General features: G+C 40.6%; 1 protein-coding gene across 1 annotated transcript; it reads left to right on the top strand.

The window, feature by feature from the left end:
- The first annotated feature begins 710 nt into the window (after positions 1–710).
- LOC103477833 (forkhead box protein O6-like) lies at positions 711–39,440 on the top strand. The gene is made up of 2 exons (XM_008431136.3): positions 711–2,551; positions 34,172–39,440. Exons 1-2 carry the CDS (start codon positions 2,063–2,065, stop codon positions 35,846–35,848), a joined length of 2,166 nt encoding a protein of 721 aa, XP_008429358.1. The 5' UTR covers positions 711–2,062; the 3' UTR covers positions 35,849–39,440.
- The last annotated feature ends 21,508 nt before the right edge of the window (positions 39,441–60,948 follow it).

Genomic DNA, 60,948 nt, shown 5'->3' with positions numbered 1-60,948 from the left:
GTCTTCCGATTTTAATTTATTCCCTGTGAGATTTGCCAAAGAAGCTTCTTTTTGTACTATTTTTTATATACCTGTATACAAGATGTAGGTGTCCACACCTGCATATCTGCTCGGTTATGTATTTAAGTTTAAAGGCAACATTCTACACCTAGGAACCGTCACCTAGGAAATCTGAAAGTGCATTATTATTTATTTCAGTGACTGAAATAAAGAGCGAGGTTGTTGGAGTTGTATCCACCCAGATTTCTCTTAAGCGCAATAATGAAATTAGCAGCCAATCCGATAAGAGCACCTGTGCCTGAGCGCCCACCCAGTAGGGTAGTGAGAAGAGCGTGGTGATGGTGAACACCGACCCTCCCTTCCCCCCTCCCCAACACACACACACACACACACTTCCCCCTCCCCTGCCCATCCCCACACACATCTTCTCCTTCGTGTCTCGGTCAGGACAGCCACAGAATTGCGCACGTAAGTCCGACCTATTGACTCTGGCACATGGTCTTTGAAACCTACGTGATAGTCTGTACAATTTTTTGTCTCACTTGGTGTGATTATGGAGCTGAATATTTTTTCCCCCCTCTCCCCTTTTCATGATGACCTCTGAAAAGCCCCACTTCAGTCCACTCCTCCCGGGATTAAGAATCTAGGGTTACCTAATCTCCGTTAATCTGAACTAAATCTGTCTAATCGGCAGAGAAAATTACACTCACTGAGGTATTGCTCGCGAATAATCAGCGGAGGTGAAACCGCCAAGTTCTCCCTGGAGGGCATTTGGACGCAGCGCGCGGCGCGCACTGGACAATTCGTCACGCGCACGGGTCGTGCTTTTATTATTTCACATAACAAACAAACATAAAAGAAAAAGCATGAAGATTTGTGGAGGGATCTCTGATTCTGGCACATTCCTTTTGCTTTTCCTTTCTTTGGATCACGCGTTGAAGATAGATTGACGCACTAAGAAATATGTTGAGTTGTTCTTAAGGATTTCGCAATAGACATGGTGGATATGAGACAGACACAGAAAAAAGAGCGTTAGAGAGAGAGAGAGAGAGAGGGGGGGAGAGAGAGAGAGAGAGAGAGTCGGGGATTTCGCTGTAATCATGTTCGAAGAGTATTGATTCCGTGAGCGCACTCCAATTGGCAGCATCTCTACTATATAGTACAGCGCCGGCGCGTCATCCTCGGCTCACATCGACGGGAGCGAGTTGTAAGCAAATGAGAACATGTGTGGCATCTGAGAGAGAGAGAGAGAGAGAGTGAGAGAGGAAGGAGCAAAAAGGAGGTGTGAGAAAAGCCAATTTTCTCGTCCCTGACAACTGGATGCGAGATTTGATTGCCGGGCTATTTTTTTCTCTTCTTTTTATATATCTATATTATTCTTTTTCTTCTCCCATCCAAGGAAATGATCGATTCGTCACATGCGCACGCCTCTTCATTATAATTGCAGACAGTTGGGGTGCTGTTCAGGCTGAATGGACTTGAATATGTCGCTGCCAGCGTAATCCGTGCAGACTGGAAGATTTAATAATTCACGGTAATCACGCATTATCGCCTCAGTGGATGCTCTCTGCACAGCCCTGGTGATTTTTTTTTTTAAAACCCCCTCCTCATCTTCTTCTTTCCTGATTCTTCACGTTGTCTTCTGGAGGATTTATCGACGGCTGCTTTTGCTTCCTTATCTGAAATATCATCTGTTGCTGCAACTGGAATGAAAAGCCCCCGTGACTGGCTGAGGAACGCTGAAGACTTAGTGTAATAGGATGAAACGGATTGAATAAGACATATTTTTTTTCCAATAATATAACACTCTAGTTAAAATGGACAAGAAATTGCTATTATTTTTATTACTACTCTTATCTCTACACACAAGGTTGTGATTTTCTTTTCTTTTTTTTTATTCACGATGATTGTCCTACTCCAGTGAATTGGCTCTGATTGATTCTGACTGAGCTTAATAGGCATATTACAAAGCAGATTCCAACGTGAAGTGCTGCTAAGGACAGTTTCGTCCCTTCATTTTGTTTTTTTTTTATTTTAATCTATTTCCCTCTAAAGGGGATAAATGTTGATGATGGAGGACGACGAACTGGACGCTCATCAGGTTGATCCGGACTTCGAGCCGCAGAGCCGGCCTCGCTCGTGCACCTGGCCACTGCCATGCCCGGAGGACTTCCCCGGCGGACAAGAGGTGAGCGGGGGTCTCCCGCTGGCCAGCATCAAGGTGGAGCCGGAAGACGTGCCGGCGTGCAGAGCCGGGCTCGCGGGCGGCAATCCGGCAGAGCTGAAGCACCCGACCGGCGCCCCGGCACCCACGGTCGCGACGCACCCGTGCTTGGCCGGCGCGGCGCTCGACGTGACCGGGTCCTTGCGCAAAGCCAAGTCCTCTCGTCGGAACGCGTGGGGGAACCAGTCCTACGCGGATCTCATTACCCGCGCCATTGAGAGCACCCCGGAGAAGAGGCTCACGCTGTCACAGATCTACGACTGGATGGTCCGTTATGTGCCCTATTTCAAGGATAAGGGCGACAGCAACAGTTCGGCTGGCTGGAAGGTAAGCGATGAGAGCTCGCGAACCAACGTGGCGGGCTTTGACGTGTTAATCAGTGATAGTAGTTTATTGATCATTATTCCCTGATTCATTAAGGTCCCCCCCCTTTGTACACATGTTAGTGTGGGATTCTGTGTCAGTTACGCATGAATGGCGCCATGCCTTATCTTGTCTTAGTTCATTACTACCGTCTGTCATTCTAATATATCACCAATTCTGGATGCAACAGACTGACGCGTTCCTCCAGCGAACAGAAAGTCAAAGAGTCCTCAGTGTTTGTACTTGTGGACGACATCAGTTCAGGAACACGAGGTGATTTATATAGAGCAGCAAAAAAAAAAAAAAAAGTATTTACCCCTTCTAGGTTTTGCCATAATATCAAATAAACATTTCAAGTTATAAAAAAAAGGTTATATCCATAATAATGTGAATAAATACAAAAGGTAGTTCTGAAATTATTATTTTAATCAGCAAGAGTTATAAGATACGCTCAATGTGTATGAATGTGTGGAAAACAGATCTTCAGACTCACCAAATAGCTTCAAGAGAACCTGTCTCACAACATGAAGTAGGCTACAGGGTTTCTTAATGCAACACTGAAATCCATGAACAGATGGGAAGCAAAACCATTAACGTCTATCAGTCCACACATGGTCACAATGCAATTTCTAAGGCATTGGCACTCCGGCAAACCGCAGTGAGCGCAATTACCCACAAATGGAGAAAACATGGACTAGTGGCACACCTTCTCAGGAGTGGCAGGAGTGCATCAGCCACTCCATACATGAGTTGAACCCAGAACAATATGTGAGGCACAACGCCTGCTAACGTTGATGTTTATGATTCACATAAGAAAGAGACAGGGCAAAATAGTGATTTGTGTGAGATCCTCAAGGCATAAAGCAGTGCTGAACAACAAGAGCACAAGTGTTTCAGAAAAGCATTTTGATAATACCCATAGCTCAGGGTAAAATAGTTCATGGACTGATGAGACAAAAGAGGAACTTATGGAAGTTATGAGTTCTGTTTCGTCTGGCGTAAAACTAACAAACCATGTCGGTAAAAGAACATATGGATAGTCGAACTGTAGTGTGACGGTCTGAGCTGGTTTGCTGCTTCAGGACCAGAAGAACTTATTATAACTGATGGAACCATGAGTCGTGCTCTCTTGCTCTAACTGCATTTCTGTGACATGACCTTAAACAGGCCAAACCATGTGACTGAAGAGAAGAGAGGAACAAAACTTTACAGTGATGTGACAGACCGATTGCAAATCATCAGCAAAGCTAGATAGAAGCTGTTGCCATCAAAGGTGATACAACCAGTTATTAGGTTTAGGGGTCAAATACTTTTTAACATAGGGCTAGTTTAATTGTAACCCTTCACAAATAAAATCATAAAGTTCAAACTACGTTTTGTGTTTTCTAGGGGTATTTTTTAACATTTGTTAAAATTTATATTTGATGATATGAAATACTTAAGTGTGACAAAAAAAGAGAAAAAAATATGTAATATTGGACAAATATGTTTTCACATCAATTGCAGTTGTCAGAAAGAAGCCTGTTTCCATGAGAATTGTCAGCTTGCATTCTTTTTCATGCAGCCGTTTGAAAAGGATCAGTAAATCAACAGAGTGACCCTTGTGGGAGACCACAGGTCAACTGTCCACAATGTAAATATTCACAACTGACCGCAGCTTACCATCACTGCTGACTGGCTGGCCGGCTGGCGGGGAGCCTAACCTCCTGGACATCTGCCCATGTTATCTGCCTCTCCAACCAGTCTCATCTTGTTTCTATTCATTATGGCTTTCTGAGGACAGCCAGAGGAGGGCAGTGAGGGCAGTGAGAGCAGCAGAGCAGCGGTTGATGTCCTGATGGTGGAACTTTGAACAGAGCTTTTAGAAGAGATGCTTAAAAAGTGCTTCAAAAAAAATCACCTTAATATGGTGAAAGTGATACCGGACCAGAGTCCAGGAAACTGGACTCAAATCAAAGCGGCTACAGATAACTGCATTGCAGTTAAAACTAAATGACATTTTAGTCATAAGGCTTAGACTGAAACTGAATTAAAATGTGATATCAAAATTAACTCTACATTTCTGGTCAGAGGAACCATCTGACAGGAGCAAGGCATTGGGAAAATTAACAAATTGGTGTTAAACTGCTGTGAGTATGCTTTTTTTTTCTCCACAGCTTTACTTTTTTATCAGACGCTTACCAACTGAAAAAGCTTTACAAGCGTCTTTCTTTCTTACTGTTTCACTCAGGACAATCATTAGTGGCACACCACCTCCCGCTTTGCAAAGAATGCTTGGGATTCAGTATTTTGTTAGGTATCATAATCTAAATGGCTGTAATTCATACTTTACAGGGCAATAAGATATTCATCCTGTTGAGTGAAATTTCACTGCAGCAGGTGCCCAAATCTCACACACTGATGGTGCCCATGTGTGGATTTATCACAGCTGATGTTGTCACTGCAACAGTCATTCCACCATTGCATTCATATCTCAGATTGTGCAGTTCAAAATTAAAGGCTAAAAAATATTCTTTGCATTAACTTTTTTGACAATTTTGAATGAGTAGTTCTTTGAAGGCTGTTGATGTCCAGTTTAGTCTTTACCCCCTCAGGACTAGCTGTCAACTTCGACCTCGATGTCCACCTAACACAGAGGCCGACATTTTTCTGAATGAACATTCAGGAGAGTTATAAGAGTTTAACAGAAACTCACTACTACCATTCTGAACTACCCCTGTAAACCAAGCCTTCCCGATTTTGGCCATCTTGACTGGTGAGGTGTGTCACCAGGTAAGCTTTGTTTCATTTGATCTGCATCAGCTGCCTTCAACCACAGGGCCTCTGCCCCCCCCAGCACCCAATTCCCCGCCTGCTATTTATGAAACTGCAAATTAGGGGGATTGGACAGTGGCAGTCTGAGGTTGTTGGCTATTTCAGTCCACAGGCGAGACATTGACTATACCAGGTAATGACAGGGATTAGGAAAGTCATTTAAAGCAGGCATTGGTAATGTCAGTAACAGGCCTGACCTGGTTTTGGTCAGAGGCAGAGTGGTAGTGTAAACATACACTATGAAGTCACATGTGGGAACCTTGGACCAAAGAACGTATTAATAGTGTTGTTTTTTTTTTCTGATGCGTCAACTTGTTGGTGCATTTTTGGGCTCTTTTTTGATTGGCTTTAATTTATTAATTAGTTTTAACTTTGCAGAACTTTTAGTGTAAAATAAACCCTCTAGCATAAAGTTATGCAAATATCCAGGACTGTAGTGTTATATCATGAGAATTCCTGTCGCCTTTGCCGGAGCTTTTGCAAAATAAAGGATGCTGTAACCTACATATTATTTTTGTGGTCATAGTAAGCAATTATATTTGACAGCAATGTTTGCAATTTGGTGAGCACCGCTTCTGTCATCCATTATATTTTAATCTTAGCATGATTGTGTTGGAGGAAATACGTTTGATGTGAAACTTCCTTTTTTTCCGTTATGGCACAAAAAAGGAGGAGGGTGTTGTTGGTTGCTGCTGATGAAATAAAATGAAATTAGGAGCCACAGCTTTGTAGCTTGACTTTGAGTTTTAGGGGTGGGGGGCTGAGTTGAGGGCGATGGATTAAAGGCAAAGGCAAAATTTAAGGCAGTTCCAGTAACGCCTAAATTAGAACCAAGTGCAGAGGTTCTAGAAAAATCTTGAAAAGCTGTTTGTGCCTCTGCCACTCTTGTTGGACAAGACCCAATCCTGGCTTGTTAATGGGTGCTGGTAAGGCTGCTCACCTAGGCAATACAGTTAAGCTCCTATAAATACCTAATGCCTTCTGATTTCTAGGAAGACTGCTGTCCTGAGGTCACAGCATTTTAATCAGCTCTTTACTGGAGGGAGAATACCTAGAACTCTGTTGTTGTTTACCTGTTACACTTTCCAGAAGGATTATTGTGGTTTTCTTGTTGGTACCTAAACTGGCACAATGTAGCCACCACCCTGTAATTGATCTAAACCAGACTAAGAAATCTGCTGGATATTAAAAGTAAATCAGGAAAGGTCCCTGAATCACCTCCATGTCAGAGCTGAACTATTTTGGTTTCCATCCGCCCCTATGAGACATTAAGGACAAATCTTTGGTGCATGTATGCTGGGAGACACATGCCAGTTGCAACAAAGCATCAGGGCTTGGTAGTGTGTGTCTTTGTGGGGGCTACTGCAGGGGGAGGGGCTGTCTACAACTATAGGCGTCTGTGTTTTAACCCAGTGATCGGTCTGACAGCATGTCACTGCAGAGAATGGTATATGTAGTCTCCCTCTTGACTTCATAATGCCTCTAATGATGGAGTAGCACTTGGTGTTGGGATTGCCCCGTAGGCGTCTGGAAGTTCATTAACTTCGAGGGGGTTAGATGATGCCATTGTTATGCTATGGGCTTTCTTTATTGTATATGCCAGTATAAGTGGCTCTAGGCTACAAAAGTCCATAATTCATTAATGCTTTTTGTGTATTAAGTATAAAGAGGTGTTTGATAATCACTTCTTAGGATATCAAGAATATTATACATATTTATGTGCAGATTATGCCTACATCTTAATACTTTACATTCACATTTTTTCTTCTGCTTTATTGCAGCGGCAGAGCTTGTTCAGGCGCTTGCGCTGGTCAGATCCCAGCGGATTGTGCAGCAGGTCATTGAGAGTGCCAGGCAGTCACTCAGATGCTTTTATCCAAGGCGACTAGACTGTTATTTATAAAGCAACGTTAGCTTGAGGTTGGTGTAGGGCCAGCAGGGCAAAGGGTCAATGGGGCTTCCTTTATTGACAAAAATCAGTCAGAGCAAAATAAAAACAATAAATACAAGCATCAAGATTGTGAGAGGAAACTGGGCCCTGGATGCATATATGGGGAAATCTCAATAAATTGCTGTAGCTTAGAAAAGTTAATTCAATTTTGTAATTCAGCTCAGAAAGTGAAACTCATATGAATAAATTACACACAGAGTGGTATATTTTGAGTATTTATTTCTGTTAATTTTGATGATTATTGCTTACATCTGTTAAAAGAATTCATCATGTACTTTTACAAAAAATACAGCTTTACATAAGACCCCAAAAAACGTTCAAAAACAGAAATGTTATGTTATGGCCTTCATTATCATGGGGAATACTGCTAACATGACATCTTCCAAATGGAGGGTGAGGTAAAAAAAGATAACTGGTAATGAAGCTGGCTCTTCAGTGCTGCATCTAAGCATATTAATGGAAATCTGAATGCATGGAAAATGTGTAGGTTGTATGAATAACTGTGGCAACTTTACAGATGACTTCAGGCAACTTGGATTCTGTATCTCTCCACCCTCCTTTGACTTTGGAACTTTAATTTCTAAATGAAATGATGAATATAATCTTATCTGTAAAGAAGACTTTGGATCATATAGTGACAATCCAGTCCACTTTCTCCTTAGCCCAAGTAAAAAGCTCCTATCTTTGGTTTAAAAGTCACTTAGCACAAGCAATGGTTGTAGCCTATGTGTGCATCGGCCAAAGCCCAAGTCTTATGAATCTCCACTGAACTCTTTTTTATGCTTCATAATCTACCTAAAGCTGTGGTTATTGCTTTTTCTTGCATTCCATTTTCTACCACACATTTTCCTTCCACTTAAGTTTCCCTTTATGCTTGGAGTGAACTTGAAATGACCTGTTGAGCCTTATTCTCCTTATAGAGGGTGTCAATAACTATCTACTGGACAACTGTCAAGTAATAAATCTTCCTCATAATGATTGTGTATATAATAATATAGCCATGGCATAACATTTCTTTATTTAAAATATAGTCATATGTAATAATCATCATTTCTGAGAAATTATATTGTGTATTTTATTAGATTTGAAAAATAATCCTTAAAATGAGCTTTGTATAAATATATTTTTCTGTCTGTATATAATTTTGTATGAGTTTCAATTTTGAGTTTAAATGATCACAGTGATTAACATTTTATAATCTTTATTTACAAAAAGAGAGGAAAAACCAGAACGTATTTATTAATCCGATTGATTCAAATATACAAAGACAATCTCTTAATTCTGTCACTAAGGAGTGGCTCAAGAAGGTTCAGTCAATAGAGAAATAAAAAAAAAAGATAATAAAAAAAAACATAACTGAGTAGACTTGAAGCTTTCAGTGTATGGCTGCATGTTTGATTTGTTGTATTTCTATGTCCTGATATATGCTTGCTCACTTGATGATGGTGGAGAAGGCTGGGGGGGGGGGAGCAGAAGCCTTCAGTTGACTCACAGTTTATCCTCCGTGTTGGCTCAGAGGAACTAACTTATTTGGGAATGTGACTGAAGCATGCACATGCTCACACTCACTCAAAATGAGAGCATATCATGCATACTGGACGGATTTATGGTGCAGGATTATGAGCACCTTACATCTCCCCCGGGCTCTTCTACCTGAGCCAGTTTGGGTTCGAGCAGTACATTTCGTTTGAATCAAGTATCTGATGCCAAGAAGCCCATTTTCACCCCCCCACCCCTTTCCTACAGCAGCCTTCAGGCAGCCGTGACAGTTTATTTCTCACTGAAATGATTAATGTACATGCAAATTACCAAGGCATGGGCATGCATTCAAATATGGGAGACAGCAATCAGGAGAGAGTAATATGAAAAACAATATTCCTTTGCCTTTGATATTATTTTGCCGCCTCTTATCACAATATCTACCAGACACCCTTTTTATCTCCCCGTTTATCTTCTTGTGTTCTTCTTATGCACTGACTTTCTATCCATTAGACATTCTATACATTCTTTCTGTCTCAGTGGTTTTAGGTATAAGGGCCAATTGAGGTGAAGAGAGGGAGCTGCAGCGTCAAGGTTTTGAGCTTTAGCCACGATCCAGACTTGCCTCAAGCAGTGTTCTTCTTCTTCTTATTTGAGGGAAATCTCATATCTGGCATTACCACAGAGATAGAAGGATAACAACGCTGAATTTTGTCCAGATCAGATAGCAAGTGGCTTTTTTGAGGAGGAGATTGTCATTCCCATTTGGACATATTTGGGTTAATTTGTGTCTCATGCTTGTCTGAACTTAACTTCAGCTGCTCAAGCAGTTTTTTGCAACCCATCTCTCTTTTAGTTTCAGATCCAAATAATTTGCGATATCTTCATGGAGATGCTTTGCGATTTTTGAAGTGAGGCTATTTTAAAAGGTTGAGGTCACTCAAAAGCAAATCTTAAATCTATTCTAATTAGAAGGTCAAAGCCACTGATAAAACTACCCACTGCTGAAGTCCAGTAATCTGTCTCAGTGCACTTGAACTTGGCACATCCAATGTAGTTTAAGGTGCTGATTATGTAACACTCATGATGTGAAGTGTTATTTTTTTATCAGCTGGTATTATCTTACAAGACGTAGGTACCGCTCTCAGTTTTTTATTTTATTTAAATTCAGATTAGTTGAAGCTGAGGGTTACCAGAGGGGTCAGACCCTAAGTGGAGTTTTAATGTATTAAAACAACTCCAGTCACAAAAAACACCAAATATTTGTGCTAATGCTATTTTATGAACTTGTTTAACATTATAATGTTTACATGTTTTCATTTACACAGAAGCCAATGATTTTTTTTAGACAGGAAATGGATGCATTTGTTTTACACAGGAAGTGGAGTAGGTGCTCCACTTCATGCCTTAATATCGGGTGATAATCATCAGCTATGCTCAAATATCCACCCGATACAAATGTCTTGATGATTTTTCTTTTTCTTTTTTTTTTTAGAATCTTGTTTGCATGACTTCTTTGACGTTTTTGAGACTATAGTTGTTTTCGCAGGGTAGAAGCCTGCTGCCAGACTAGCCGTTAGCTTCAGCCCTCCATGGCCAACTGATCTGGATTTGTACTAAATTAAGACATCAACAGTATTTTATTATCTACTTTTAACAGAACCGCTCTTCAAAAGTCCTCAGCAATGCCTTTAATTGTGGTTTTTGCTTTCCTTAGCACACTTAAACTTATGCCTATGCTATTCTGTTCCCATTGCACCATTTAGTGGGTTGATTTCCAGTATTCTCTCTGGCTCAGACACACATATTTGTAGAAAACACACAACTGTATTACTACCTCAAACCACCCATGGAGGAACACTCTGTTCTTCAGCGGAAGAATCCTTTTTTTTTTGGATACAAATGGGCTGACTATCTGTTAGTGGAACCAACTTTCAGCTGTGTTTCTTCGCAATCGTATTTGTTTATATGTTTTGCAACCTGTCCGACTTTTTGACAATTGCCACATTGAGAGGGTGTGGTTGGGTTCATTAAGCTCTTGTGGGTTTTGGACAAAGCCATTCTTAGCTACGGGGACAGAATACAGTGTTCATTTCTTTCTGAGGCCATGTTTGGTTTGATACCATGGAGATTTAATTGGCCAAGAGAAGCCTTATGAGTTACCCCACTGAAGTGATCTCTTTTTATTTCCATGGAACCAACCTGGAAGGAAACACAGAAAAGATACAAGTTGTTGACTAGCACCTGAAATACCCACATTTTATAGATGAGGAACAAAAACTTTCATTTGCTTCTTCTTGGTTACCTGTCAGTGAAACTATGGTAACACCATCATCTCTCTTCCTTCTAGATACTCCACACAAAATCTACTTGCTTTTTAGGGGTTAGTGGCTGGTTAGAGATCAGTGGTGGATCACAAGAACAAGATGAGAAAATATGTCTAAAAATCAAAATGGCTTATACATATTTGTTTTTTTTTTTAATAGGTTTCACAAATCCATACTGTTTTGTAATCAGTGTAAAGCTGTTCAGCCGGTCTGTACCAGTAAAAGCATCCCCCATGATGCCATACAAGCTAAACAAATTAGAATCAAAGGTCAAATTAAGAATGCTATGTGGGATATTTGTGTATCTCACGTCGAATTGTGTTGTTCTAAAACAGTTGTCTGATTTAAGAGAAATATTTGTGGTGCAATTGTCAGAAACGGTTCAGATTTCCACCTGTGAGTTGACTGCTTTGGCCTTCTTTTGTGGTTGAAGTTTTGGACGCTGTCTGTAGAGGCACGCTTGTTGCTTATCTGTGTCAGTGTGCACGTTGCGTGATTGCAGATGTGAGTGCCTCCCTCTCTCCTCTCTCTTTTATGAGTGCGTCTGCGTGTGCATGTGGGTGTGTTGTGGTGGAAGCGGTGGAGGTGGTGGTGTGGGGGGCTGATGGGCTCAGTGGGAGCCTGGGTCCTGGGGGAACAGCTCTCGTTAATAATTCAGACGAGGCTCATTATCAAGGCAGCGCAGATTTCTCCCTGATTCCACCTTAATTGCAGGCAGGCTGCTCCACTCAGGCAGGCGGTAGTCACGCTGGGTTGACTCTCTCTTGTCTTTTTTTTTTTTCCCCTCCACCACTACAGGGCCCCGCTCTGCTCTGCCCCGTCTTCGGGACTCACCTCTGTCACAGCGAGACAGCCTCTGGCTAGTCTGCTTCATGTTAACGTGTGCCTTAATCGCGTATCGTACAGCAAATGTGCTATTTTTACTTGTAATTAAAGATATGCTTCATACATCTCCGATTAAATGCAGACTTTGTGCATTGCCATGAAATGTTTTAGCATCTTGGTCAGCAAAGAGTCGGCCTGTATGATGGTTTATAAAGCCCATTATTAAATTAATGGTGAATCCAAACAAATAATCTAAAATGTTGTCATTCATAATAGGGGTGGGCTTTTATTGTGGTGTTTACCATTTATTGTGAAAGGTTTTTGAGCATAAGAATTTTGATCTATCATTGTCATGATAAATTTCACTTTATCATGACTGACAGTATAATCTGAAATGTTATTTTTGCTATTGTCTCCAATGTTTGCGGAGCAACAATTAATATCAGCAAATTCAAAAATATTATTAAATGTCGTTACTGTGTGGAACTTAGTGACAAAACTTAAACTTTTTTTAAGTAAGTCGCATCCCGAAGAAGCCTCATGTGAATTAGAATATTTTTCAGGAACAATATTTGTGTGTTTGGTGCTACAAATGCTGTGCAATACAGTCAGTGCCGTTCAGTTACCTAAAAAGTAAGTAACACATTTATTTATTGCTGTCACAATTGTACCATAAAATACCGCAATAAAATCCGTAAAGTCCATATCACCCACCGCTAATTCTTGATAAAAACAATCCAAACATTTCAGTAAAAAGAAGATAATTATTTCCCGGTCTTTTGCATATTGTTTGTGTTTAATTCTTTACCGCCTTGCATCTTGTTACAGATTCATCTAAAAAATGGGCCATAATACCTTATGAAGCACAGAAAATTCCTAATAGGTTTTTCTTTCATTATAAGCTTTGTGAAATATTATAATGGTGGGTTTATCCTTGAAATCGCCCATGGCATATTATCATACTGATGACATTGTAGAACGTGATTGATATCACACTACAATAATACCCTTCTTCATGCCCATCTATAAGCTTATGTAATGCATCTTGTCTTCATACTGTAATTTACACTGACTGATGGCTTTCCATTCAGTCCATTTAGTGAAGCCCTGCAGAGAGATCAGCATAATGGGCCTGATCTTGTCATACATGTATATGAATATTTCAAATCATGCCATTGTAACTAGATGGGGGGAGCTTTAGATAAACAACACAGATGCTTCTTCCTCTTTGGCCGCGCTTGAAGATGAAGTGCGCTCCAAGCTGTATTTTCTCTCCCTGCCTCAAAACTGCCTTTCCACAAATCACGGTGCCCATATTTCCTAATTCAATTTTTCTCCCTGTCTGATACCTCTTCCTGTATGCAAGCGATTGATGGCTTTGCGCTCGTGCGTGCGTGTTTACGGGCGTGCACGTTGCCACGTCTGTCCCTGAGAAAGAGATGATGTACGCCGACGTAAACGACGTATTTCACAACACTCCATCTCCAGACCCTTCCTGGCAGTGGTGTGCCGGGTCGCTTGCTTCTCTGAGCCTGTCCATCAAGCATCCCTCCCCACCCTCCTGTCACGGGCCAAAGAATTGTGGGAGGAGAAAGTGGAGCGTGTAAGGGGCCGCCGATCAGTTTACCTGAGCTTGGCGGTCCGGGCGAGTGATGGAGGGAGCCGCGGCATAAAGGGAAATATAGTTAATGCTGACTGATTGGAGCAGGTGGATGGAGGAAAAAAAAAGAGGGAGCGTATTAGAAAGGAGAGGTAGTGAGAGTTATGCTCAGGAAATATGCTTGTTATGCTAATGGTGGCTATACTGCAGCCGAACCACGTGTTCAGGGCTGATGGATGGAGCTGCAGAGGTCACATCAGGTAGCAGAGGGTTGAGGACCCTGCTGAGCTGTAATGTCAGCTCATTTCTGCTGAAAGACCAAAAGCCATAGGAAGAAATCACTTCATATTTTAAAAGCTTGCACTGTAACAGTGTTCCCACCCCACAGACTGTGAAAATATTTTGTCAAATTCTAATTACAAACTGTTTAATGTAATAGACTAACAGAATCTAGTTCAAACATAGAGTGCCTTCCATATTTTTTTGTAAAATTTGTTTATATTTGTCAAGCAACTCATGCATGAGCAAATTTGCTTGGGAGAGTCGTCACGTGGGTGAGGAGGTTACTGGATTTGTGTGAGGTTAGGGGGTGACTGTAAGAACAGCTGGGATAAAAGGGCTGAAGGTAGGGGGCCCCTGGGTTACAGATACATTCGGTCATGCATGGGGGTGAAATTCTTTACGGTTCAGATTAGTATGTCAGTTGCATAAATCTGGGTCAGGACACTGGCTCCTGTGTTTAGTATGCTGACCGTGTGAGGTCTGGACTCCAAGTCTACTCATAGCCCTGAATGAACTCAGCTCTGTCTCCAGACTGTCTCCTTTACCTTTCCGTCTTTCTCGTGGACTCATTTTTCAGCTTCTTTTTTCATCTGAGGTTCTTTCCACTCTTTCTCCTCAGTTTTCTCTCTGAGCCAAGAGCATTCTTCCAACCCCTCTTCTGTCTCTGTGCCTTTTTTCTCCCCGTACTCTAGGCTCTTTCTTTCTCTTGACTACACTTCTCTTTTTTACTGTCAGTCACTCACAGCTTTCCCTTCTTCCCTCTCTTGTTCTATTTCACACACACAGTCCTCCCCACAAAGTAGCCTTTTTATCACTCATTTCCCTCTTCCCTCGCTTATTTCTCCTGCTCCTTTCATGTGCTTTTTGAAATTCCCTTTTCATCTTTAGCAGTTTTCCTCTCTTGCCTGTTCTCTTGCTCACACACACACGCACAGCGACACACACACACAGGCTCATTCAGTCATTCTTTTATTATCCCAAAACTAAAGTGATAAATGGCTCTCTTTCTTCTCCCTAAATGTCACTCGGGGAATTGTCTCTGCTCACTGATTGACTGGAGTAGAGGGTTGGCCACACATGCACATGTGCCAGTCATGTGAACATACAAAGTTGGGGTAAAATGGAAGAGGAAAGCAAGACAGAGAGTCTTATTGGAAATATTGACTAAAGTTCATTTGGATTTCTGGAAGTTTCAGTAAGTTAAATTTAAAACACATAAGGCCACTTATGAATGAATGTAAATTTACTGTTAGAAAATGCTAAATAACCTTTCTCATACCTACTAGTGTTTTTTTTTTATCTTAATTTGTAAAACATACAATAAGGTCGTTTCAATCACAACTGAAAATTGCACACACACACACACACACACACACACACACACACACGCACGCACGCACGCGCGCGCGCGCACGCACGCACACACGCACACACACACACACACGCACACGCGCACACGCGCACACACACACACACACACACACACACACACACACACACACACGCATACCCCCGCACACACACACACATGCACACACACACACACAAAACTGTTTTAGTTGAAATAAAAAGATTAATAAACTTAAGGCTTAAATTAATATGATTTGGACCTAGTATTAAAAATCTGTATAGGCTTTTTCAGAACATCACATCTGCTTTCTGACCCTCCATTTCAGAGATAAGTCTCTTGTAAAAAAAAAAAAAAAAAAAAAAAGAAATACCAGAAAATAAATATTTTGGCAGATAAGGGACTATTGACCTTCTTCATTCTCCTTGATCTAAGCCTTTGACACCAAATCCCACAACATCCTGCTGAGCAGCTTTATAGAATCACCAACACATCTCTTAACTTTTTAATGTTTTCATCTCTGGTTGCACCTCATACAGCTGAAATTTTTCAAACCCAGGTCACACACTCTTGTTACTTCTGGTGTTCTCCAAGGTTCTGTCCTGGGACCTCTTCTATGACTTCCCTTTAAGATTTTTTTTCTGCCATGAATGATAAATGGACTGAACTTATATAGTTTATATAAGTCCCTTACCTCCCTCTATAATTGTTTACATTAATAATTGTTCCCAAACAATTTTCCCAAATTGAACAGTCCTATAACAGACATTTTCAATAAAACCTGAATTTATTGTTATTATTTTATTACAGACACTCTGAGGGAACCTGCATTCACAAAATACTCATACCCTTTATGTGACGTCACAGTTTATTGTTTGAGATTCTGTGCAATTAAAGAAAAAGACATCTAAAGAGACAGTATGGCAAAATGTGTGTGATAGTAAGGGTTAATAATGCTCAGTCATTTTCCTAATGTCTCACTCACCGTGCCTCGGGTGCTGGAGACTGAAAAAGGTCAACACGACTGGTGGTTGCACGTCGCCTTCCCTTATTTCATTCTCTTCACTGCTCAACGGGAACAGAGAAGAAAAAGAGAACCCAGAGCTGAACCAGCAAGGATGCTGCTCTGTGTCATCTTTACTTTCCAAACCAGGATAAAGAGATTTAACAGGGAGACGGTCGGGAGACAGACAGACGAGACTAGGGCATGGAATGAAGAAGGGATGAAAAATTAAATTGATGGAGACACGGATGGGGACAGAAGTGGGGAAAATGGAGAAACAGAATAGTAGAGAGTAGATTATAGGGCTTCTATGCAGGACTGGAAGTTAGACTTGGCTGCACTTCAGCTACACTCTGCACACTTCAGCTCAAGTGTGGCTCCATTAGTGCAGTCCCACTGCACTGAGAATGCCATGCACTCTAAGATGTAACACACACATATACACGCATACATACACAGACAGAGTAAATGTTACATCCACTGTTCTTGCATGTGCATGCAAAGCCCCACAGACGTAGTGTACAGGTGATTTACAGAGGCAGTGCTCTCAGATGCACATTTGCCCAAAAAGCTACACTGACCCCGTGCTGCTCTCCGTTTCCCTTTTCTCTTCTGTCCCATGCCTGCATACATACATACACACACATTTGCAATCTCTTCACTATCCACCAGATTGCTTCCCGTCAAAATAAATAATTAAATGTCTGCAATAACAGCTTCTGAAAAAAAGATCCCTCAATTAGTGCAAAATGGGTAAATGGCGTGGGGTAAGGGTGGTGGGAGGGAGGGTTGCACGCACACACACACACGCACAAGCACGCACACGCACGCACGCACACACACGCACACACACCCACACGCACCCCCCCCACACACACACATATGAGCTGTTACATAAGGCAAATCATGACCCATGACATTTTTTGCACAGTTGTGCAATGGTAATTTGCCCCCTTCCCTTCCAATCAGCTTAGAGAAGTCTTTTCTCAAATCCTTACAAGCGATCATACAAGAGATCGACGGGGTTGAGATCTGAATGAGTGGCAACGAGGTGCCAAAAGGGCAGCTGAGGGGAAGCTGCTGAGGTTAGACTAGGCTGCTTGTGTGTGTGTGTGTGTTGTGCATGTGTGAGTGTGTTGTGCGTGTTTACAACTTTACAATAAATATCCTAAACCCTCTTGCGGTCATAAGAGATGGAGTTATTTAGACCTCATGAGTTTTTTACTCTGTATGCAGTCCATCGGGGTCGCGCTGACCTGGTGTGCGCATTTACAAGATTTTTTGTGTGTGTGGTTTTGGAAATTGACGGTCTTGACGGTACAATCGGCCCGCTACCCCGCTGTCCGATCGTAACATTTACCACGCTCCTCCTGTACATCGTTCAAAGAGTGTGGGAGGGTCAAAGAACCCATGTTTTTAGCCACGAAAAAATATTTTTTCCTGGCTTTTCTTGAGAAAGGTTTGACTTAATGAGTTGTTATCAACTGGAAAATGTTAAACACTACAATACGGTTCCCATTTGGATCGTTAGATCCAGGTGGAGACCTTTCAGTTCAGGTTCTGCTGGAGTAATTGTCCTTTGAAGGTTCACTTTTCTTCCATTTTGTAATAATAGCTCTCACCGTGGTTGAGTTGAGTCCTAAAGCCTTAGAAATGGCTTTAAAATGGGGCCGTTTGTTCAAATTACTCTTATCTGATATTATAATTTGTTCAGTTCACAAAAAGAACAAATATTTTACGGGGGAAATGTTTTTACAGGAGTGAAAGAATAGAAGTCAGTCTAGTGTCACTCTGACCTATGGAATATGCTACATATGTCTAAATAAGGCTATAGTGACGTTTTCATGCCCTCTGTTTCACTGAGTCAGTCTAGTGCATTCACTCTCAGCCTGATTTCATATCTGACTCAGAGCATCCAAAATCTCTGCGTTTTAGCTGAGCTGGCATCTGTCCAGGTTACTTTGCACAACCTCATGATATTGCTGTCCTGCTGTCATCAGCTGGGTTGTAGCGCTTAACTGCACCCACAGCTGGTGCCAACACCAAGCCCACTAATGTTTCACTGGGACAAGTGTATTACAGAATCGGCCCTAATCTGTGTGTGATAAATGCTGTGACGGTAATGCAAACAGATGGATCCCTGAGCGTGGAAACTTTTTGAGCTAAGCGGAACCAGGATGGGCAAATTTACACTTGTGCTAACAGAGCTAGCCTTCTAGAGACGGCTATGTTTATTTAATTTGTCTCACATGTTGATTGTAGTATTGGGTTTGCTGCACAGGCAGCGAAGGTCTATGAATCTACAGGTGATACACCAGCACAAACTAACTCATAATTGTTAAGTATTAGAAAAAGGGTACGCTGATACCCCTAAGTAAAAATCCAGTGCAGCCAGGCGTCTTCATAAGTTATACTCATTTGCATAAGTTGATATCAACAGAAATACGGCTGATTCTGGGCCACTGGATAGTACTGAAGCGTTTCACTGCCAGAACCTGCAAATAAATTCAGGAGCAGCATCTTGTTATCACAATAATGTCTCTCGTGATAACTGGATATAAAACTCATTAAAACTAGAACACTGTATCGTTTAAATGAGGTATAAAAGTCGTTATGATGCAATTTATATCTCATTAAAATCAAAATATCTTCTTATTTAAATCAGGAAGGTCGTAACAGCAAAACAGCAACACTTCCTGGGATGTTTAAGTATCATCTAGAACACAAGTGTCAAACTCAAGGCCCTCGGGCCAAATGCAGCCCACCATAGCAATTAAGGCGGCCCAATGGAGGCTATGGCCACCTAAACTGAACTTTAAGATAACATTTGTCCGGTTATTTATTTATTTATTTATCAGTCAGTCAGTCAGTCAACTCAATTTTCATTTGCACAGGACCAAATTACAATAATGTGAAAACATTGTAAAAATGTTTACATTTTAAGAAGTTCTAATGGAATGTGGATAATATTTTATATTTAGTAATATATAAAATATTTTAACAGTTTGCTAATGGGCAGTTCTATTAATACATTCAACCACAACTGACCCTTGTAGTGACATTTATGATGTCGATGCTGCCTGAAATGAAAATATACCCTGATCTAGAAGACACAGGATGCGAAGGAGTCAGAGAAAACCTCTTTAAACCCTTATAAAAGTTGTAATCTGCCTGTTTATATTTCTTTCTCATGTGAAAGTTTTTCATTTTTAACCAATTTTGAGTTTTGCTATAATGAGAATCTTTCATTATAACAATCTCATCACATTATAACGAGATCAAAACTTTATGTAACGTGAACGTTTCTCGTAATAACGAGATACTGCTCCTGAATGCACACTGGTCACAAGATATTTTACTTGTTAAAACATTCCAAAGCATGTGCTTTGCAAGGCATCATCCAACTGTGACCTTATAATGACGCACACTGGCACAAACTGCGACACAAATCACATTCAATGCACCTGTTTATACCTATGGATTCATTGGATGAAGAACTGCGAAACACTGCAAGATGAAAGACAAAAAGAGAAAGAAGCTTATTCCTCAAATGTGTAGATCAGTTGTTTCACCTTGCTGCAGTCAAGAGCAGGTCAAGTAGCAATGATACTCCAGTGCAAAGAGACAATCAGCTGTATGAAGCAAAGTGAGCGAAGATAAAAGCAGGGGGCTGGGATAAAGTGATGGTTAATAAGAAAGAATGCAAGGTGGATCAATGTGGAGCAGGGACAAATAAAACCTGTGACATGTGGAGCTTAAAGAGCATGACTTGGTACTGGGAGGGACAGAACGGGTTCAGAAGAGATGAAGGGGGGGGCAGGTTCAGAAGGGTGAAGGCGCACAGAGTGACAAAACGGGAGACGATGACAGAGGGCACCATGGCGGACCCTCTGAGGTGGGGTGATTGCGTGACTGAGAGCGAAGTGCACTGCCGTGTGTGTAATACTCTCAAGACGGATATTAAGACGTGCTGCCCGACTCACCCAGTCGCTGCCCCTCTCTCCCTTTTTTCCTCCCCTTGCTCTGCTCCGTTCTGCTCCCTCCGTCTCCACTAATGATCCTCGCGTACTGCCACACTGCAGGGCTGAGTGATGCCCACTGACAGCCGCACTCAGGCGGAAACACTCCAGCCCCCCTTCCAGGAGTGCCAGGACACACAGACACACACACACACACAAAGGAACATATAGAGGTGTAGCAGCACCTCACATATGTGTCTTAGTCCATGCAATGCTGCTGACAGATGTGTATTTACATTTATGGCATCCTGACAGTTTGTGCACAAAAACCAAACCCCCCAGTGGTGCTCACAGCCATGCATTTATTGTAAATATGCCTCTATCTAGCGTCATCTGTCTTCAGGTGTTGGTGATAGATAGCTGGGGGCCATCAAAGTAATCATTGGGTACAGCCTGCTGGTTAATGATGCTACCAGCAACTCCTTTTGCCCTGTGAGTCTGATGGGGAATATGTTTTTAAAAGGGGAAATTGTGAAAATGTTCGGTCAACAACGATGCACAAACGATAACAGCGTTAAAATTGCCCAACAAAGATGCAAAATTGTCTGCTTTGAAAACAAAGCATCTTTGTTTCTGTGCACCATGCGTGAAGAACTCTATTTTAAAGTAGATATGCGTTAATCAAAGTTTTGTGGCTGGTTTCCAACGTGAGCTGTTTCAAATTTCTCTTGAAGAAGTATTCAAAGCATTTTTTTTGTTGGATGTCCTGGCCGCGCAAATGACACAAATTTTCTGTAATTGCAGTGAAAATGTGGTGATTTTTGTGAAAATCTTATGCTATTCCACGCCTTCATCCAAGGTTATGTGACTGAGCTAAACATATGCTTGAATCCTGATTTAAATGCTTGATTGACCTCGGGGATTGAATTCTACTTTGTGTCCTCTTCATTATTATTTTCTCATTTCAACCGCTCCAAAGTCTCTTATCTGTAAAGTGATGAACTGCATTTTCAAAGCCTGACATCCCAAATGTCTGCAGCAAGCTTTTCGTTTTTATTTTTTTTGATATATTTCTTTCCTAACATCTGTTGCTGTGCTCAGTCTACGGTCTTGCAATCAAAACAATTGTCTTTGATGCTGCTAGTTTTAAAGTGTGTGTCAATAACTGATCTATGTGAGATAACGTTGTAAGAAGGATTTTCATGCCTCAGATATGAATTTCTTCGCCAGCTCTCACTTTCTTCTGGATCAATATTAGAAATAAAGAAGAAAATAACTATTCTCCATTATAATGTGATGCTGAAGACATGTCATGATACTGGCTTCGTATGTTACAACCCCAGCTTTGTACTCACTGAATGAGCAAAACTTGTCTGAGATTATGTTGTAAGATCAATTTATACATTAATTTATTACATTTTTGTCATTTTATTCTCATTTATGACATTCAGTAAATTAGAATGTCATAAAGGAAATATTTACTTTGAAGTGTTTATATTTGCAGTATTTCATGATTAAGGGCTACAGCTAATAAAAACCAAAAAATTGAATTACTAAAACATACTGTACATCTACGTATAGCTCTTTTTGTATAATTACTGGATGATTGTGGTGCGTGATGGAGCGAACATGGCCCTGCTCAGACATTACAGAAGCCCAGGCTCCCTCTGTATGGGCCTCCAACCTTTTTAGGTTATTGGCCCTCGCTGTCCCCATCAAAACACAGGCTGATATGTTTGGCTAAGCAAACAGAGATACAATGATCATTAAGCCAAATGATGGTGCTTTTGACATTGTTGACAGGTGTTAAGTACTGCTGTTAAAGGACATTGGCTTTACGTACAGGTTGTGTGCTAAATGGGAATGAAAGGAAATGTGCTTCATGCATCCTTATACCTCACTTTTTCTTTCCCTCATCTTTCCATCAGTATGCTCAGACGCAGCATTACATGATCAGTCAGCAATTACCCTCCTTGTGGAAGTTATCAGTGACTATCTTCTGGATAATGTTTAAGTCTAGATAAAGACGGTGAGCGAAGAGAGCGGGCTCCCTTGGTTTTGGACTAGATGTAGAGAGGAGTTGTGATGCTCACAGTTTTGAGCGCGATCATGAGGATTCTCTAAAACATGCAGCCGTTTACCCAGCAGAGGAAATGGTACTGATAACTTGAGAAAACCTCAACCTTGCTTTTCCATAACACCTTTTCCTTCCACTCAACTTTATATTTCTAAACTTGACCTTTTTATGCTTACTCTTTTTGTGGAGCGTGTCAGTACTGTTGTCAGTTCAGTAATATTCTTTAAAAAAAAAAAAAGATCTTGTCTAATTCTGTATTTGCCTAAGAAACTGAATTTTGCTTGCATAAAATCACTCTGTATATAATGTATCAATAACTTTTTGAATTTCATTTACTGAAATAAACAGACTTTGATGATATTCCTGATTTTTAGAACACACCTGTACTTGTCTGTATAAGGGCCTTTGCATCTCCCATCTGAATCCAAGCTGATGCTTGGACCCAGACTAACACAGAAACGTCTGGAATTGGGTCACAGCATCCCATGCCTCTAATTAGATGCAGTGAGAGGATCTATGCTGATGCATGGCTGTATGTCTGCATATGCGTCCACACGCCAGGCACTTTTAATCCGTCGCTAGCCTTTATGGTAATGAAGAGTCATGGGAAGACATGTTAACCTGCATTTCTGTTTTTTTTTTTGTTGTTGTTCAGAAAGAGGCCTTTCTGGCATCGCTGCTTGAAATGTGATGAAGTAATGACAATAGAAACGATGCTTATAAATTATCAGCAGGGTGAGGGAAAGGTCAGGTTCAGCTATCAATGTTGCATGTGAAACATTAACATTCAATGTGGAACAATCTCCAATGGAGAGGACCCTTTGGCCTCCAGTACATGCTCTGCTTTGCAAGATTATTTCAATCCATTTGTGAGATGTAACTCCAATTTCCCTGCAGAAGTGAATGGTGCTTGAGATGAAACAACTCTTTACCTTCCTCTTGTAAGTTTAGTCTTTCCTCTTCCTGCGGTGTATCTACATAGGGGGTGAGGAAAAACATACCTGCTCCTGCAGATTTAATGGCTCTTTGTTTTTCGTTTTTTTTTTATTTGTAATTTCACGTGTTTCTTTGCACGCCTCAACATGTCTAATAAACTGGGATGTTTGTTAAAAATGAACGGAAATCTTTGAAGTTTTATCCCTAGAAAAGAATTTTACATCAGCTCTGCGGGGTGTATGTGCAGAAGGAATCAAGGGTAAATGATCAGCATACACTTGAAGGAGGGTGGATGGGAGGATCGCATAAAATTGTGTGTGTGCGTGTGCAGGCATGCAAGAGTGTGTGTAGAAAAGGAAGCAAAAGGGAGAAAGAGTAGCGCAGGGCTAGCCTTAATTAAGTTTTCAGGAACCTCTTAAAAGGTCATGGCATGCCTGTGCAGCCCTTCACCACCTCCACCGGCAGGCCCCGCCGAAATTTCACTTTCTCCACTTCCCTGCTTTTCTCGTCTCCCTCCCTCAACACCCCGTTGCGATCTATCCAGTCATCAGCCCCCCATCTGTGCACATTAGCCATTCATGAACACACTCATTAGGGTGGGAGTTTGAAGCGATTGTGTTCTCTAGTCTGCGGCTGGAGCGTGGCGATTAATATTTCAGCGTCTCCTGCCGAGGAGCTGAGAGCAAGTTTGGCCCTCTTAGGCTGGAATGGGAGAGGCCCCCCCACTCCCTCCTCCCACACACAGAGGCCTACCAAACTGCAGCCCCCATCCCTTATTCTGTCTTTCTCAGACAGCTTCACAACTTACAGTACGTTGCCCCTCTGTATCCTTTATTACACACACACGCACACTCATGGTTTGAATACACGTTTCGCTCACACACACACACACAAATGACCCTAACTCAAACTGACTTAATTGGGCTCTTTTTGTTTCAGGAAACGGAGACAATGGGAGGAGGGGTAGTGAATTCTGTCTCTTCTTGCCCCCCTCCCTGCCCCCATCTTTCTCATTCCTCTGAGTCGGAGAGGAATGTCCTCTTTCAACCATTCTTGATTTTGTTTCCTCATGAGCTCTCACTCAGTCTGCCCAAGCTTTGGTCAAGGAGGTGGGAGCGGGCGAGGGGGTGTCAGGGCTGTAATGGGAGGTGGGTTGGTGGCATTCTTCAGCATTCACGCGCAAGCTGAGTTAATTCAGACTGAATCAATACCCTCTCTCGTCCGTACAGTACTCTCCCACTTAAAATATGAGAATTTGAGGCAGCCGGGGGCATTGCAGGTTATCAGACTGTCGATATTCGAAGCACAGCTTGTGCATACAGAAGTCATTTTGACGCTGCCTGAGAGCGCTCTCGTTCTCTTTGAATTCACAGACATCTTGTTTCTCTAGACTCTGTCCAACAATTAAGTTGGAATGATTTGGAGGCATACATTTTTTTCCCCCACTATTTGGGTTCAACTTTGAGTACCAACTGTTGATATTTTGCAATAAAAGAAGAATGAATGCTTTCACATTTTTCAAGTTTTTTCTCAACTCTTTCATACCATGCATTTGTGTGAACCACTTTATCTTTTCTCTGTAAGGCACAAAAGCATTCAATTGGCTCCCATCATGTTGGAAAAGTGACACATATTTATACAAACACCATTGACAATCCTAGGAACTTAACCTGAAAGACACCACACTCCTCTTGATTATTCTTATTTTTCTTTTACAATACATTAGTCAGGTGCAGCATCATCATTTGTCTTAAAGATTTAGCTTTGTTGATGTGACTAATCTACAGTATTCAATAAACTCATGTTTTGATACTATAGACAGTAAAGGCTAACATTAGAATGTTTCCTCTATATTTTAATATGACTTGTTGATTTCAAATGTGTGATTTCAGCTAAATCCTGACAAATAATGATTCAATTCTTAGATTTATCATTTTATTTTGAACGTCAGAAATGTCTTAACTGGTCTTTCAGCTGCATTTTGTTCTCTGTCATGCTGGGGAATAACTGAGCACAGAGTGCAGAGTAGAACCTGTAAATGGTGAATAAAATTTTTTTTGATGAAAAACTAGATTTGTCAACCAACAAAATAATGTGCATGGTCTATTATACAGAATTGGAACCAATGTACAGAAAAAAATGGAATATGGGGTTAGAAATGACACCATGCAAAACTAGATGCCACGGAATCTAATACCGTTTTCGGGACATTGCCAGAGCTGTTTGTTTGACTCAGGTGTGTTGGAATGGGAAAACGTCGTCATGCAAGAGGGGATTTCAAAATGTTTTTGAAACACTGCTGGCTTGTGAAATATTAATGTTCCCACAGTTTGTCTGAGTGCAAAAATCTTTTCCGTCGTTGTAGAGGATAGTGCTTGTCACTGAAGGTTCATGCTGCTTCAGAGGGAACACATTTACACAGATAATTGTCCTAATATCGCTTTTAGCTAACAAAGCCTCAGAAATTTAGATCCCTACAACTCCCTCCAAGCAGGCTCCCTTGTTCAAGATCCTTCCTTTGTCATTCACCCACCTCTACCCTCTCAACCTCTCCCATGTGCAGATAAACTAAGCTTTTCATTCTAAACATGCCGCCCCTTTTTCATTCTTCTCCTCTATATAGGTGTATGAATAGGTGGGGGTCCATGGTCTATGCGTGGGTAAGTGGAAGTCTGCGAGCTGAAGTGCAGCATGTGAGTAGGCATTCATGGGGCGCATTGGTGGGTGCAGTGCACATTGATGGCTAATGAAGTTCCCCTGCACCTCATAGCCCCATTAAACTGCTGCCCCCTACCTCTACCCACTTCACCCCCCACCTCTTGCCTTTTTTTTCTCCCTAAGGGAGAGAGTTGGCAGGGAGAGAGCTGGCTGCTATAGCAACAACAAGGAATCCTCCCTCTCCCACAGGTCTCCTTAGCAACTGGTAGCTTGGCATTGCAGTAATGAGCGTGCCCAGTGTGCCAGGCTTTGTGTCATGTTTTCCTCTATGTGTCAGAAAGATGGGATAAATTTCTGCACAGGTGTGTAAGTGTGCCTGAGCATGATTATGTGGCTGCTGGGTACAGCTTTTTATGAGAGTTAAAATGTGTTATGACAAAGCTGGACATGATTTTTGCCCTCGAAATTGCCAATCTGATTTGACTGAAAAATGAACAAACCTAGCCGCTGACTTTTCTCGACAGACTATTTGTCTTTTCTGAATGTTTGTGCCCTCTGCAGATGTGCCCCTGTGGCCCATATTTGTATATTTGTCTTCCTCTCTGTAATTGTGGTCATTCTTCTCTATACTGTGAAATTGAAGCAATTAAAGGGACAATCTGATGAATTTTGCATGCCATGTGCATGGCTGCCTATGAGTTTCCTGCCTTGCTGAAATTAAATTAAACGCTGAGAATGATTTTTATTAAAGTGTGATCTGAGGTGTGCACTGACCTTTAGAATGTAGGAAATGAGATTCTCATTGTTATGAATGAGATTATGTGGAGCCTGAGAGTGAAAAAAAAAAAGCCCTTGGTCTGCATCGATTCTGTTGTTGGCTGACAGTTTCTTTGTATATAGCAGAGGGAGATTTCTGCATAACCAAATCCACACTATGGCTGTCGGCTATTAAACGGCCTGATACAAAAATATTGACACACATGCTCTCATAAATGCAGATTGACTTGCGCACGCTTGCACGCACACATATTTTGCAGATCTTGTAAAAAGAGCTGTAAAAGCCTCTCCAGAAACGTGTTGGTCTTTAACAAGAGGATGGCGAGCCCAGTGGAAAATGTTAGTTTGCTCCCCAGTCGAGGTGTGAAGTGCGAGCAGGCGGCCGGCCCCACAGGTGGCCCAGCCCAAACACCTGTTGTGTGAATCCTCTGTGGGAGGGTGTGAGGTCTGCCTACCTTGCAGGCCCCTGTGGAAAATAAACCACACCCATGCTGTACTGTGGCACGTGCGTGTTCATGTGCTCCCTCCAAATCCAAGGCTCCCCCGTTCTGTGTGTGGGCGTCAGACGCAATGCCCAGATTGTGTCCTCTTTGCGCCCACCGGAAACTCTTGGCTGTCCCTGGCATCGGTAAAGCGGATTTTCCGATCCCCTATCAGGGTCTCAGATGCTACTCTAATCTGTTAGCATCTATTTTTAGCCACAAAAGCTGCGGCAGCCCTTCTCTATCCCACACCCTGTCGCCCCAATGCCAACCCTTCCCCTGGCGCCAGGGTGGGCACAGATGATGGGTTGCCAACCATTGGCTGCAATTAGTGCACAGTCAGGCAGGAATCCCCCACCAACTCCATTACACCCCTCTCCACAGCCACTTCCTGATCTGAGGCTACCAGACACGCTACCACACACTTGCTTTCCATTTTAAGCCTTTTTATAAATGGCACTCCTGCAGTGTTGTGGAATAATGGGGTCGGATTCAGAGCACCTTTCACTGTGCTTGGACTCACTCTGCTGTGCAAACTACAGTCAAGTACAGCGGAAGCCAAAGGAATGAGCATTCAAGTTGTACATGTTCAGTTCTGGTGCAAAGATTAGGTGCAGAATGCCGAGTGGTTCAACACAAATCAATGAACGCAACTTTTCCCCCCCTAAAATTAGAGTTGAACTGAACCATTATTAACTTTGATTTTGTAATGTCAACTTTAGCTGGATATAATTTCTGTTTCAGATGAAAGACATTTTTTTTTTTTTTTAACTTTTTTTGACAAATGAAGTTTTTTATAAATACAATGTTTATAGTTTAAGTACAGTATTTATTTGCTCAAAAGTTTCATAGCTCTAATTTTTCCTCACTAAAATGTTCCACAAATATAGATTTTTCCCCCTCAAATTTATTATACGTGATTTATTTAAATATTTGAGAAGAATTTTCTTTGAAGTGTTCAATTGTTTTGTCATTGCAACTACATTCATTAAACATCATCATAAATTATTTTATCACATATATATATATATATATATATATATATATATATATATATATATATATATATGTATGTATGTATGTATGTATGTATGTATGTATGTATGTATGTATGTATGTATGTATGTATGTATGTATGTATGTGTGTGTGTATGTATGTATGTATGCGTGTGTGTGTGTGTGTGTGTGTGTGCGTGCGTGTGTAGGGGTGTGTGTGTGTGTGGGTGTTAGGGTGTAACTCATTGGTTCACTTAACAGTGGATTAGATTTTTGAATTTGCACAACGGCATCAAAAAGGGGATGCTTCTATGTTTTTAGGTCTGATAATGTTTTGGAAATTATCCCAACAGACTCACTGTCAGTAGCAAAAGTTGCTCAACTGACAAACAGGGACAAGTTAAACAGCACTCAGGTAATAATGTTGTCCTTTAATAACCACTAACGTAGCGCTACATCGCTCAGGTATGATAATTTCCATTTTATGTGCTTTAAATTGCTCAAGCCAGCCAAAACAGGAAAGATGAGTGGCTAAAACTTAAACTACCACCATTTTAAAAATCGTGTTGCTATTTTTAAAAACCTTACTGTGCCATAGTATCTTTTCGCAACAGGTCAGAATTATCAAGGACAATAATTCCACAGAATTCAAGCTTATTATTGTCCAATTCCCTCCATCAGTCTGATTCTAACTGCAGCTCTGTATAAGATGACACAAATAAGACCCAAATATTTTTTTGTTATTTTTATTTTACAGCTGCTTTGTGTAACATAACTGTTGCAACCACTCATCAGTATTACAACAGTAATGCACGGAGATTCATGTATTTCCTAATCCCAGGTTTGTTTCTTTCCCAATGAGGAACACAATGTGTCTTGCATGCCAATGCAGTCGTGACCAGCGCTGTGGAGGCGATGATGGCATGTGGCAGAGAAGTAACTGTTTCTCACCTCCTAATAAAAGAGACTCCTTTTTAATCTTTTCAATTTGATTGCGTTCCAAAACAGGCCTGTCTACCCATCTGTCTCTCTTAAAGAAGCCTCCTAAAGGGATTTTAATCATCTGGCTCTGGGCTTCTCAGGCAAATAACTACATCTCTCTCTTTTCCTCTTTCATGCACTACCTCTCATACACACACAGTCAATTTCAAATTTTATTTCTTGTACTCACTGTCAAAGGTTTGCTTGTCTTTTCTCTTTGATACACCGTATCAGCAGAGCCTCATCGTGCCATATCTGCGCCGCCATCAAGGCCCTACAGTCACATTTTAAGTCCCCCCTCAGACACGTGAAATTGCCCCAACTCTGTCCCTTTTAATCCACACGGCTTCAAATTCTTTATTTTCCTTCAAAGGGACAACTCAAGCCGTAACATCAATCACGGAAAGCGAATATTTAGCTGGCGCTAATTTCCACCAATAGCCTGGAGACAGGCTTAGCTGACAAAACTCATTCCTGTGCTGAACAAAACTGCTTGTGTTGAAATCTCCCCTCCCCCTGATCCCTCCTGCCTTCTGCACGGGCAAAAACAGCATCACAATAAACACAGTTAGTGCTTCTGTTACTCCCCGTTGATTTAGGCTTATCAAATGAATGTGCACCATGGAGGGATACCCTTTGACAATACATAATGGATCCATTCTGCATGAAATGGTTTGGTAATACCAGTCGAGTGTGGCAAACGGCTTTACCCGGTGCCACTACAAGAACAGCTGCTGTGTTCTTAGCTGGGCAAGCGCACCGCACTGTTTCACCCTTGAGGTTGTTTGAATCGGGTGAGTGGTTTCTTTTTGCCCGTTCCCAGACTCCATTCACACTTCTTGGTTTCTCACTAGGTTCTGTTTGAATGAATGCACATTTGCCACAAGTTGAATCTTCTAAACCATTTGACCCGTTTCCTTGCCCCTCTCTGTGTGAGCGGGAAAAAACCCAGTGGATACTAACAGAGGCCTAATAAAGGGGGATGGGCATTTTGAGGGCACTTCTTTTGTATAGTTTGGAGGGGGCCCCTTGTGGTACCTCCTATTCCCACCCCTTTATGCACAGCACCCTCCACCACAGCTGAACCCATGCCAGTCAATCAAGTTGCTTCAGATGAATCAATGGGCACTATAACAAACCCTGACCAAACCCCCCACCGCCGCCCCATCTACTCATATTTTCTCCCAACTCACACTTGGAGTGGGGGAAAGAAGGGTGTGTGTTGGGCATGAAGCCGAAGTGGCCAAGTGGGCACTGTCAGTTAACAGACAAGCTGGTGACGGTTAGGCATTGTTATGAGAACAGTGAGGTTTATTGAGCACCCCTACTGCCTTCATAATGCCGGTGGATTGTGTACTTCAATCAGACCTTGATGTGTGCTAAGCTCCAACTCTGATAGCCATTAAACTTCATTGATTCTCACCACTAAAGAGCCTCTGCAGTGCCTGAATTAAACTGAGTTTGAATGTTTAAGAAGAAAACGAGAACAGGGAAGTAGTTGATCGGTGTTACAGGATTTGCAAGAGATGGATTTTAACGAGGATGCTCAGGATAAATAATCACGGTTTCTAAACAGTCTTAAAAAGTCAGAAAATATATTCAATTCAACTGAAGTATTTTTAGGTCTGCAGAAGAAGGACAGAAAGTAAAACATTTTTATTTCCTTACTTGGATACATATTGAGGGGTCATATACATACATACATACGTACGTACATACATACATACATACATACGTACATACATACATACATACGTACATACATACATACGTACGTACATACATACATACGTACATACATACATACATACATACATACATACATACATACATACATACATACATACATACATACATACATACATACATACATACATACATACATACATACATACATACATACATACATACATACATACATACATACATACATACACCTAGAAATTATGATAGATTTGATTTTTCCATTTGTACACATATTTTGGAAATTAGCTCTTAAAATCTGTGGTATTTTTTATTTGAAAAATTGTTTGCAAGACCCAAAATACCTCAAATCTGTTCATGTGCAACCTTTGTTCCATCTATTTTAGTACAATTTCCTTCTTTTAAGTTACAAAAGCCCTTCCAGCATCTCCTTCAACCTGCCTGTTGTGGAAAAGTGTCAGCATGTCAGACTTGTTTTTAAAGACCCTAAGCTTTTAATCTGAGGACAAAGAATCCCATCCTCTTATTTCGTATCTATTATCTAAATATCTAAATCAGCTATTGGGATTTTAAAGACTTAATGAGAGTTGAACCCAAGCTGATTCTGCTACATCCTCGAAACCCTTGTTCACCTTAATTGGCTTTGATTGCCCTGTAAGCCATTACGCTTTACCTCTTTTGCTTTATGGCCAAATTAAGTTAGTTGTGATTGAAGACTGATGAGGGTGGATGTGCCTGATTGATGAAAAAAAAAAGAAAAGTAACAGATCTACTTATGACTCCATCTGTTCATTCCAGTATTAGGGGACCAAGCAGTGCATCTTTCTGCATAAGCTTTGCCACTGGTTCATTCATTATTTAGAGCCCTCTCCAACAGGCCCATTGTATTAAAGGGGTATGATTTGAATAGGAAGTAGCTTCTTGGGCCCAAGCGTGTGATGTGTGTGTTCCTCTGTCATTGTATGTTTCTGTGGGCTTCATTCGTCTGTCTCGGCAAGCCAGGGGGCTGAAAAAGAATTTCCATTTTATGAATATTTAATACATAATAAAGTTTTCAATTTTATTCTGTTCAAGCTGTAGGGGTAAAAAAAATGTGACAAAGCCAACCCTCAAGGACAGAGTACAGAATAAAGGTGGTTGATTTGATGGAAGCATCAAAAATATGGTTAACACCGGCTTGCTGCTTTATCATCGACTGTAATATACAAAAACATTAGTACCACCTTACGTTGACATCCTATAAGGGTTTTATGTCGTCCTTTTTTCTGCACTTTATGGACTCCTCTTATGCAGCATTACTATAGGATCATAGTACAACCACCCTGTCCGTTGCCTCTGAGTTGACCTGGCATAGCTTTGTGTGAGACACCCAGCTGGGAGTGCCTCTGAATCAACTTGGGATTAGCCCAGGATTGTCTGGGATTACTCAGGGATGGAGGGGGATTAGCAATGACTGCCTGTTTCGGGGGTGTGAGGACTTCAGGCTGGCCAAATTGCCCCTGACTCAGAGAGCAGAATGTGAACGGAACCACACCCACGGCGGAACCACCTGCAACCTGAGCTATTCTTAGATTCCTGAACATGATCGCACACAAAAACAGGATGTTTTGGGGACAAGAAATTTGTTGGCATTTATGTAACAGATTTCCGGCAGCCAGTTATGATCATGGTGTTGATGCCATGGCTGGCCACCATCCGAAATCTCTCAAATCTCTCTAGCAGGTGGATTCATCAGATAAAGAGGGTTTGGGATGACAAATCCCTTCAAGTTCAGTGGGGCTGCTCTTCTTTTACAGAGGGATAAATCGAGATTTGAATCGGACAGGTCACACAGAGTGGCAACGCGAAGTGCTTCGGTTCTCTGAAAGATGTCCCATTTACAACCGGCTTACATATGTTTTAATTTAGGCATGCATGGGGCTTGGTGGGGGGATGATTTGGAGTGGTATGATAGGTGGATGATCCAGAGATCGAGACAGGGAGCTGGCGCGGCACGTAGAGAAGCCGTCAGATGCAGGGAGCGGGCATCCCCTGCGGACCTGCACTGCCAAGATGAAAGGCTGCTTAGTGTTGGAGCAGCAGCATCAAACAGCCGCTTCCTCTTGCATCCTTTCCCCATCCCCCCCCCGCTCTCCCTCCATTTCTCTCTCTCTAACTCTCTTGACTCTCACCACAATATGATATAGTTACGCTGCTTCACGTTTACCAGGTTGCCATGGTTACCCAATGCCGGAGGTGTCACAGCAAGATAACCCAAGGAGGCATTCACAGATCACCTGAATTCAGCTTGCCTCCTATTTATGTGTTTTTCCTCACAGCAATTTGATTTATTTGTTTCCCCGCCGAGCAGTTCCATGTGAATACAAATAATCTGCAACATAATAGAGATAGTCGAAGAGTTAGAACCTCTCAATTGGAAATAATCCATTGCACAAGTATATTCTCAAACAAAAAATGCTTTTGTTTGATATTTTCCTGCTTAATAGTCTAAACGGCTCATAGAAACTATGAGCAGAACTGCGACAACAACAGCAGTCTTTGAGATGCAAATGATAATGAAAAAAATACACTTGATTTTATGAATTACTGAGCCATTGACTGTACTTGCAGGCATAAAGGATAATGGGAAAGTAATTGGTGGCACACTTTCTAATTGAAAGGATGGAGATTGAACGCAGAGGTGGAAAATGACTTATGTTCAAAGAAGTGTGTAACATAAGAAAAAGGAAAATCTAGACAAGTTGAAATATGTAGCACTTGGTAACAAAAGAGAAAGCAAGACTCTGAAAGGCTGCGATAAAGACGAAACAAGGGAGGGGAAGAGAGATAGGCATTGAAGGTTGATGTCAGAGGGTTGGATACATCCATTAGCCTTCCTTGCTCCTGGCTCAGTCTTGCAATACGCCCTCCCTCTCCTCCCAATTCAAGCTAGAAGAGCAAAAGAGACAGGGCTGGCACAAAGCCAGACTGGCACCAACTTCAAACATAGAGTAAGATCAACCTCGGCGGCTTACATCAGCCCAGTTGAAGGAAGAAATAGAAGAGGACAGATGGATTGATGAGAATGAAAGTGCGAGAATTGATGTGCAGAAAGAGAATCTCTCAAGACTGAGTCTCAGGTCACTTCAGGTTGGATGAGGCTGACACGAGACTTGCCTCATGCCAGTTGAGGCTGTCCTATGAATTTAATACTTTTGAGATGGCTCTTATGATTAGGCATGTTGACTGGAAAAATACCTCTGTATATTTTATTTGCAAGCAAAAACTGCCTCAACATCTATGCTCATAAAAGAACAATATTGTAGATAAATGGAAATGTACTGTAAGTAAATTACTGTTTAATTTGATATTTTACTCACTTCCTCTCTTTCATCTGTCTTTGCAGAACTCCATTCGACATAACCTTTCCCTCCACACTCGATTCATCCGGGTGCAAAATGAAGGAACAGGGAAGAGTTCCTGGTGGATGCTAAACCCAGACGGAGGAAAAATGGGAAAAGCCCCAAGGCGACGGGCGGTCTCCATGGACAATAGCACTAAATACTTAAAAAGCAAAGGCAGGATCAGAGGCAAGAGAGTAGGCCGTCCTGGGATTGGAGCAGGATCTGCTGTAGGGGGCCTTCAAAGCTCCCCAGACCATGGTAGTCCATCACGGAAAGCCCTCCCAGGCCCAGGAGTTGCTTCTGGGACAGATGGAGAGTTTGACGCTTGGACTGACCTCCATTCTAGGGCTAGTTCATCAGCTTCCACCTTAAGTGGACGTCTCTCACCTATCCTAGCAGAGGGAGAACCAGAGGAACCAGAAGAAGGTGGTCTATCCTGTTCTGCCTCCCCTCACCTTTATCCATCACCAACCAGTGCCCGCTCGCCATCAATGGGGGCAGGAAATCACTGTCCTCCACTTGAACAGCTGCCTCAACTGGCTAACCTAGCAGGTGCCATAAGTTTAGATGAGCAGATGATGGAGGAGAGTTATCATCATCATTGTCCACAGCAACATCAACAACATCCTGTTGTTGGCCGAAATAAGCACCAAACTCCTGTGTATCATTACAACTCTGGAATGAAGGGGCAGGTCTCCTATGGTGGAGGAGTCTACAACACAACAGGGATGGGTATTCTTCGTCACCACTCACCAATGCAGACCATTCAGGAGAACAAGGCTACCAGTTTTTCTGGAACCATGCGGGCATACTCGAGTACAAATGCACTGCAGAGTTTACTGACAGGAGGTTCTGCTGTGCAACAGTACGGTTCTAAAGACCTGATGCTGGGACAGGAGAGGGAAGGCCATCCTATGTTAGGTCAAGCGAGTAATGGAGTAGGACCCAACCACCACAGCCACCATCCTGTGCACCACAATGGAATTCATAACCATAATAGAACTCACAGCCACACCACTGGTCATAATCACAACAGTGTAAGCAACCACAACCCACCTCACAGCCTTGCTCACAATGGTCACAATCTCAGCCGGAGCCACACCCACACACCGCCACGAGCGGCGGCTCTGACCCCGTGTGGAAACAGCAATCAGCTACAGACTTACAATCACAAAGCTCCCTACTTGTACAGTCCCCCATCCCATGCTCACCTTCCTGCTTCTACAACCCTCCCCCCTAACCCAGCGGGAATGCTTGGCATGCCTCAGGATTCCTGTCACGTGGCTTCCACCCCACACCCCCGTCACAGTCATTACCCAGACTCACAACACCAGGGCTTGGCTAACGGACCCTACCATCATGGCCAGGGAATGGGTAACGGCAGTGTTGGTAGTAGCTACCATGGCTATCACCAGCCTTACCCTCATGACAGATTACCAGCTGACTTAGACATTGACATGTTTCATGGTAGCTTGGACTGTGATGTGGAGTCCATCCTCCTACATGACATTATGGACTCAGGGGAGGAGATGGATTTTAACTTTGACTGCTCCCTTGCTCAGGGGGTTGGGATTGGAATGGGAATGGGAATGGGTGTGACTATGGGCATGGGAATGGGGATGAGTGGTCTGGCCGGTCCACAGCAGGCCCACAGCAACCAGAGCTGGGTACCTGGCTGAACTGAAAAACAAAACCAGGACTGCGATCCAACTTTTGAAGCACTGTGCCCTACCATGACATTCCTGGCTGTGAACAAAGCCTATAGGACCAAGCAACCCCACCCTATCTTTTTTTGTTGTCTTACTCTATCACCCCTACTCTGTTTAATCCCCTTCTTACTGAGAGATCTACTTCATGTCAGATTAATTTTTTTTTTCTTGAATCAGCTGTACTGTGATGACAATCTCTCAGCTGTGCTTGCCCGGCATCGCTTCTCATTTACCATGAGAACTGAACTCTGAATGCACTTTATTGCAAGTGGGTCACATCTCACGGTGCAATGCCTTCACAGAGCAGCTCAGGCAGAGCTTGGCTTGTTTTCTAAGGTGCATGCAACATTTGACAGGAACAAGCAAGGAACACAACTAATGAAAGCGTCAGAAGTAGGAACTAAAAAGCTGGATTTTTTTCTGGTGCGGCAGAGACTAATTTACAAATTTCTACTAATGTTGATTGGATGCTTGATTACAGTGATTCTGTATTGGGGTGCAAAATGTACTTCTCTAAACTTTCATAATTTCTTACCATATTTAAAAGATGAGTTCTGACAGTGATTAATTTGACTTTTTTTTAATTATGGTTAAAATTTATTTCAAATAAAATTATTACACATGCAAATTCAGAAATTCTAATTGATTTTTCTTCTGCAGCCATGTTAGTTTTATTTTTCTACGTTACGTTACGAAGGTTGGATTTTTTTCTTGAATGTAACATGTAAAGACAGCATTGTCATTGGTTACTAAAGACTGTCATCATATCATTAAACGCATGCCATCATTAGTGGCAAGCATGCAATTTGGCAAATTACACATTTTTTTATTACCTTGCTTCACCTGCGCTTCTTGAACCGGTTTGTCTCTCCCCTGTCTCTGTCTGGTTTTGCAGACAAAGTGACCATTCCTCACACCAAGCCATTAATGTGGCTTGATTGAAATTCAGCATCTTGCTTTTAATCTCCAAAGTGATGCAGAGGCAATGTGTCATTATTGAGAATTTAACGTGTTGTCCTTCCTTGCTTACCCCCAGCTGTCTTTAGCATAATGCACCAGGAGCGTTCAGACAAAACGGTGATTAACTTTATGTCACTCTGCCTGCCGCTCTGCTCTGAGAAGGGGCAATGTCACTGTCCACTTCCCCGCTCAAAGAGGGTAAATAATACAGAGAACAAAGCCTGTTGTTGCAGTGGGATCAGTTAGTCTCAGTTTTTATGCTCTTTGGATCAATGTGTCTGAAAAACAGTAGTGTACTCACATCGTAAATGATCTTCATCATCTGTGTTATGTTCCTTTGTTTTCAAATCTAATAACCTGATGTTCAATCTGTCAAACAGGTGCAAAGGGAAATATTTAAAGGACAGGTATGGATTTTTGAATTAAGGTTCTGCTAAAAGGTTAACTAACTTCGAAAAACATACGTGAAATATATAACTGTCTTAGCATCTCCATTAAGCCTAAATCAAGATTAGTTGAGCCTAGAGGATCAAGCTAATTTCTAGTCCAAAGTGGACTTATTTTGTCTTGAAACAAAACCTTTGATCTGAATAATGTGCAAACTCCATTTTAATAGACCTTTAGACTATTGTCACGTTTGCATTGGACAGTTGTTGGGACTTACAAGGGAAATGATGGTAGGTGGTGTGCCACCAATGATCTTCCTTTTATAGAACAGAGTGGAACGTAAATTGCTTTTCTTCAGAGTAACCACCTAACAGAATGTGTAAAAGGCAATAAAATAGTTTTCACTTGAACCACTATAATGTTTTTTGCTTTTTACACTTATCTTGTGTCTTAAACATTTACTCTTACCAGAAATGCTTTATAGCTTCTGTTCTCAGTATGTGCACAGGAAGATAATTTGTGGTGCATTGCCTCCCACCTGTTTTTTGTAAAAGTCGCTCAATGCAAACATGACAGTGACAGATGTTTCTAAAGGTGGCATGGAGGTGGTGTGGGGAAAGAGGGGTGAGAATGATATACGTGAGTTAATACACCAAGATTTGACAGAAGCCTTGCCAAATTTCAGACATGGTATGTTGTTTCCATTAAATATAGGGTGACTTTATTTGCTTATCTAACCTTAATTTAACCAAATGAGCTACTTTTTTTTACAGGGGTGTCCTGTCATAATAATTGCAGGTACAAGAAACTCATTATAAACAATAGACATTTGATTATTGGCCAACAATTTGGCACGCCAGTTTGGCAGTAACTGCTAAGTAAATAAATAAATAACAACTGTTGCAATTCACTAAAACTTATGCTTAATGCTCTGAAATTCATACTCTCATTAAATTATGTTCATTAGATCTTTCTGGTGAGGCAGGGTGATTAACGGGTCTAGCCAATGTGTTAAAGGTTCATAAAATGAGTGCTTATATTAGACATGTTTTAGACTGAAGATGTCTTAAGTCAGTAGAAGACGGCATTCGTTTTGGTCTCTTTCAAACTACATAGTAGTGTCATGTTACAGGGCCATCTAATCTGGATTAATACCAATAGAACAGTTAATGTTGTGCAGGTAAGACATTAACTGAGTATAAAATTCTAGCAGAGCCACACTTCAAAAAACCTGGATTACTTCTTTTCAAAACAAGCAGTCTGAGTGGCTATCATAAAGAATGAGGTCAAAATGCCACACAATCATCCACAACTAGTTTCTGTGTGTTTATTCTGTTGTCTTGTAGTTGTTGTTGTATTGTTTGAAATCTAAGGGGCAGACAATGACAGGACTTGAAACATCATAGTGTATGAATTGAATCCATTGGTAAAATGATGTTGGTATAGTGCAGTATGACCTTCCCAAGATCCAATGCCATCCGCCCCTCCCATATGTGCTTTGCTCAGTCGTTTTGTTGGTGAGGGGCGTGTCTGCAACTTGGTTTACCACTGGTCTTGAGAGAGCTAAAGAGAACAGGATACACCTCTGCTCAAGATACCCCAAGAAGACTCCACTTTCTGCTCCAAGCACTCATACAAAAAAAGAAACACATTGTAAGGAGATGGAGGGTGGAGTAGGTGTTATTTTTGCAGCCAAAGGTCAAGCATGGCACAGACTATCAGACCCAATATTGAGGTAAATTACATTTCTTTCAGGCCTTTTAGTTGCGCTGGTTCCAGTTAATCTTTGTGGAAAATGCGTGGAATTTTATAAGTACTCCGACCTCAAAAAGCAGTTATGTTCTATTCTGTGCTACAGATGTTTAGCAATCCCCTGCTATTGGAAAGAGAGCTATATATGATGTCTAATTTTCTTATATTTATTTATGAAAGAGATCTGTCTTTGTCATTCCTAATTGTGATTGTTGTACAAGTCCAATGTTGTCCTTTTTCTGTTTTTTTTATTATTATTTTTAAGCTGACCTTCTACTTTTGCCAGTTTTACTGACTTTTATTTTGTAAAAAATCTATATAAATATATATATATAAATATATATAAAATGTACAATAGTTTTTAAGAATCTCAAAAGATTATCAGTTTGCTGTCTATTTCTTTTTTTAAGAGAATGTATCTCATCATCTGGTGACTGTTAAATAAATGAAATTTAAAGAAAAAAAATACTTATTTTTTTCTTGTTCCTTAGTATTCTGAGTCTTAAGTGTTCTTTTAGAACTGTTTTGTGTTTGTCATTAGCCATTTGTATTTTGTGTAGCTACATTTTAATAAAAATATGGCTAAGACAGTAGCCATATGTTATAATATTCTCAAAAATATAATATTTCTATAATATAAGATTCTCAAAATAATATATCTTGAGAATATTTGCAAAAATGTAGAATATTTCATTGACTTATGTCAATCAATCAATCAATCAATCAATCAATCAATCAATCAATCAATCAATCAATCAATCAATCAATCAATCAATCAAATTTTATATGTGTAGCACATTTCAGCAGCAAGGCATATTCCAGCCACACAGTATGAAGAAAATGGATCCTTACACATGCAGGGGAATTGTTTTCACAGAAAGGAAACCTGGATGACTATCATGAGACTTACTCTCAGTGTGCAGGGCATCAGTGAATATCAAGCTGGACAACTTTCAAATCAGCATTCACGATCGTGTAGGCGATAGCTTAAATTTGAGTTGTTGTGAAATGTCAAATTTTTTAAACAACATTCCGGATTTTCATAATCCTGCAGAGTAAGATGAAGAAATGATTAAAATACATCCTGAGTTAATGGAGCTAAGACTTGGTTTCACTTTTGAGTACTAAATTAAACTTTTTAATGATATTCTAATTTATTGAGTTGCACCTGCGTTTCTGACTTGCGCTAATGTACGCTTGCAGGAGATGCATTTGTCGCTTTAAATTTTTTCTTTGTTTTGGCTTGTTTGTCATTTTTAAAACATAAAACATCTCACACAAATATGATGAGTTCTGTCTGTAGTCAAATTTGAGGGTCACTGTGTCATTGTGTGGGTGGCTGTTGGAATAATGACAAAATAGAGAGGATAAAAGTACTGTTGCATGCACTGTGGGAGGCATCTCTTAAATGAAAAGTAAATGGAAATTGGGCGAGTGTGCACGATTAAGACAGAAATACTGAGAGAAAACGAAAAAAACACACATTTTTCTGGATTAGAGGTGTGTGAGTATCATAAGGCTCATGGCCCACAAATCAGTATAGGTTGGCCACAGCTGTCCGGGTCCCATCGGAGGTGTTTTCACAGGAGGAGTCTGGAGCGCAACAGCGCCATACTGCCAGGCCCCAGGGGAGTCTTCGCCTCCATGCACACACACATAAACACGCAGAGATACAGACGCCACGCCAAATGTTTGCGCACATGCATTTGAAAATATCACAAATTCACACATTTGCACAAAGAAGTGCACAGCTTCGTTATAAGACCCAACACGCTTACTCAAACAGATATTTCTCACTTATATGTACACTTTTAATTGACTCCACTTGGCAAATCTTCTCTGTAGGGAAAAAAGTGAGAAGTAGAGAGAAAGAGAACAACAAAGGTGCCGGGAAAAGGCGGCAGGCGGCATTTATTTAAAGCTAAAGATGCCTGACAAAAAAAAAAGAAAACAATTAAATAATTGGTTTTTCATGGGTGTAGGAGGTGGGATGTCTTCAAACACGGTTCAGTGACTTTATGAGATGTTTTGTAATTTCATGGATTTAGACCAGACTTAGTGTGATTGAGTGTAACCCAAAACCCAGAGCCTGGCGTGAGGCCAGAGTCTTGCTTCTCTCTGTCTGTCTCCTGCGAGACGGATTTTAGGGCAGACAGGAAGGCACTTCAGTCCAGGTGCGGTGCCTCGGGGACATTCTGGTCCTCTGCTTCTCATTATGAGAGAGGCAGAGAGAAGCCACGTTACAGTGTCATTATTCATCCATTCAAGCATCTGGAAACAGGTCCTTCCTCAGTTGGTATAGTCCTGCTGTTGCAGAGACCGCCCTTGGAGCTAAGGGCTGGCAGGGGACATTGCTAACTACAAACAGACAGAGCCACCCAGGCAGGACTCCGGGGTACACATGTCCTTGAGTGCTTATGAGGAATCAGCACTTCTCACCTTCCTGCTGCAACGTCAAGAGCTGGCACATCTTAAAAAACATATATTTTGTTCTACAACAAAGTCATCAAAATGACATGCATGTGAAATAAGCTTTTGATTCATAAATATTTGAACACACTTCCATGTGGCCTGTTCATAAATGACTTCCTTGAAGCTCTATCCGTGGTAAAATGCACAGGTTAATCTGACGATCCAAATGGAGGATAATTTCACAGATGATGAAAGGTTTTCCTAAGGATTCAAAGCTCCAAACTGAATAAGGGACAAGTTTAGATGAGAGAGAGTTGAGATGGCTGAACTGTTAAAACTGTGCCACTGGGATTAAAGTAAAGTACAAACAACAAGGGGAACAAAGACTTTTTTTTTTTTTAGCAGAATTTCAGTACTTAACAATATAGAGCACCACATACACCATAGGTTTTGTGCTGTTAAAATCCCTTATCTAGTCTGAATATTTCATTATAAATAAAGCATAAATCAAAATAATAATGCATAATCACCAGTCTCAGAGTCAGAAGACAATTTGTAGCAATGATCAGTAACCATTGTGACTGCTGCCAAAGCAGAGCCTTTCCAATAGTTTTGCGAATGATGAAATTGCGATACTTTTACAGCTATTGCAGATGCAGAAAGTGGAGCTTGCTCACAGCCCTTCTCATAGTTTGCCCTTGAATTTTCCAGGTGTGGCCTGCATTTATATGAAGCCCCAATAAGTCAAAACTGTGTAGAAACACATTTTGCTGCAGTCGCAACTACCAAGTTTTTTGCTGGCAGAAATTAGCTTTGCACATCTACAGACTGAAATTTGTGCCTATTATTCTTTGCATAAGCTGAGTCAGATTGAGCAAACCATTTGCACAACTTTGTGATGGTCCTCTAGGTAACTAGAGCAGAGGTTTTTGTTAAAATGTGAGCACTGTGCAGACTAGCAGTGGATGTGCATTGGCGCGGCATGCTGCAACGGCGAATGATTCAGAAGTGTCGACTCCTGAGTCAAATGACGTGTGCAGCTGACCCAAAAAACATCATGAATAATACTGTATGAGCACACAGTCATTAGTAAGTTTCCCAACTGCTTCCAAGTTTGGTTTGTTCTTAATATTAGTGTCAATAGTTTTTGAAATTTTGAGAAAGCATTCAATTATGAGTTAGAGATTTTTTTTTTTTTTTTTTTAACCTGTGTGTCTTTGCTTTGCAAATCCAAAAGCATGATCTACAAAACTAGGCAAAAACATTTTACTCAGGTCAATTCATTTTTTCCTACTTAGCACAAGCAGGTGCCCTGTATTGCTTTGCACGGTCAAAACGTGACGCCTAACCTCGCCTGAGGCTGGAGGTTGCAAACCAGAAACCCCCCAACATGGTGCTGATGGCTCATGATGCTCAGAATATGAATGGTTTACATATCTGATTGGCCTGTGAAACAGACAAAAAAACATAGACTTCACAAAAACAGGTTTTTCCAAGTCTCAAAAGCATAAATGGACGAGAATATTGTCAAAGAATGTGCTGAAAAACCTTCTCGGGTTAGAGCAAAGGCTGAAAGGCAGTGGTGAAAGAGGTTGTCGGGAAGGTCTCTGAGGATTATCTGTTGAAAACAGGGTTGAAAGCTGTGGGACTGCACTGCACCTGGACAATAGTTAGAAAACAACATGTTAGAACTGAGATGATGGACAGATAGACACCTTTTTTTTTCCCCAAGACAACAATGACATTTTTCAGCAGGTTGAACCACATAAATGCATTATACATGTGTGAAAATCATATTTAAAACCCATCGTGGCAGATATACTATTGCTGAATAATTAAAGCCAGCATCACTGGGAAGTAAAAAACAAAGGATTAGTTGCCACTTTCTATAAACTGCGTCTACAGAAGGGTCTTCATATTACTTTAGACAGCTTTAATGTTCCCTACACTGATGTAAACAAACATATAGCATCAGCAAACATTAATAACTTCGACTCAGTTGTTGTTTAATGATAGTCCCTGTATTAAAGGAGATGTCAATCAGTTTAGGAGTAGCCTGAGCTTTAGTCCACGGGTAGTGATTATTTTTTCAGGAGCATACTTTACACTCATAAACAGAATATTTCTTTCTACCAATTATTTTTTTAAATGTCTTTTTCATATCACTTGAACTCCTTAACAAAAAATTCACAAAAAAATCACAGTGACATGATTATGTTTTCAGGCTCCAGTCTTAAAAAAAATTGAGTCATTTGCATTAACAGAGTTCTTAAAGTGTAAAATTAAATCTGAAAAACATTTTTTTTTTCTGTGAAGGATTCAGAGGTTTGTTAGAGGTCATTTGTGAACAAACCGCACCACGAAGAGCATGAAATTCTGGAAAAAATAAAATTGGGGACAGGAGAACACACAAAATGTCTTTTAGGAGTTCAATGCTACAGATTTATTTATTTTTTTGATTAAAGGAAAATGACCTTTCATGAGATCTTCCTGATCTCTGTATTTATGTGTTATTAAACCAATCACTGTCCTTAATGACTCCCAACCCTCTCCCTCTCGTCTCTTCCCACATTACCCCATTTCACCTTGTTCTAGTGCAGACAGACAAGACTGATCTAATCAGATATTTCTTTTCCATCTCTGTTATGATCCACTCATCAGGAGTGGGAGATGAGGAGAAGTGCGTGCAAGGGAGAAGAAGGAGGGGTGACCTAAAGCGGTGATGACATAATTAATGGCAAATTAATGCTCCACCTGAGCGCCAGCATCACCTCATCTCCCTCTTGCATTTTTTCCTCGCTATCTCTTTCCCTCCAGCACACACTGAGCCTGCTTCATCCCCCCCATCTAACCACATGTGGCCTAATCTCATATGTGGGGGAGCTCATCTCAGCAGCAGCTAACTTAGCTCACTAGTACACTGTACAGTGCTGAGTGCTAATAGGGGCTGGGGGGAGGTAAGAAGGGGGTAGCGGGGCAGGAGCCTGATTGCTGTCTCTAATTACGGCTTGATACTAAAGAGTAATTAATGAGTTTGTGGCTGATGGTAGCAGCTTTGGAGCTGCACACAGTGCTGCAGGTAACAAGAGCTGTTTCTGGCGAGGCAGTGTAAGGTCCCAGGGGACAGGCACGTATACGTGTTCACATGCATATCCAAGGAGAGTGGTGACAGTGCTCATTGCACGCTTCTTTATCTGTTGATTTACTTCACTTCCTCAAACATTGAGGAAGAGTGATATAAAAACAAACAGAAGCACAATTTCTAATCACATAGACTACAGGAATTACACTCACTGGTCACGTTATCAGTTGCACCCTGCTTGTACATACCTGGACGCCATTTCGCCTTAATTCTTGATGGCATAGATTCAACAAGGTGTTGGAAACATTCTTTCCAGTTTTTCAATTTTGGCATGGTAGCATCATGCAGTTGCTGCTCAGCAGTGCTAAATTGGCCCCGAGAGTATTCCAAGAATGTACCTTCCACCACTTTGTGCCATCACCGGCAGCCTGACCTATTGATACCATGCAGGATGGATCCATGCTTTCATGCTGTTTACACCAAAAAATTTGACCCAACCTTCTGAATGTGATAGTTGTAACTCAGACTCATTGGTCAAGGTGACAAATTACCAATCTGTCATTCTTCAAATGTGGTGATGTGTGCAAACTGTTGCCTCGGTTTCTTGCTCTTAGCTGAAAGATGTGACACTTGTGGGCTTATGTTGCTGCAGCCCATATGCTTCAAGGGTAAAAGTTTTATGCTTTCAGAAAGTGTTTCACACACCTTAGTTCTAATGTGTGTTTATTTGAGCTACTTTGGTTTTTTTTTGGTCTCAAACCAGTCTGCCTAACCTCCCCCCCAACACCAGCAGAGCATTTTTGCCCACATAAATGTTGCTTTGTGCATATTTTCTGCGTTTCTTGCCATTCTCTGTAATCCTTAGAGATGGTCCTGCATGAAAATCCCAGCAGATCTGCAACAGTTTCCTAACTGTTGGTACCAAATTCATCTGATGCCAACAACCATGCCATGTTTGAAGTGACTAAAATCCCCTTTTTTTCTCAGTCTGGTAGTTTGAAATTCAGCATGTCATCTTCACAATATCTAAATGTGAAGAGCAACAATTAATTTTTGCTCCATTTGACTGGCTGGCACAATATTTGCACCTCATGCAATGGCTGATGGGTTTATTTTATTACAATTATTTTTTAAATCATCAGTATGTTTTTTTTAACAGTAATAATTATTATTTTTGTTTGTAGTATTAACAAAGTTTTTAAATATTTAAGTATTATTCTACAATTTTGGGGGTCTTTGGTTTTGGTCTCCTATTTAGATAATTTTAGGCTTTGGGTGTCTCTTCAGTTTTATCAAGAAATCCATTTCTCTCTAAGCCCTTAGTAAATTCACTGTCTTTTCAAATCTTACTCTACTGAGTATTTACTGTAGATTCCTTGTATTCCAGCCTTGTATTCAAAATTTCCACTCATTCACTGCCTAGAGCTTGGAAGCTTCTGAATCAAATAATTTGCAAGGTTAGCAGCAAGGCACAGTATGTGCTAAACTTGTGTTTGAAATTTTTTCTGTCACCTCTTTACAGTTGACATGTTGCAAATAGCATTCTGCAATCCAAAACAGAGAGCGTGGTGAAGATATTTAGAGTAAACTACTAAATATCTACAATGTAGCATTGTAGGTCTTTGCTGTTTAATTAGGTAAATGACCAAGTTTCAAGTTACAACAGTACTTCAAACTTACTAACCAGTCTGCATTAAGACCAATCAAACTCAAATGAGCTGGCTCAGTCAGATATGGAGATTTTGTAGTAGATATGGCCTGGTTGCTGGTTTAATGATTACCATTATAAAAAACAAAACAAAAAAACAATCAGTATTTACTTAGAATTAGCATTTCGACTACATTTGTTTTTTCTTTACCATCTAATGAAAGTAAAAGGCAGTGAAAGAAATCAAGTAATATTTCAAACAGTAGTTCAAGACAGTATTGCTGTTCAATATATGCACACAAGTATTTAGATTTAGAAATTGTTAAAAATAATTACATTCATACCTTATCTACAAGGTAACCCAATGGCATCAACTTTATGATCATCTTTCACCTTATATTTTCTGTTGTATCAAAGAGCCACACACTGGAGGGCTTCTAGAGCATTTTAGGTTGTTTCTTTGTGTTCTTGTGTGGATGAGGACATTTTGTAGAAATTATGATGTGTTAAAAATGACAAACAGGAGAATCGTTTTAGAAAAAAAATCATAAGCACAATGCCAGAAGCCTCCAAATGTCTTTGTTTGTTGTTTAACGTTTGTTGTCTATTCAGCCGTGTGCTCTGGGTTTTGTTCTTTCCTTGTTTGGTTGAGGAACAGCTTTTGGTTTTTTTATGTTTTTGAATGTTGTACATCTGCAGCCCGTTGGTTATTTTTCTGACTGATTCTTGAAGTTGAATATGTTTTTTTATCCACTTGCAGTTCATGACACAGCAACACGTTTAGCTTCATTGAAGAACGTACTGTTACAAGCTGTCTAAATGAAGGGGTGGACGGAGGTACATGTAGTCTAGTGTGCTGTTTTGTCGACAAAAGCACAGTCCTTGAACCGCTTTTTCGAGGGTAGAGCTGTAAAAAGTATCTATATAAATAGCTGTGGTACTGAGATTTCAATTTACTGTGGATGCTATAAAATTAATACCAAATAATTGTGGGGCTCCAAGGGTTCAAAATCGTTTTCAACATGTTTTTTAACTGAGAACCAAGGGAAATCCATGGTAAATCTCTGTCGTAAAGCGTAAGCTGCTGGAACACGAGCATCGCTGTGTACAGTGAAGCATGTTAAAAGCACCTCCATCCAAACCAGAACCCCCTACACTAAAATAAATTTAGGTCTAACTCTTATTCAACCACAGAGGCAAAGACACAGAATCACCATGTTTCAGAATGGGAAACAAATGTATTCAGGGTGATGGGTGTAACATGTAGAAAGTAAAATTCAGTTTTGGTGTCATCTGACCAGAGGTCCTTCTTTCACATGTTGTCTGTCTCTATAGGAGTCGTGTCTACATGACTTGTGACAAACAGAACTTCTTGGTGAATTCTTTCCACCATAATAGTCATAATGTCATAACCCACCTGAGCTGTGCTGTCATACACAGTTCATGGACAGTTCATGTCTTAGTATTTTGGCAGCTGTGCCATATTCGTTCCATTTGCTTATGATAGTTCGAACAGTTCTTCATGAGGTGTTCAAGACTTGGGTCACTGCTCTGACTTAACCCTGATCTCAACCAACTCAGATTAAACTTTACACAAGTTACACAAGTTGACTCTTTTTAGTAATTTGGCAACTTCTGAAACGCAGTTGGATGCTGTGGATTTTATTAAAGAATATTGAAGTAAAAGGGAATGAATACAAATGCGCTCCACACTGAAAACCACTGATCATTTTTTCTTCTGTTCTACATTTCATTACAATCTTGTGTCTGTATATCACATAAAATTTAAGTTAAATTCATTGAAAGTAAAATATATATCTGAGCAAGACACTTCTTAGAAATTTGTTTAGATTTGAATGGCGTCTCATTGAAGCTCTCTGGTGACACAGATTTAAAATCCTTAACCATTAAGATTTTTCTGGTCATACCTTCAGCCTGATACATAAAAACTGATGATGCTACAATATATATGGAAATTTAGGCAAAAAAAAAGAAAGAAAAAAAACCCCATAAATTTGTGTAGCAGTGGTTGCGTTTGAACGTTGCAGAAGACAAAGAGGGAAGGGAGATGAAATGTATGTGTGGCTTTTGGAGACATCGAGAGAGAGAGAGAGAGAGAGAGAGAGAGAGCGTGCTGAGGAGTGTCTCTAATACAGGGGCAGCTGTAGTGCAGTTAATGAGGCCTGCAGTTGAAAGCCCAGTGAGTGAGCATGTTCTCTGTCTGTGTGTGTGTGTGTGTGCGTGTGTGTGTGTGTGTGTGTGCGTGTGTGAGTGTCTCAAGGGGAGCCAGAAAGACAGTAAACGTGTGTGCTGAGCAGAGTTACCCAGAGTGCAGTCTTCCTTGACCCTGAGTCAGTCTGTCACCTGGAATCAGCCCTCAGAGAGGGAGGGAGCACAGGGGAAACAGAGACAGAATGGGGGAGTTTTTCAAAAATCTGTGGCACCTTTCACTCAGCTGAATAACTGCAGCAGACTTTCAGCATGGCTGCTAACAAGCTCCGCATCTCTCTTTCACCGGCTCTTTCTCACCCTTTGCGTCCTTTCATTTTCTCTCGCTCTCTCGTTACCCTTCTGTTTCTTTGCCCTTTGCAAAGTGGCACTTTAATGAACACAGTGTGTGTATTCAGTGGCCAGGTTACCTTAAGAGATGCCTCAAAAGAGCTTCTTATTATGAGGCGCATGTAAAGAGACAAAGAAAGAAAAAAGAGGAAGGTCTTTGTGAGACAAGCTCCAGCTTTTCACAGCTCACCCCCACAGGGAACTAAGCTGACAGACGATATGAAGTCCGCTACCTTCATACAAGTATGTTACCTGCTAATAGCTGCCCGCTCAGTGGCTCCTTAATGGACTTTATTTTCTGACACCCGAAAGATGATAAAAATGCTCCACAAGGAAGAAAATACATTTTTCAGATTGAAAATTAGTATATAAAATATTTAATCTTTTTTTTCCAACATGCTTTTGGTTTCATAATATTGAAGAATGTACAGCAGTTGATTCTTTTACAATAAAGCATTTCAACAAGAAATCATGATCTAATTAGATCATGAATTAGATCACCACTGGGAGATTATTTCTTCCCTGTTGCTGTTCTTCTTCACATAAAAAAAGACTATTTGACACCAATTTACTTTATATTTCTATTTAACTATTGACCAAAAATGACATCATGAACTGGTCCTTACTAGTAAATGATCTCATTCAGCAATCAGTAGGACAATACAGAGTTATGGGTTCTACTGCAGTGGTGGAGTCAGAAAACTTTCAGAGGTGACCAAGCTGTTGATCAAATTGTCAGAGAGAAGAAAAATACACATTGTATTCATAGGGGTGCTCATTTTGATTGATCTCTTCATAATCTTCATAATGTTTACCTGTCAATTTTTAAAATGATAGTCACATTTTTATTCATTTTAACTAATACCCAAAAGAGCTGAACAGAGATATTGTACCATCACACATCGAGCAAATTAATATATGCAAATGTTTCTCCACAGAGAGAAAAAAAAAACACTGATTGAGGCCCCAATAACTACACATAAACAATGAAATTAAACAATTGCACTTAAATTGTCAATGATTCACCTGCTGTGGCCTGAATGCACAGCCTCACAAACTCCTGATGGTCTGTATGGACCAGAATTACGCAACCACTTACATAATCTATGATTTGGAATTGCTATAGATGTTATTGTATTGCGTTTTTGGACTTTTGCCTCGGACAGAAGACTAATCATGGCTGCTTCGATGTTAACCTGGATGCTGAATCCACACTACGTTTCCACACTGGAGACTAGAATTACAAGCACAACTTCAGCCGAAGTTTTGAAATCGAGGAATATTTCTCCAACTGAAGTGATCAGAAGTTGACAAGACTCTCTGAATGAGTGGTTTTCTGATCCGCAAGCCCTCCGTTTAGTGGAAGAAAATCCCATGGATATGTTTCTTCTGTAGCAGGTTTAGCTGCTCAATTCTGTGACCTGTAGAGGTCCGAAGTCTCTTTGATTCTTCAATGCATTGTCAGCAAGATACATCGAGTACAATGTCCAAGACTGAGATGAAACTCAGATGCTCTCATGGGAACCTCTTTATTTTATTGATTTAATTACATTGACTGTGTACATTAAGTTGAAAATATCCGTGAGTCTGCACCAAGTGGTCAGGAGTGTGAATTGTAACCTGTAGAAATGGCAAATGGCCTAAAGATTTTTCTGTCACGGTTTTAAACAACCAGTCAAAGATGATCCCTGATTGTAATAATAAGACATAAAAAAAAAAAACTTTTGCAAAACATTTTAAAAGAGTATGTAATTTTGACCAAACAATGTGAATTTACACTGAAAAGAAAGATTTTTTCTTTTATTTCCTGAAACGTTGCATCAATCTAAGGTTTCTGTTTGACAAAAACAACATGTAAAAGTAAATAAGAGTGAAAGAGGACAATAGTTATCTCATGCCGGTTCAAAGTCAAGCCAAAAAAACGAAGAGAACCAAGAATGGAACGTTATGGTGCTACCCTGAAGGGAGCTGAGCAGAGGTGGATGTAAAATCATCGATGCAGACCCAAAACCGTCTTTGTAAGAGGTAGAACTGAAATCAGAGGAGAGCTGAACCTTTGATCAACTTTGGCAGCATGTAGAGGCAGTGACAGGAGAGGGCATTGCTAAAAAGATTTGACTAAATACCCTGAAGAGGCCAAATTGACTACTGTGGTGAGTCTTAAATCTAAACTGGAACACTTCCAAGATCGCAAGCTCACCCAGGAAGCAGTACAGTTGATTACTGACAATATTTACCAGCACCAGACAAAAAGTAAACATTCTATTAAAATATCTTAGATGAAAACTACTCAAAATGTGTAACTGAGTCCTTACTGTGACTTTGCTGGTAGAAAGGTCTCTCCAGAACAACAGGGGTCCTTGGTGTGAGCAGGGATCCCCGTGGTGTAGCTCAGCCGATGGGCTTGCCGATGAGGAAACACAAGAGGGCATCGAGCGGTATAGAGGGTCTTGAGCAAAGACCTTTTTTTTTTGTCAGCTTGTGAGTGGAGAACCCTAACAGGCAATCACAGTGGAGGATGGTGTGTGAGTCTGTATGAGGGCATCCATCATGATATTGTCTACCCAAGGGCCAGTTTCTCACAAACTAGAATTATAGAGCTGGTACACTGACAGTTGGACACACTGTCACTCAGAAATGTGCACAATATACACAAACAAGACAAACGTACAAAATAGGGCTCAGCCAGAAGAAATCTCAGAAAAAAAAACAAAAAAAAACACACTGACACACACACACACACAAGGCCACGCTTTCACACTCACCTTCCAGTCACACAATGTCTCACACACACATCTCAGTCGCACACTCTCCAAACACATACACAAACCTTGCCTTGTGGTGTCCCCGGAGCTGCAGCAGCAGCAGCAGCTTGCAGGCAGACAGGAAACAGTGTATAGCACAGAGCAACATGGTGGTGGTGGTACTTCTGTGCCGACAGGAGCAGTCCAGTCTAGACAGAGGCGAAAGACATCTCATTAGGCTCTCACTTGCTTTCTCTCCTCCACAGCGCCCGCCGGCAAGCAGCTTGCCTTCAATGTGAAGGCCAGAAACTAAGACGGAAACAAGATGGAGAAACTGTACCGAGGAGAAGGACGTGTGGGACAGAAAAGAGGAGACGCAACAAGAAGGGGGAAAAAAAATCTGACAGGAAATGAAGAAGGACAAGCAGATGGAATAAGGAAGACAAGCAGGAGGGGGAGCAAAGGAGGGAAAATTAGACAATGATCACAGCAATAATAGTCTTGATCCTCCAGGAGGCCCACTCCTACAGGCTCCTTCTCTCTTTCTTTCTCGTGGCGTCTCTCATGCTCTGTCTCTCGTTCAGTCCCACAGCTGCCCCCTCCTCCTATCTTGCCTCCTGCTGCTGTTTCACTCTTAATTAATTTCTCACTACTCACCAGAGCCCAGAGCTGCAGCTCTCCTCAGCCGGCCTCTGAGACTGCTCCCAGATCAGCGCTCCTATTGCCTCAAAGACACAGCGGCTCGTATCTACATACTTGAGCTGAATTTGGCATCAAAATGAGCGCTGAAGGTAGATGCAAACGATGACATTGCCAAGAGAAAGAAGACCTACACTTAAATTAGCTTTAACTGAGCAAACCATCCTAGAGCCGTTTCCTCACCGAGTCTGTCAAAATCAGTAAAAAACTGTGAGGTTGAAAGGATCATTCTCATTTATTACAACTGATTTCTTATATTTGGAGTCTCTAGCAAAAATTGTAAAATTATACTCAGTTTTAATTGTTTAAATTCAGACAACAAAAAAACCCCAGAAAATCTAGATGAGGAAACAGATTAAAAAAATAAAATAAAAAAATGAGGGAAAAGCAGACAAGAGTGATGAATAAATTTGTCTTGGTTTTCACTTTTTTCACTACTGCAAAGTTTTTTGACTGACCTACATAATCAACTCTTCATGGAATATCCAAATCAGAGTTTTTTTCCCTTACTGTACAAAAACGATTTAGATTCTGTGATGCAATTAGTATCAGGTTGTCTGTAGTGACTGAAATAAAGGTTTTTAGTCTGCGTTTTCCTTTTTAGTTGGTGGTTTCAATATTTCTGACAAACACCTTTAAATATATAAGTGAATGAATGGGCTGTACCCTGAATTTGGAGTCATAATTGCTCAGGAGAGTGGACTTACCAATATGATGTAAGCAGTCAATGAAAAATAGGCCTGCAACTTTAAATCTTTATTTTGGCTGTAAATAAATTAAAAATGGTTAATTGGCAGAAAAATTACCTGTGATGAGGTTATAAAATAATAACCAAAGTGTTGATCGTCTCATGAAGTACTGTTCAATCCATCATCTGAAAATGAAACGAGTTTGATACGACCACATATTTACCAGGACATGGCTGTCTACCTGAACTGTTTTTTTTAAACATATAATTCCAAATACATCATATTTTTCTCTACTGAAGCAGCTTATTCTGCAAGTATCGAGTTATAGTGTAAAAGTACAGAAGAGATTTCAATACAGTTCAAGTTTTAGGATAAAAATGCATCTGTTCCTAAGTGGGTAAAAATGTATACAACCCAGAGCACACTTAGCCCTTCAACCTTTGCCTTCCTTCTTAATTCTCAGGCCATGGTAATCCTAGCCCAAGGCATACCCTAAAGTGCTCACTGAGGCAATTTCTGCAAGCCTCCTAATGCATCAAGAAAAGAGGAAGGGGCCCTGATCCAAGGTTGACAGCTATCCACCCCAGCTCTGACAGAATCACTTGAACTCCTGAACACAAAGTCTCTTCCCTTGGCAGGAATAGAGGTGCCTTTATTTTTGAGCCTCTTTTGGCAGTCTTTTTTCAGCAAGTTTGTGGGAGAATAATAAAAATAAAAAAAAAAGATAAACAAATATTAAAAAGCAAGAATTTCAGCAGGCATTCTCAAGGTCAGTGTAAGGTGATGGTAAAACAGAGCGGGGAAACATGCACGGATGAACACGAGGTCATATTTGTATTCTGACCTTCTCGGTGAAACTAATAACTAAATGGCCTTTCATTTTAACCTTTAACCCTTTTTGGCACTAACCGGGCTACAAAGCAAATCCTATATGGAGTGTCACTCTCAGAAGGTTTATCTCTCTCTTTAGAGACCGTTTGACCTCCTCCTGTCAGCAAGCAGACTTACGTTACATGGATATTCTCAGCTTTGGGCTGTAACCTGATTATCTTAAATGCCATGTCACAAGAAACCTGCTTGGCTCAGCTTGGAAGAAGGATGAAGACAAAAGATGGTTAATGCTGCTAGTTGTCTTCTGGGGAATCTAAAAGTGTAGACTGCACAGGATTTTTTTTTGTTTGTTTTTTTTTTTTTTTTGGCTTACTATACGTATAACACAGACAGGGCAGAAAAAAAAACTGTAAAAGTCAAGTACAAAGGAAAAGGAAGATCATTACTCATGTCCTTGCCATGCTTACAATACTAAAAAGTTTGAAGAAGTCTTTTCTGTTTCGAAACAATGCACTCTAATTATTCAGACTCCTCATTTAGACAACATTTACTGAGTCATTGGCTTTTTCTTGTCCACATTTCTCTTTTTAGATTAAACCGTGTCCGGTCTTTGTTGCTCATTTTTGACGATTGTTCTTTGATTGGTAGCGTTTCTCTCACAGAACCTCATCCATTCACACTTTCATTATTTTGTCCCTTCTGCCTCAACGTGCTCTCCTCTCCTCTTTTACTTCCTTTCCTGGTTAAATGAGCCACAGGGGAGCGTTACCAGAGCCTTAACCCAGCAGCTGGAGCTTCCAGCTGGGTTAGAGGCAGAAATAGAGAAAGAAGGAATGAGACACTGGATACCTTTTCCTTGTGGAGATAAAAAAACACAAAGCACAAATGTACAAGTTTAGGTTCCTATGCTTTAAGTCAAGTGTCTGTTACGTTATTGCCAACCATCTTCTCCTTAGACAGTCCCAGTCACATTTAATGGCACTTCTGGTAAATGGTTTCATGAAAAGCCTTAAAATAAGAACTTATCTTTTACAGTATCCTCTGCTGAAAATTGGGGAAAGGCCCAATATTTAATTTGAGTGCGCTTATTTATTGGAGGATCTGTTCTGCCGTGTGCCTGTTTCTCCTCTAAAGGCACAGAGAAACCCTGTTGGGAACCCTGTTTGAGTGAATTTTTAAAACTTAAAGAAAATACGAAAAAAATAAATCCATGAAATTTTAATATAAAATGTCTTAGCCTCTCTAAGTAAACTAGAAGCATATCATTCCAGAGAGATAGATAAGTATCCAAACCATATGGCCAAATGAAGACAGAAAGATTTTAAACACAAATATTAATTTCCGTCCATCAATCAATAGCCAGCCAGCCAAAACATGAAACTCAAATTAAAAGCTTTTATTCCAATTTTGATCTCATTTGCAATATTTAGTTGTTTTGAAGGTTTTTATTACGCTTCAATCAATTTACTTTAATTTCAATGTTTTCTTTTGGCTAGGTTCTCCCTTTTCTGAAGTTTAAAGTCAAACTTATTTTGTAGGAGAGAAGATTCTGAAAATTAAACACAAAAAGCAAAAAATCTATTCCTGATCCCCAGGAAAAAAATCTGACTTTATTAAACAACTAACAAAAAAAAGAAATTACACATAGCAGGCCAATTCAGGGCTGCACAGTGGTGCAGTCGGTAGAGCTGTTGCCTTGCAGCAAGAAAGTTCTGGGTTCGATTCCCAGCCTCGGTCTTTCTGCATGGAGTTTGCATGTTTTCCCTGTGCATGCGTGGGTTTTCTCCAGGTACTCCGGCTTCCTCCCACAGTCCAAAAACATGACTGTCAGGTTAATTGGCCTCTCCAAATTGTCCCTAGGTGTGAATGTGTGTGCATGGTTGTGTGTCTCTGTGTTGCCCTGCGACAGACTGGCGACCTGTCCAGGGTGTACCCCGCCTATCACCCGGAACGTTAGCTGGAGATAGGCACCAGCAACCCTCCCAACCCCACTAAGGGTGTAAAGAAAATGGATGGATGGATAGTAGGCCAATTCACAGTGAACTGAAAAGCAGGACACTTTAAAATCAAGTCAATGTGTCATAAGGTTTTTCTTTTGTCTAAAATGCCACCTGTGCATTGCAGAAATTAATACAAATGTGCCTCTGATAAGTGGGACATCCTCTGGGATCTCTATTTATTAAACTTGATTTCACATTTATAACATGACACTTAGGAAATAACATCACATCAAGCTGCTCTCAGGAATCCTCAGTGGTCTCTTCCTCATTAGGATTCAAGCCCCCGCAGGTGATTCAAAATCCAACATCCTATTCAGTGCATGTGGGGTAAAGCACAGGATCAGTGGTATAAGCAGGACTCAGCAGACAGGGAATGCCTTCCCCAACATCCCACCCGTGAACGTTGACACTAATTGAGAGGTCTATAAAATATAGATGATCTTTGCTGCGGTCTCTCCTCGATGCCCCTTATCGCCCTCTCTGCTCCACTGTTCGTCACATCCTCTCTGTGCCTGCTCAAGCAGCTCAAGATTAAGACTGCTGCTTGCAGGCGCCATGCTGGCATGCATATGCATCACTGCACATCAGGTATATCGGGAATGTTCTGATGAACAGGTCTGTTCAGCCCATTTGGTCAGTCTGTAAGAGTCTGAGTCAGAGAAGAGACTGAATGGGAAGGGACAAAAGTGCACAGTTTAATCATCAGTGATATGAAACAAGCGAAGCACAGAAGTATTCTTTTATGTGGAAAATGCTGAGAACTATGTGCTTACAATTTTTGCCAAATGTTCACAAAGGCGTGGCAAAAACCTCTGTTTTTCAAATCTCTGCATAACTGATGCATTTTTGTTTTATTGTAGTTAACTTTGAACAGTAAACATTCAGCGAAATAAGCTGTTTTTTAATGATCTGTGGCTGTGCAGGACCCAAATACAGATGGGCGGCAGGCAGAGGGTTAAATCAAAAGCAAAACTGAAGGCATCATGGAAAAAGACCAGTGAGAAACTTAGAGGTTAGCATGTTAATGACTGGAGTAAGGTGAGTCTAATTGATTGTGTACCACTATGTTGGAACAAAAAAACTGAGGAAGAACTGTATGAGAAAAAAATGAAAGTAACTGAACACTAGAGAAAATGCAGAGATGAGTAAATGAACCAACATAAACATGCTAAGCACTAAACTAAGCAGGATTCAAATACAAATTCACTGAAGTAAAGTAAGAGGAGCTATTTAAACATAGCTTATGTCACTATTGTTAAAAAGACATTTAATAAAAATAAAAAATAAAGCTATTTGCCTGTGGATGAGAGGTGCACACATTTTCCAAATTATCTGTCAGTGTGGGCAGGACATAAGCCTCTCAGCGAAAAATAGCGCATTGATTCAACTACTGAAAATACCCATTTAAAGATGTTCATGCACAACACTGAATACCACCAACATGAACATAAATTGCAAAGTCAAATGTTTTGGTTGAGCCCAGTTAAGCATGATGTCCATCACATCAGCCGGTCATTGAATTGCAAGGCACCTTTTCACAAAAAAAAAAAAGTCTGCTGGTGTTGATTTAGAGAACATGGATTCAATTGTCCAGTGGAAGCCATTTGGGAGTGTGATGTTGTGGGTGGAGGTTAAGGTTAGAGGTTAGTTTCTGAAGGTTTTCACAAGTGTAATTTCACAAACATTTTGATGTGTGTTTATGCCTGTCTTTAGAGGAAGCACAAAGATGGAGAGGTCACTGACTTGCCCTGGAGCAGAGAAAGAGGACCTTTAAAGGCCAAGGTTAGAAGAGGAATTCAAATCCTCCATCACTGGACTGGCCTGTTCATACCAGGCTGACCAAAACTGAATACACACGAGAATTAAAAAAAATTTAAAAAAATCATTTTGTCTAAACTACTTTGTTAAACTCTCACTCCACTGTTCAGCCTAATATTATTTAGTGTTGAGATTTAATTTCATATATATATATATATATATATATATATATATATATATATATATATATATATATATATATATATATATATATATTTGCTACATCCCATGAGGTGCCTTGAAGAAAGAAAAATGTAACATTAAAAACACCTTTAACATCTTTTATTGGGACAATTGTCAAACAATATGCTGCATATTTTCCAGCTTTTCCTCTAGGATTGCATTGTGTTTAACTTATGTCATCATCTCACTACCTGCCCCTATTGGAAAAAAATATAATTCCTCCAGAATGATGCTGCCACCACATTTCAACATGGCAATCTTCAGATTGATGCATTGTGTTACTTTTCTACCTCACATACAGTTTTGAAAGTTGAAGAAAAAGAAAGAAAGGAAATTTGTCTCATCTGATAAGAGCGTCATATTCCACATGTTTGCTATGTCCAGTGTGTGAGCTACAGCAAACTGCAAATATGACTTCTTATTGCTTTGTTTAAAAAAAGAAAAAGAAAAAAAACTCCCTTCATGCCTCTTTTCAATTAATGCCAGATCTGTGCAGTGAATCTCTGCAGCTCCTGTAGAGACACTGATGTATCTGTCAGCTGCTTCTCTGATTAATGCTCTATTTGTTTGGCCTTTTGGGTTTGAATAGCCATGTCTTTTGAGTTTGCACCTGTGCCACAATCTTTCCTGTTTAACATGATGGACTGAACAGTGATCTATGAGATGCTCAATGTTTGGGATGTTGTTTTACGGCTTTAACCTTTCCACAGTTCATCCCTGACCTGACTGGTGTGTTCCTTGATTTCCATTATACCTGTTGCTCGCCCACGTTCTCTAACTAACATCAAAGGCCATGTCAAAACAGCTGCAACCACATAGTGAAATTGAAAAGAAAAAAGTTTTTGCAAAGCGCTGAACTTAAAATTCTGATAAGTTCTGCTCAGGATCAACACGAGACGAATTTTTGGAAATATTTTTTGGAGCCGCTTGACAGGATCTCAGAATCCAAACTCTCCTTCTAACTCTAGTCGTCTTCCACTGTTCACAGACACACAAACACAACCATCCATCTCGACTTTTGAGATTTCAGTGTTGCTTACCATCAGCACTTTGTCTTGGCTGTCAGTCGCCTCGCTGCTCTCTCCAAACGACTGCCTCACACACATGTGAGAAGTCATGCCTTTGTGCGAATACATGCAAGTGTGTGCAGAGAGTTTCTCTGCACTCGGGCTGATGCACTTGAATGTTAGTGTGCATACGTGATGAAGCATGATCAGCTGAAAACCCGAGCAGCTGAAAACCCGAGCCCCATTCTGAAGCTATAAAGCTCAGCAATTAAAGAAAAAAAATAAAAAGAAATCCAGTAAAAAAAAAAAAAAAAGGATTTTGGAAATGGTGTTCCCTTTTGTCTGGAAATAAAAGATTCTACCTACAGTGCTGAGCCTTGCACTTTTACAGATGATAAGTGACACAAGCTGACATTGGGGTCAGCCACACAGTCAATTGCAGAGCAGTGGAAAGCCATTCTGGCCCACTCCAGTGGTGTTAAGCCCCTTTAAATCTCATTATCTCCTTCATCGGCATCTGCAATGCATTTTCCACCAAATGTCACATTATAATTTGTGAGAGTCCAAACCAGCACTATTTTTTTCCCCTTTTTGAAGAGATGAGCATGGAAAACTGAATGATCTAAGTTGCAGAAAAAAAAGAAAATCTATGCATGGAGAATAGAAGACAAAAACTATGAGGACTCATGAGGAGATTTTTCTTTCTGTCATGTCTTTGCTACTCTTTTATTCACCTCTTTGTCCCCTGCTTGTTTTGTCACTTCATGATTCATTTAGACTGTCTGAATGCATCACATTGACATATTAATTAAAGACTTCTTCAATGTTCCTTTTCACAAAAACGTATGTAGTTGTCTCTTTTATTACCATCTGAGAGGGCTGCTGAAAGTAAGTCTTATAAAGATTAATAACTCATTAACCTACAGAGAACACTTATTTACATCCTGAGAAGGTTTACTCTTGACAGCACACCAAAGAATCATGTAAAAATAGAATGCTGCGTCTACTTTAAAGGCCATGCACACCCACACAGTTGTTTTCAATTACCCCAGATGATTAGATCTGTCGTTGGGTCAAAACTGGAAAACTTTGTGTAAAATAACTCCGTGAAGTAATAACACATTAGGTGAGTGTTGTGCTTTCTCCATGGCTGTGACAAAACTACCAGTAAGGATATGTTGACCGAGATCAGTCTACAGATTTAATTTAGAGATTAAGGAATACCTGGTTGAAGTTTAGAAACCTACAGTAGATAAAAAAATAAAAAATCTGTGACAAGAACAAAAACTGCATATTGCATTGCAGCAAGGCAATTGTAAAGAGCCACGTTTTTACTTTTTCACACCTTGTCTTGTTAAAATAATGTACTTTATCGGGATTTTATAAGATAAACCAGCAAAAAGCATCTTGAGATGAAGAGGAAATTATACATTATCTTAGATTTTTCTTACAAATAGAAAAATGGAGCATGCATAAATATTCTGCCCATTTTGTTCAAGTACTGCTAAATGAAATTCAGCCCAACCAACAGCCCTCAGAAATTATTTGAATAGTAAATCGAGTTTTTCAGTGTTATTTAATCTCAACATAAATGTGAGGTTTGTCAGAGAACCAAGGTCTTAAAGACTAAGGAACACAATAGGTCAGGAAAAAAAAAATTTAATTAGAAAAGCAGCTAAGTGGCAACTCTGGAGGAGTTGCAGATATACACAACTTGGGTTGGAGAATCTGTTGACATGACAACTATCAGCCACAAATAAATCCTTTATTGTAGAGTGGTAAAATTAAAGCTATTGCTGGAAAAAAAACCTCAAGAAGTCATTTTCACTACTAAATAAAGCAGACATAGAGATTTACCTGATATAAAGTGATCTGGGTAAAGATGGGCATAGTGTAGTATTGAATCACACACTTTTCCATTTCACGTTCGCCTTGATATTTTCTGTTTTCACACGTGTTTAAGATTCATAATGATAAAGCTTTTCTCATCTCTTTGTCCCTCATTTCCACAGTTTACAATACCAGAGAAAGTTGGCATTGTGCATTGAAATAAAACACCTTGCTGTATAGCTCAGGCAGCACTGTCTCATTATCACTTTGCTCCGTATATCCTCCAGAATAGCAGCCAGGAAGTTAACTGACATGCTACTGAAACCACACAATACATCCCTTTGAATACGTACTGAGTTAGTGGCCTGTGTCGTGACAATACCAAACACAGTCTTGATTGTTCATCACTCTATTGCATATCATTCTTTCATTGCAATGGCATATCAAGACACAGAAGAGAACATATTGT

Source organism: Poecilia reticulata, chromosome 16, assembly GCF_904066995.2.
Source record: "Poecilia reticulata chromosome 16, P_reticulata-male-v2, whole genome shotgun sequence".
In the NCBI taxonomy this organism is placed as follows: domain Eukaryota; kingdom Metazoa; phylum Chordata; class Actinopteri; order Cyprinodontiformes; family Poeciliidae; genus Poecilia; species Poecilia reticulata.
Note: the sequence above shows the minus strand (reverse complement) of the source record. Positions and strands in the feature narration are given on the sequence as shown.

Bases quoted from the DNA above. Each gene is read 5' to 3' on its own strand.
- LOC103477833 (XM_008431136.3), top strand. From the start codon at position 2,063: ATGTTGATGATGGAGGACGACGAACTGGACGCTCATCAGGTTGATCCG. The intron at 2,552-34,171 runs GTAAGCGATGAG...CTGTCTTTGCAG, and splicing joins ACAGTTCGGCTGGCTGGAAG to AACTCCATTCGACATAACCT.